This window comes from Salmo salar, chromosome 15, assembly GCF_965601325.2.
Source record: "Salmo salar chromosome 15, fSalSal1, whole genome shotgun sequence".
NCBI lineage: Eukaryota > Metazoa > Chordata > Actinopteri > Salmoniformes > Salmonidae > Salmo > Salmo salar.
In genome coordinates this window covers 91,954,393-92,015,340 of record NC_138305.1, presented here as the reverse complement: position 1 = coordinate 92,015,340, position 60,948 = coordinate 91,954,393, and the positions used below count along the sequence as shown (strand labels likewise).

The 60,948-nt window shown below is 42.6% G+C and overlaps 3 protein-coding genes across 4 annotated transcripts; all 3 read right to left on the bottom strand.

Annotated features, from left to right (window-relative positions):
- Nucleotides 1–2,662: 2,662 nt before the first annotated feature.
- LOC106572483 (transcriptional repressor scratch 2-like) lies at nt 2,663–7,999 on the bottom strand. The gene is made up of 2 exons (XM_014146707.3): nt 7,445–7,999; nt 2,663–3,672 (listed from the first exon to the last, which is right to left on the bottom strand). Exons 1-2 carry the CDS (start codon nt 7,584–7,586, stop codon nt 2,855–2,857), a joined length of 960 nt encoding a protein of 319 aa, XP_014002182.1. The 5' UTR covers nt 7,587–7,999; the 3' UTR covers nt 2,663–2,854.
- A 32,461-nt stretch (nt 8,000–40,460) lies between these two features.
- Nucleotides 40,461–47,958, bottom strand: LOC106572482 (solute carrier family 52, riboflavin transporter, member 3-A). Its single transcript, XM_014146706.3, has 4 exons — nt 47,736–47,958; nt 43,168–44,307; nt 42,727–42,850; nt 40,461–42,225 (listed from the first exon to the last, which is right to left on the bottom strand). Exons 2-4 carry the CDS (start codon nt 44,184–44,186, stop codon nt 42,013–42,015), a joined length of 1,356 nt encoding a protein of 451 aa, XP_014002181.1. The 5' UTR covers nt 44,187–44,307; nt 47,736–47,958; the 3' UTR covers nt 40,461–42,012.
- A 4,617-nt stretch (nt 47,959–52,575) lies between these two features.
- Nucleotides 52,576–58,073, bottom strand: LOC106572481 (ubiquitin-conjugating enzyme E2 variant 1). 2 transcript variants are annotated; one of them, XM_014146704.3, is made up of 4 exons: nt 57,981–58,073; nt 55,355–55,503; nt 54,693–54,818; nt 52,576–54,187 (listed from the first exon to the last, which is right to left on the bottom strand). In XM_014146704.3, the coding sequence occupies exons 1-4, from the start codon at nt 58,036–58,038 to the stop codon at nt 54,041–54,043; spliced, it is 480 nt and encodes a 159-aa protein (XP_014002179.1). In that variant the 5' UTR covers nt 58,039–58,073; the 3' UTR covers nt 52,576–54,040. The 2 variants fall into 2 exon arrangements, with proteins under 2 accessions (XP_014002179.1, XP_014002180.1); XM_014146705.3 differs by lacking the exon at nt 54,693–54,818.
- Between the last annotated feature and the right edge of the window lie 2,875 nt (nt 58,074–60,948).

The window sequence follows — 60,948 nt, the reverse complement described above, 5'->3', positions numbered from 1 at the left end:
AAGAGATTTACATGAATAAAGGATTTTGTATAAAGCCTTCTCTTGTCAATTAATAGAAGAACATCAATTTTATTGACACATTAATTATAATGACATATTTTTCATAGATATCATTATCTCGCCGATAGACACCCCATCATTTCAAATCTCTAATCCTAAAAAACACATGGATTCAACGTAGAGCGATCTGCCAAACAGATTAATTTTGGAAGCAACTGTGATTGTAAAGAAAATCCTTATCATGACAGATGAGCTAAATGGAAAGCACTCTGTATCACACTGACTAACACCGGTTGTTTTCAGACTTCCAACCAAGTGGCAATTTTCTGTTATGGGAAGTGTTGTTTTAAATTTATTGTGCAATTTCTGTTTTCTATATACTGTGGGAGATTTTGGAAAACATTCACATTTTCATTTAACTTCAAAGGTCTTCTCAGTGCATATTCCCCTTTCACTGTTAAACCAGGATACATAAACCAGTCCAAAGCTCTCCTAGTCTACGTTATAAGGAAAACACTGTCTTACAGATAAATCTGCCAATCTCTTGATTCCCAACTTTTCCCTTTTACAGGGATTTAATGGCTTGCAGCAAAGCTCTGGCAGGGTAATCGGGAGAGCAATTGCTGTCGACACTGTTTTATAATTACTGCATTGCTATTATTATCGCCTGGCTAATCCACCTGGGAAAAAGCCTTCCCATTGCCATTATCTCCTCTGGCATGATGATTGGGGCTCCTCGGTCCTCCTTCCAACTAACTCAACCTGTCAGGATTCTAAAATACAGCTCTGTGAGTTGTGGAAGACAAGCCAGCTGGTAGAATAGAATGTGTATCTGTTTGAAAATAACTGATTCCCCCTGTCTTATTCAGAGGGTTGAATAAGGAGTGTTTGATGTTCTATGTGGAAAATGTTAGATTTCATGGGATTTCTAATAAAGCATAATAGTAAGGTTTGCTATCTTTGGACAGCATTGCATGACATGATCATCAACCCTTCAAGGGTCAATCTTCAGCCAATATGTGGAGGGAGGCAGTAGAGTGGACTCTACCTTTGGGAAACAACAAGATGGAGGATTTATTAACGTTTCTTCTTCATCTGTTTCAATTTAATGCCCTAAATCGACTGCAAACAGGACAGTTTTGATTATTATTATACATGTCAATTGCTGTACCAGTGAAGTTATTATTGCTGTGAAACAAATATAATCTGCATTCATCATTTGTTTGAAGTTATGGCTGATACTAGACATTGTTCCTCTTTAAAAAACTAAGTCCCATGGACTCTCTACAGTTTCATGCATATAAACATTTTCTTTGAAGATCAGCAGCATCTTACAAGGTCAATGGAAAGTCATATTTCAACACGTGAATAGACAAATACTGTAATGGCATAAATTAATAAATTAGTAGATGAATACATTTAGAAACATATGAAAAACAAATACATTAATAAATTGACAAATAAATACTTACATAAATAGATCAATAAATACACCATTTACAAGGTAGTAGGATGCTATACATCTAATGGTAGAAAGAGCTTTCAGCAACATATATAAAATAAAATAAAACATTCCTTTGTAACTGAGGGTGCATGTCATGAGATCATATATTTTCCTTTTTGAGGTAATACCAGTAAAAGAAGAGGGAGAGCACCTCAGAGAGTGTAATGAACATTGCTTATTACGACTGAGGGAAACACCACAGAGTGGCAAAGTTCATGCAAGCCACCGTGGTGGAGGAAGAACAGGGATGGTTTCCATTGCTATAGACAGGTTACTGCACAATGCACATGGCACCTATAACAACGGATCGATACATTTGGTTTGGCTCCCAGTGTTGTTATTGTTAAACTGTAGTTACCAGTATGATGAAGAGAGTGTACTTTGAGTGCTGCCGGTATCTTGTGATTCCACAACCTGTTCAACAGGTCTCCATAAGAACTCAAAACAACTGCTCTGATGGAACTGACAGTGACCCTGGTTCATGATCCTATTGAACTCAGCTGATGTAGTTTGCCTTTAGGTTTGTTCAATGAGTTTTGCTGGAAGTTTTCTGAATACCCACAGTTACAAAGATGCTTTGCTTTCAAAAATCAAGGAGGAATTGGCACCAAAATGTATAACAAATTCAGTCGGACAATAGAAAAATAACACCCATTGAATTAAAAACATATGTGTGACAAAAAGGGTACTTTTTAAACTTTAAAATGATTTCCCTTTTATGCAAATACTGTCATAGTACTCATTTTCATAAAAAGTGAATGTTGGCAGTTGCAAAAGAATTAAATTCTTAGCAAATAAAAAGCAGCATAAAAATACAAGAGGTCATTTTTGTCTCTAAAAAACAAAAGAAAACTGTTACAGTCCTTTTTTATGTTTTTTTTCTTCTTCATTTTCCCTGTACTATTTTCTATAAAATATCAGGAATCTAAATAGTATTACTATTGATATCAATATCATTATAGTCATTGATAAAAAATCACATGCCAGGCCTCATATATAATTGTGTGTGCATGTGTGAACGTGTGTGAGCATGTGTGCATATGCGTGTGTTTGTGTGTGAGCTAAAAACTAGAGTATTTATTTGGAGAATTGTTGTTTTGATTGTAAGTATCTGTGGATGATTAGCTACTGTGCAGGGGGAGGGGGGGGGGGGGGGGGGGGGGGATCCAGCATCTTTTGAAATTGTCTTTGCCATAATCAGAACAGTTTTCTTCACGTAATCTCAGTGAAAATATTGCTTTCTAAAAAAAGGAAGAAAAAGGCATGGAGGGCAGAGTGAAGGGGGTTATTGGTTGTAGAACCTACAATATAGGATTCCAAATTTTGCTTCCTTCCTTCTGGTTCCGGCAACTAGTTCTCAGAGCAGGACTCGTCATCATCTTCGTCCCCGGAACCCTTGAAGCAGGCTGATTCATAGTGCTTGTTCAGGTAGGACTTGAGGGCGAAGGTCTTATTGCAGCGCTTACATCGGTAGTGCTTGAAGGCAGAGTGGGTTTGCATGTGGGCGCGGAGGTTTGAGCGGTCAGCAAAGGCTTTGCCGCAGTGGGCGCAGGCGAACGGTTTCTCCCCGGTGTGCGAGCGCATGTGGCCCTGCAGGAGCCAGGGCCGGCTGAAAGCCTTGTTGCACACGTCACACTTGTGCTTTAGGTTGTGGGTGAGGATGTGCATTGCCAGTGCCGGCATGGACACATACACTTTGTCGCAGGTGGGACACTGGCGTGCCATCTTGCTATCCAGGCTACGGTGTGTCTGTTTGTGCCTGCTGAGGTTGGACGAGGTGGCGTACGTCTTGCCGCACTCGTTGCAAGTGTGACGGGCTGTCCCGGTGGCCCCTGCCTCCCTCTCCTCTGTGGCATCAGCATTAGAAGCACCAGAACGACCTCCCTTACGGCCATCACCATCTCCCTTCCGCCGCGAGCGCCCGTCGGAGATGAAGAAGGCATCCATGGTGTAGCCCTCGGTCAGGGCCTCCGCCTCGCCACTGTAGAATCCGCTGGCCGTCATGCCGGACTGGGGGCTGTCGGGGTGTTCCAGGTCAGGGTCACAGTACTCCTCACCCCTGCTGCTCACCTGGGTGTACAGAGGGTCAGAGACGGGCGACGCCATCTTGAGCTCCATCTTCGTCTCCCCCTGATATACAGATGGTGTGATGTAATCCTGGATGTAGCCTGGAGAAAACATACAATAATAGTTACATTAAGGGAAAACACACACACACACAGACAGTGACAGTGAGAGTTAGTCTACAGTAGGCTGAGTGTTGTGGTGGTGGAGAAGTGCATTGTGACGTGATTATATGATTATCATGGATGGTTGCCTCTTGTAAATTATTAAACAATAGAATACACACATAAAAAAAACAAATTGCTCCCCAAATCACACAGCATTTATCACAGGACTGTGATGCTGCAGACCACTATTCACAGCATTCACCTTTATTACACAGTTACAGCACAGACGAGTGGTGGCTGCTAAACGCAGAAAACTGCTCATTAAAGACACCTATGAAAGAAGGCCCCTCTTATTACTTGAAGTGGTCTCATTGATTAGTCACCGTTTCTTTCTCCCAGTGACTTCCTCACTCCAAGGTACTGTTTGTCAATCATCTGTGACTGAAGGTCTATATCTTTGTTTTGTTTGCCCAATTAAGCCTAAACACGCTGGGCCCATCAGGCAGAACACACTGTCTATGGTCTGGGGTGACTGTCCAGAGGACTACAGTATTTGGGGATGATAAATCATCAGGAGAGGCCATTAAAACTGAAAAACACATTTTTTTAAATTCTAGAAAGCACTTGAATTGTTTTTGGAGCGCTTTATTCTTTCTAGTAGCTTGGATACCACCTTAAATATTAATTTCTCTCAAAAGAGTAGCACTTCCAGGATATTTCCAATTTGGCTCACTGGATTATTGACTGATGTTATATTACAGACAGGTCATTTTATTGTCTTGGCAATCTTTAATGTCTCCTTATATTGTGAGGCAGCCAAGTGGAGCTAAAAGGTTTCCTGGCATGCAGCTGTAAAGAACTAAACAACACTGAATATTTACCAACATTAGCCCAGTACATCTACACACTTGTATGCATTTATCTAAACATGTTCCACTTTAACAGCTTGCTAACATATAGGACAAACATATGATTCCAATTCTAATATGTGGTGTGAATCCTGAAGAAGAAGAAAAGGCAGATTCCTAAGCACTGTGTGCAGCAAGTGGTGGAAATTAACTATTGACTGGTTTTTAATGAAATTCAAAGTTTCTTGCTGATCAATAGGCCTTCATCGGTAAAATAGTACAGCTGTTGGAACACACTGCGTGTGGGGAAATAAGACAGAAATAATGCAGGGCAAGGAGTAAAGTGACTGGAGAAGACAATACAACGATAGCCTACTGAACATGGTTCAGTGATGGAAAGGTTAAGCTGAAACGTGATACACAGGATTACCAGCAGAACAAAGTGGCTATAGTGTTAAGCTCGCTGAAGTGCCTTTAGGAATCAGGTCATTAGAAAATCAATTTTTAAGTGCTCTCTTAGAATGCTGTCTCCATTCCCAAGGGTTCTCACTCAGAGACCATTCCTTGTCAAATACATTACCATAATACTATAGGACTGGGAGACTGGGATCTTATTGGAAGGCAAGGGTGCTATTTGGTCAAAAGCACCACCCCTTTGTTGACTAGCCTATATAGCTAACAACTCATGATATATCTTCCTCTCCTGATATAACTTCTTAAGGTAATGGTAATTCTTACTTCATAGGCTATTTCAAGTCTAATAGCACACCCTTGTTTCTTTTTCTTTGAACATCTAAAATAAAACACTATCTCATTGAATATACAGTACCGTAAAGAGAGCACAGGAAAATAGCCAAACATACTGTATACAGCAACAGATTGTTATTGAAACATATGGACATCTTGTTTTTTATTCCCCTGATTAATTACACATGTGTAACAGGTTTTAATTACTTAAGGTCAGACAGAGAGTTCATTATTTGTGGCTGAACTAATGCTGTATTAACCTTTACTGTATAGCGACTCATTCCTCTAATGCAAAGCGAGCATGTTATTAATGGACTCCCTCTCCCACCCTCCTTCTTTGTTGTTCGACAGACACTTCAAGTCAAATGTCTCCACAAGGGGAAAAGCGCTGATGCCAGGCATTTCAACAATGTTGTCATTTCTCTGGGATTTCATTGAAAAGACAAGAAGGGTTATTTTGTCTGCATACAATGATAATCGTTGGTACTAATGCAGTAATCCATTATATATATATATATATATATATATATATATATATATATATATATATATATATATATATATATATAATATTTCCCATCAAAATGCTTATTTCTTTCTCAACAGAAGAGGAGTAGTGTTTACCAATGACAGAACAGTAGAGACTGAGACTAACAGCTTTATTAAGGATGAAATTTCAACCACATAATTTATTCAAAGAAGTAATGTTTTTTGCAATGAATCTGGCTCAATAACTTTATCATAACCGTTTGCATTTGTGTTTATAAAATGTAAATAAAAAATAAGTTAATTTATCCTCATACTCTATCATAAAAAATATATATATTTAGTGAAACTGCAGCCATAATTTGTGAAGAACAACTACACTGTTCAAACATGTGCTTTTGTTCTCAGTTGCTGCTGCTCCTAATCTAAAATCACTGGATAATAGTATTATGTGATGTGCTTGAATAACAAGTGAGCATTTTATGTTCACAGGTTGATCTGAACTGTAAAACTATCTGCTTATTGCCAAGACAAAATAACAAAGAGAGACAGACAGACATCTGGCATCCTAAATATGGCCACAAAATGGGAGCGAGCTTAAACCTGACTGACTGAAAGTGAAGGACGTCTCTCTCTAGCTCTGACTGGACTGGGGCTTAGCATACTGCCTAGTCCTACTGTTGCCCACTGTGCAGCTATGGGCCCTTTCCTCTATGTTTACTGTATACCCCTAGTCACGTGGCCCCACGTCAATGCTGCCCGAAGCATTTTTTACTCCTTTTTCTCCTTCTTTCTCTCCTCCTCGCTCCCCCTCTACCCCAGCTAACCCCCCTCCCCCGGCAGTACTGTACAATGCGTTGATATCTCTTGTGACGCCGATAGGCCTGCATGGATGAAACTCCACCCCTGCTAGTTTTCAAACGCCCGGAAGGAGGAGAAAGATGCAGCGGAGGGATGGGGGTGGGGAGACTGTGCATGCATGCTCCGGTTGGGTGGGAAGGGAGGCGGGCAGAGGGGGGCGAGGACTGTGATGGAAACTCAAGGACAATAACAGCTAAGGACAAATGTATCATCCAGCACTTATCTTTCATTTTCATATATTTCTCAGATCGCACAAAGACTGGAGAGTGACAGCCTGCATGTTTCAGGCACACCGTCATTTGTGCACGCAATACAAATTCATAGATACACGTCTACAGGCGAGAAGCACGTTTTGCTCCACCATTTGCATAAGCCGATCCTCTGCTGTGACCTGAATTGTGTCTGCCTCTCATCAGAGTCAAAAAACAAAAGTCTGGGAGCACGATGGGGGTGGGCTGGTGGTGCTGGAGAGGATTATTTGGGATACGGGAGCAAAATCTGATGGCTTTATGTAACATCTGTTATTAATTCCCAGACAACATGCAGACAACAGGCATGTCAAGGGCTGAAGAAACACTTACAAATAAACAATCAAAAGATAATTCCAACTGTGTTTACTGTATAGATGTCATGGGGCATTCTTATTCTGGAATCAACAACTAAACCAAAGAGAGCAGTGGTGCTACAGTAGCACACCCTAGACAACAGCAGGCAGGACGTGTGTGTGCTGTGTTCTGTGTGCTGTGTTCTGTGTGCTGTGTGCTGTGTGCTGGTGTGCTGTGTGCTGTGTGCTGTGTGCTGTGCTGTGCAGAGGCATGCAAACTCACCATTCTCACTGAGACGAACGCCCAAGCTGGTCACAGAGTCAGTGATGGAGCGTGTGAAAGGAGTGAACGAGTCGTCCAGGTGGTGATGGTGATTAGAGAAATCATCAAGCTTGATTTTCTTCACCAAAAACGAACGGGGCATGTTTCAAAGAATAAAAAACACACAGAACTGAGAATCACACATGAAGAGAAAAGATAATACCCCCAAAGAAATCAGCAAACAGGCAGAGCTGGAGCAGGCTGTCAGTAGAAGTAATCCTTGTGTTAAATGAAAATGCAACCTCTAAAAGACATAAGAGAAGGAATGAAAATGGAAACCAGTGGAGAACAAGGCAGACGACAATGCTGTCCGTTTCTCTATGGCACCCCCAGCTTTCCAAAAAATACAATTAAAATATTTGGTTCAGCACTGGATAGCTCCTGTGATGCAGCAGGCTTAAAGGACCAGAGAGAAAGAGAAGAGAGAGAGAAAGAGAGAGACAGAGAGAGAGCGTGGAGGAGGGAGGAGAAAGTGAGAGAGTGAGAGTGAGAGAGAGAGAGAGAGAGAGAGAGAGAGAGAGAGAGAGAGAGACTGTCAGACTAGCTGAGATCAGCTCTCTCTCCAGCCTTTATATGGGGCACAGGCAGTGGAAGATCAGGTGGTGCTGCGAAATGGAGCTGCTTAGCTTTAATCCATCAAATGTCCCCGGGGACACACATCAAATTACCACTGAACCGTCTGTGCGTTCATTCGCACACAGACAGAGGAGAAAGAACACACCCATTCCCCCCCAACACACACACACACACACACACACACACACACACACACACACACACACACACACACACACACACACACACACACACACACACACACACACACACACACACACACACACACACACACACACACACTGCCCCCACTACTACCACTGCCCCTCTCCCCTCCCTCCCCCACTCTTTCACTCCCACTTATGCTCCATGCTTACAGAAGGAGTACAAGAGGTGGATTGAGACAATGGAGACGTGGAGGAGAGCACATTTAGTGTCCTGTCGTCTATTGTTTTCAGATGAAGTGGCACAGTTTATGTTTTCCTTGTTACAGGAACTGCCTTGCTCCTCATCATGTCCTCTCTGTTACCTCAGACTACCCCTCACTATTCAAAACTCTCCCTGGCTGGGACAAAAGCAGACATATCTTACTATACTAAACACACTGCACACACAGATACAGTTGTCGGATCTTAATTTGAGCCAGTTTGCTATAGCACGAAAATAATTCTGAAGCAACAGGAAATGTGAATTATTATGTGAATCAAGTCTGAAATTTCAAAGTGGAAATTACAAACCTCAGAAGCCTTTTTAAACCTCAAATACTCTACAAGGTCTCTTGCAACAGGATGATTTATATTAAGATCCGACATCTGTACTGTACAATTCCCCAATTAAAATGTTCTTCTATGATTCTCTATGAGAAAATGTTTGAATTGAAAATTACATTTTTCTTTACTTCCTGAATTGGCGGAAATGAAATGGAATTCACCCCAACCCTGACACATACACACTGTAGAGTTTCATAACAGGGATTTCAGCACTGTTTATCTGCTTATCCATGGACGCAATAGGAGCGTTTTGGCAAACTCTCTAGCATCTCCCTGACGGTGCGGCACAGATGTGCCCTGCTATGCATGAAAATTAATTGCCTGTTTAATTAATTACATATTTTTGATTAGAATGAAATGTAAAATTAGACTCACATTTGCTAATTAGTCAAGTCATTTCTAGATTGATTTGGGTTGATTACATTAAAACATAGCAGGCAGCAAATGCTCCGAAGTCTACATATTCTGTAATATTTGTTATTTAGAAATATTGAACAGATGTACATGTCAGAATTCTGCCAGAAGGTGTCAATGTATCTGACAAATACACATCGGAGACTGTAGGAATCTTACATAACAAGACTTGATTGCTCACTTGTAGGACACTGAAACGTCTTTTACTGTATGTCAATCAGGCATATGAACTCTCATCATTCTCAATAATCAATCAGGAAAACCATGCACAACAATGCTGTGGTACTGCTGGATTATACAGCGAAAAATTGTCATGCTGCGGTGATACAGTAGCAAGGCTACGGATGAATTTCATGCTAAATTGACAGTCATAAATTGGAAGTGACAATTTTATAAGGGTGCTGCTGCGTGCTTCAACAATTTGGACATGCTCTAAGAAACTTGTTACAGCCAAGTTCAGTTATCTAGTCTAGCAAGAATCAGAAATGGAGAAAGATGGAGAAAACACTTGTCACGTCCTGACCAGTAAAGAGGTTATTTGTTATTGTAGTTTGGTCAGGACGTGGCAGGGGGTGTTTGTTTAATGTTCTATGTTAGTCTATTTCTATGTCTATGTCTGTGTCTAGTTGATCTATTTCTATGCTTAGTTTATTGGTTTGACCTTCAATTGGAGGCAGCTGTTTCCTGTTGCCTCTAATTGAAGGTCCTATTTAGTAGGGGTGTTTTTTCATGGGTTTTTGTGGGTAGTTGTTCCATGTGTAGCTGTATGTCTCACAGGACTGTTTTTTTCGTCATCGTTGTTGTTTTGATTAAGTGTTTTTGTTTCGTTTTCTTCTCAATAAACAAGAAGATGAGCATACACATTCCCGCTGCGCCTTGGTCCCATCTTTACGACAATCATGACAGAACTACCCACCACCAACGAACCAAGCAGCGGAGGAAGGAGCAGCAGAGGGATTTGGAGTTATGAACATGGGAGGAAATTTTGGACGGGGCAGGACCTTGGCACCATGCTGGGGAGTACCGGCGACCTAAGGAGGAGCTAGAGGCAGCCAAGGCGGAGCGGCATCATTACGAGGCATTATACGCGCAGATTAGCAAGTGTGAGAGGCAGCCCCAATAAAAAAAATTGGGGGGGGGCACACGGGAAGAGTGGCTAGGTCAGGTAATAGACCTAAGCCAACTTCCCGTGCTTATTATGGTGAGCAGCGGATCATAAGAGCGCCGGTCTATGCGGAAGTGCACACGATCTCGCCCATGTGCACGCACAGTCCGGTGCGAGCGATTCCAGCCCCTCGCAAGTGCCGTGCTAGAGTGGGCATCCAGCCAGGTAGGAGTATGACTGCACAGTACATCTGGTCACCAGTACGTCTCCTAGGCCCAGGATACCCTACGCCTCAATGCGTCAGCCAAGTCCAATTCGTCCTGCTCCTGCTCCTCGCACTGGCCTTGAGGTGCGTGTTACCAGTCTGGCGCCTCCAAAGCCAGCCCCACGCACTAGGCCTGTAGTGCGTCTGTACAGTCCAGAGCTTCCGGAGACAGTTCCCCATCCAGAGCTTCCGGAGACAGTTCCCCATCCAGAGCTTCCGGAGACAGTTCCCCATCCAGAGCTTCCGGAGACAGTTCCCCATCCAGAGCTTCTGGCGACAGTTCCCCGTCTAGAGCTTTCGGCGACAGTTCCCCGTCTAGAGCTTCCGGCGACAGTTCCCCGTCTAGAGCTTCCGGCGACAGTTCCCCGTCCGGTGCTTCCGGCGACTTCCTACAGTCCGGAGCCTGCAAAGACGGCCCACAGTCCGGAGCCTGCAGAGACGGCCCACAGTCCGGAGCCTGCAGAGACGGCCCACAGTCCGGAGCCTGCAGAGACGGCCCACAGTCCGGAGCCTGCAGAGACGTCCCACAGTCCAGAGCCTGCGCAGCCAGAGTCGTCCTACAGTCCGGAACCGGCGCAGCCAGAGTCGCCCTTCAGTCCGGAATCGGCGCAGCCAGAGTCGCCCTTCAGTCCGGAACCGGCGCAGCCAGAGTCGCCCTTCAGTCCGGAACCGGCGCAGCCAGAGTCGCCCTTCAGTCCGGAACCGGCGCAGCCAAAGTCGCCCTTCAGTCCGGAACCGGCGCAGCCAGAGTCGCCCTTCAGTCCGGAACAGGCGCCGCCAGAGTCGCCCTTCAGTCCGGAACCGGCGCAGCCAGAGTCGCCCTTCAGTCCAGAACCGGCGCAGCCAGAGTCGCCCTTCAGTCCGGAACAGGCGCCGCCAGAGTCGCCCTTCAGTCCGGAACCGGCGCCGCCAGAGTCGCCCTTCAGTCCGGAACCGGCGCCGCCAGAGTCGCCCTTCAGTCCGGAGCTCCCAGAGTCGCCCTTCAGCCCGAGGTCTCCATCGACGCGCATCAGCCCGAGGTCTCCAGCGACGCGCCTTAGCCCTGAGCCTTCAGCGGGGGTGGACAGGTTAGGTTGGGGAATAAGACCAGAGCCTAAGCCAACTCCATAGTAGGAGGATTGGGGAGGGGGGGGGGTGTAGCACAAGAACCGTCGGTGACGGTGGCCACCCTCCCTTCCCTCCCTTTAGTTTGGGATTATTTTTTGTTTTGGGGTTTATTTTTGTGTTTATTTTTTAATTTTTTAGTTTGAGGTGCATCTGGGGTCTGCACCTTTTTTTTGGGGGGGGGGGGGGGGGGGGTACTGTCACGTCCTGACCAGTAAAGAGGTTATTTGTTATTGTAGTTTGGTCAGGACGTGGCAGGGGGTGTTTGTTTAATGTGTTTCGGGGTTTGTTGGGCAATGTTTTATGTTAGACTATTTCTATGTCTGTGTCTAGTTTATCTATTTCTATGCTTAGTTTATTGGTTTGACCTTCAATTGGAGGCAGCTGTTTCTCGTTGCCTCTAATTGAAGGTCCTATTTAGTAGGGGTGTTTTTTCATGGGTTTTTGTGGGTAGTTGTTCCATGTGTAGCTGTATGTCTCACAGGACTGTTTTTTTCGTCGTTGTTGTTTTGATTAAGTGTTTTTGTTTCGTTTTCTTCTCAATAAACAAGAAGATGAGCATACGCATTCCCGCTGCGCCTTGGTCCCATCTTTACGACGATCGTGACAACATTGTGCATCATGCTATTAATGATTTCCTAAAGGTTTTTTAGAGTGAACTTTGTTTTGTTTGTATACCCGTCCTCTAGTTTGACCTTGGGCAGAGGACCTTCTCATCCTTCTGCTTTCTGTACAGTGCAGTGGAGCACAACCAGGGCACACCTCTCTGCTTCAGACATGGCACGCATACATTAATATTTCAAACATATAAAGATGACACTCAGAAGAAACATTGAGGCACAGATAGAAACTCAACTTGATGGAGGAAGGAAACCATAATTGAGAAATAAGCATCCTCAGCACCTACTGTGTCACTCCCAGTGCTATTGCCCTACATTTAAGTGGTTTTACAGTGTTATATTTGTTTTATTCAAATGGTTGTGGGGTAACTTTTTTTGTCTTAGCATTTGCGCAATTGACTAAATATTTTGACAAAATACACAGTATTCAACCCATAGTAATTCTATAATTTACTGTGTTCCATTTAATTATTTGATTCAAAAATTCACTATTCCACAGACTTGATGAATCCACATACTTGATTGATTAATTATCCTGATTTGATACCAACAAGTGATAGTTACAGGTGACAAGTTACAGGTTTCCCCTCCCTCACCCCTCTCCCCTGCCCTGAGCTCCAGCCCCCTCAGACTCACTCTGACATCTGGTCACTGCCTTGGGACGGGTGTTGCCATGGTGACATCCCCTCTGGGCTAGCGGGAGTAGGATGGCTCTACCCTCCCCGGTAGTAGGGGCAGGGGCTTGGGCTGTATCCACCGTCTGGTCATGAATATACTGTATTAATATACTGTATGGCCTCGGAGGGCTGTGGAAAGTTGGCCAGCTGAATGGAGGTAAATGTTTTGGGTTTCTCATTCTTTGAGGCAATTCCTCCGCTAGGGATGCTGTGCAAACTGCAAAAGGAGAATGTAAGGCCGTTCCGCAGGTTCCAACCCCTCTATTTCTACTGCCTCAATTTACAAACATGTTATGCAATTGAATCACTTAATTTACATGCAAGCTAAGTCATCTTGGTAATTTCTGTATAAATTTCTGTTGAATGGAGAGAAAATACATATCTTAATTTCTCTGAAACAGCTATTTATTTGTAGTGGTGCCTAATGAGTCCAGGACACAGCCCATAGCGCCACTTATGATGCTACCATGAGTGTTTGGAGCAAGGTAGTGAGTCCATTAGGCACAGCCATTTATAATTCACCTCTATTTTCCTTACTGGGTTAGTGGTGCAACAAGCCAACATCCCTTCATTCTGTTTTATTATATTGGCTCTGTCATGTACTGTATCACATTGTGTTGTGTTGTTTTATAATAAACATTCTATACTCTACAGTACAGTCACTACAGATGTAGGATCTTAATTTGAGCCAGTTTGTTACAGCAGGAAAATAATCCTGCCCAATAGGAAATTTGAATTATTATGTGGATAATTATAATTTATGGACATTTTTTGTAGGGGTTGTAACATTTTTCATTAGGGCAAATCAAGGCTGACATTTTAAAGTGGAATTTACAAACTTTAGAATACTTTTTAAACCTCTAATACACTACAAGTTTGCATTTCCTGCTGTGCAGGAAACTTCTCAGCAACAAAGGATCCTACATCTGTATATGGGCACAAAAATAAGTGACTTAATAAATAGTTGATAAGTGACTCACCAGTGTATGGGACAAGTTGGATCAGAATTAGTTTATCCAACAATATCACACACAGAGACAATGATGAATGATGTTGTCTCGGGTGGTGTGAAAATAAATAAATAAAACCAAACTACAACAAACAAATAAATAAATAATTGTTATATATAACACTCTCCAATGCAATACAAACCCTTTCTTCTGCTGTAAACAGAAACTGATCAGCCCTAGCACAGAGAAGAAGGTTGAGGAGACAATATTTCTTACTTTATTGAGGACTCCCGGCTCAACATAAAGGGAGTGAATGGGCTTTAACAGCTTCCACTGCCACTGTATATCAAATGCAAGTTGGCAGATAGTTCACTATATCACTCATGCCCTATCTGGCTTGTGTCTGCCTGTTGTGTGTGTGTCTCGGTGCGTGTGCTCGATTTTGTTGTCCACAGGCAACTGTACAATAAGTGGGGCAATTAAGTGAGAAAGGCAGAAAGAAGCTAATATGTTCCTATCTCTCTTTGACGGATGAGATAATTTATGCTAATAACATCTCCACCAGCTCCAGCCTGCCTAAAGATGATAGCAGACCCATCGTTCTCCCTCTGAAAAATCCTTTTCATACTGTTTCTCAACAAATTGCAAGAAGACAGCTGCATGGCAATGAATGAATATCTCTCAGACAGAGCACAGACAGAATTGTCTGTTCCTCACCTATCAATATATAATGGTAACTCTTACTTACACTCACTCATACTGTGAGCCCTTTTTGTAGTTTGGAAAGGAAGGAGTACTTAATGGATGTATAAACATGAATAACAACACATACCCAGTGATATTTTGAAGATTAGAGACATTTTGGAAATAAATGATACAACAAACAGAATTCTACACAGCCCAAGGTGTGATCAAACTTAGACGGGAAGCAATTGTTTTGCAGTGAATAAAAATCTCCTCCTCTGTCCTATTGTCTCTGAGAAATTGCTCCTCATCAAATCAAATCAAATCATTTAGCCTGATGCATGCTTACAACCTAGCTGCATGGTTACAACCTAGCTGCATGCTTACAACCTAGCTGCATGTTTACAACCTAGCTGCATGCTTACAACCTAGATGCATGCTTACAACCTAGCTGCATGCTTACAACCTAGCTGCATGCTTACAACCTAGCTGCATGCTTACAACCTAGCTGCATGCTTACAACCTAGCTGCATGCTTACAACCTAGCTGCATGGTTACAACCTAGCTGCATGCTTACAACCTAGCTGCATGCTTACAACCTAGCTGCATGGTTACAACCTAGCTGCATGCTTACAACCTAGCTGCATGGTTACAACCTCTTTCTCCCTCTTCCTCTCTTCCTCTCTTTCTTCTGCTCTCTCTCTCTCTCCCCCCCCTCTCTCACTCTTTCTCTCTCCCTCCCCCTCTCACTCTCCCCCTCTCTCCCCCTCTCTCTCTCCCTCCCCCTCTACCCCCTCTCTCTCTCCATCCCCCTCTCTCTATCCCCCCATCTCCCCCCTCTCCCTCTCTCCCTCCCCCCTCCCCTCCTGTCTCTCACCCCACACTCACAGTCTGTTCTTTAACCTCAATAGCCTCTATCAGAGAACACAACCCAGGAACATATGAGAATATTAAATATGATGAAAGAATGATGTTTCTTAATACTATTCAAGCTGCAGCTCAGTACACAGTTCTAGTGGGATAAATTCCTTTATCGTATTGTGGATGAGGAGGGAATAACTGGCCGTGCAGAGCAGGGTTCTTCCATGATGGCAGATCAATAAATAACACTGGTGAAAGTAGGAGCAATAAAGAATATGCAATCTCCAACATATGGGAGGTAGCTAGCTGCCCACAACCATGCACAGTAAGGAACTCTGTTATTGTCATCCACTGAGACAAATGTGCTATTAACTTCCAAGGACAAGGTAACTTTATTGTCTTAAAGAGTACTGGGGAAAAAGAATGGACAGCGTGATTTTCTAAATGTCATCTTTTCAAAGAGCTGTAATTGTGAATGGAGAGATGCTTGGATTGGACTTAATGTAATAGATCTGATTGTTCGTCTCCATCCCAAATAAGTCATTATTATTCATAAACATTTCCTTAAAGGCAAACCTAATTAACCCAGTACTTTCCAAAGGAATGATGCAGAAGCACCCTGGTGCCATTAAAAACATCTAAAGATCTACATTTGCATTCTGCTTCCCTTTCTATAGTGATAATTAAATATGAATTATAATAGTCATCATCGCACCTTGCTCTAAGTTATCTCTAAATGATTGTTCCAGTAATCTTATTCTAAATTAATTGGGTTAATTAATCATGAACAGTCCCTCCCCCACTTCCCCTCCTCCATCCCCAAAAAGGCATTGCAGGTTTTTTCATATTATGTTCCATGGAAACGGTCATACCACTGGATAATAGACTGTCGCTTTCAATTTGTACACAACCCCAAAATAGGAGCAACTGCATTAATGTGATGCTATCAGTCTGATTGAAATTAGACAACAAATGAGAATATTTGCATATAACCAGCATGGGTGAAGTGGATTGGCCCAATAGACTAAACACATACCCCTAGATGTTTATTGTTTAGTCCCCAAAAAGTGTTCATTCCAGTTGCTCATTTGTCTGTGTGAGCAACACCTGTTTGCTTTAGGGGATAAACAAAGACACGTGGCCCTTGTTGCCAAAAACGGAGCCCTTTCATGAATAAAATGAAGGAATCTGCAACCAAGCAAAAAATAAATCATCAGGCAACATTGAAGCAGGCGTCTTTTTTCTCCTCTTATGTGTTTCCCTTCCCACCTGCTTGGCAGAAAGGTGAGGATCAATTTCCCAAGGATTAGGCGGCCTGTGGAAAATGATTGCTTTTTCTAATACTTAGCAAAAAACATTATATTTCCTGTGGTCTTTGTTACTCTCAACATTTTCTCAAATGAGCAAAACACAGGCGAGCAGCATTGACGCCTTTGCGAACTTCACCTTGGGACCAGTCGTCATTTGCATATATATTGAGAGCATACGTTTTTGGTTTATAATAGTCACCATTCTGGGGTAGGGGTGGAAGGTGGGGGCGGGTGGCAGGCATTCTGTTATGATGCCCCCCACTGGGCACAGAAGTCATTTCAATGTCTAGTTTTGATTTACATTTGGTTGAGCTGTCAACTAACGTGAATTCAACGTGAATTTAAAAAAATGTATGTCACCATGTCATTGGATTTAGGTTAAATCTGTGTGAAAAAAATACGAAATTCCCTTAAGTTGATGACTTAAAAAAAAAAAATGTTTATATCCAATCAGTTTTCCATGTTGATTCAACATCATCACATATCATTTTTTTGATGAAATAACATGGAAACAATGCTGATTCAACCAGTTTTTGCCAAGTGTGCTTGTCCGCAAACAACACTGAGAGATAGGCAGGCGATAATCACGGTGCTGGGAAATCCTGACACACTCTGGTGTTGCTCTTTTTCTGCACACTCTCTTCAATCCCAACAGATAGGCTACAGCAGACACTGGCACACACTGGTTGAATCAACGTCGTTTCCACGTCGTTTTAATTAAATTACATTGAACCAACGTGGAATCGATGGTAAATTGTCGTCTGTGTCTAGCGGTTTGTGTCTCCGCTTTAACAATGGGATTCATGGTCCACAGAGCGGAACGGCGGTTGCTATTTGAATACTTTTTTGAATATTTGATGAGGGGTGTTGACGTCAACTGCCTGTATTCAATGGAGAGAGAGTGAGATGCTAGCTCGTGAATATGCATAGTCCATCTCAAATTTCAACAGGGACAACTCCGATGTAAATAGTTTTTTCTCAAACTTGCCGAGATGTCACGTGAATCACACTTATATCAATACACTCGGAACAAACTACACATTATGAAACTTCTATTAGATCAAATAAGCCTCACGTATCAAAATAGCAATTCATTTTCATCTTGACAAAATTTGACACTCTTTCATTGCCACCCATAAAAAAACTCCTCACTTGCTTAATAATTAATGATCTGCTTAACATAAACCCTCTTTCTTCACCTCTTCCTCTCTGGCTACAGAGGCTACCACAAGACAAAGACCCATTAGGGAAGAGTGGGGTATCGTTTTTTCTAGGAAATGATACACAACATTTATCATTTGACCAAATATTTAGGAAGAGGTCATCCTTTCATGGAGTTTGTGAAGGAAGAAACCACATGGAAAAAGTGGTAAGCAAGTTGCTTCCAAAAAAACTGATTTTCACCAAGTCAAATGTATTTATTGTGTTAGAGGTTTCACAGTGCTTGCATCTAAACCAAAGTAGATAATTTTAAGATTGTTCTATACATCAGTTGGGGTCCCTATAAGCTTCAATATGAGTTCCTAAACCTAGCATGAAAGTGCATCATTGTAGCTGTGTGGGCTAACATAGTCAAAATGTTTGCCTTGGGGTAAGATTAGCCAATGGCAATAGGGTAAGTTGAGCCAATGGCAAGTTGAGCAAATGTAAGTGTTTTTTTTCACCAGGCGTAATGCAAGGCATGCAAGGGCCTGGCCTATATTAAAAGTGTTTAAAAAAGTATGAAGTGTTTCTTAGGTATTATGTCTGCGTTAAAAGATGCTTAGAATGATTAAAAGACCAAAAAGCGATTGTGATTGTGTTGAATTGTGTTTGGGAAATAGAGATAAACACGGTTTTAAAAAGGTAGTGGTAATACTGTACTTCATTCAGTACAGAAATTTGTTGGCAATCTTACAGAAGGCCGTGGCTCCTGGGTCACCCTTTATATACGGTGCATAAAAGCTGCCTTCCTCCTGTCTGCTGTCTGCTCCATCCACAATGGCTGTAGAGCACAGACTGAACAACACAAGAAACAATATGTAGGAGTTCAATCTCCATTAATCACTTTCACAGTTATGTCAGATATATCAATTTTATAACTTTCCTCTTGTAGTGGGAAAGTGGTGTAGAAGATTTCCTTGTATTCTTCCTTCCTTCCAAAAATATTTGTGATGCATTTTCATATTCCCTCAACACACTCCACTCCACTGTTGGATATGTTATTCTAGAATCTGACCAACCAACACCAATGGCTGCCCAAATGAGGAATGACAACAGTCCTGTATAATTGCCTGATACATTAATCAGATAAGGCACCTGTCAAAACAGGCGACATTCTCTGTGGAACCACCTCCCTCCCAATGGGCCTGTTCTGAAGGACTGAGTTGCTATTGGTAATGACAACTCCGTAAGTCGTAAGTCTGTCCCCTCTGGGTTAGGGATGAGAGAGAGCCCCATACATCTAGTCCTCTTCTCCAATCCATCCCTATTAAGATAATGCATCAAACAGACATTTTAATTTGAAGTTCATTTTCTGCTCAAGGGTTTGTAAATGTCTGTGAGAGATGAAACAGCTAACCTTTCATTTGCAACATTGAATGGCCATTGGTATTATTTTTTGGGTTCATTCTGACGTACATCATTTCACTCAGTCATTGTTTATGCCTTTTGGATAGACGCTTTAAAACTTCTTTTAAATACTGCAGCCAATAATGGTTCTCTCCATTTGGACTCATTGGTGAACCGCAGCAATGTGTTGTTCAATGGTAACCTCATTAATTAGGACACTAAACCCCTACATCACAACCTCTTTGGACATAAGAGTTTCTGTAAGGCTATAGCCAAGTTGTTTTAGAATTTCTATCTTATGTACAGATGTAGGATTTTAATTTGATCACTCTTTTGTTGCTGAGAATTCTCCTGGACGGCAGGAAATGCAAACTTGTAGTGTATTTGAATTTTAAAAAGGCTTGTAAAGTATGTAATTTCCACTTTAAAATGTCAGACTTGATTTGCCCCAATGAAAAATGTATCAACCCCTACAAAAATGTTGATTAATTATAATCCACATAATTATACACATTTCCTGTTGCTGCAGGATTATTATCCTGCTGTAGAAAACTGGCTCAAATTAAGATTCTACATCTGTATGATTGCACAGAAGTGGCCATAAGTTTAGGTCTGGGTTCAATCAGATCAAGCGTTAACTGGCGATAGCCGTCACCCACATAGCTGATGCATTGTCTGTGTCAGCGGTGGAACTGCGTTGGAGCTGTCAAATCGTTGAGCAGCTGCTCTTGTGATCTTTGTCTCGAAGCCACACCCATCCCACTCACGTTAGAAGTTCTGAAATTAGAAAGTGTAGGCTATATAGAATTAATGACACTCAAATTTAAAATCATAAAACAAAATAATAAGGATTTCTATCAGCCTAATTGAGGTGTAGATGACATCTCACATTAAACAAGGCTGCATGGGATTTCTCTTAATGTGACTCATTGCAGCCAATGGCAATGTCCGCTTTAGGTATACTGCCGGGAGCCGCTTGTGTTTTTGACAGCTCTAATGCAGTTCCACCTCCAACACCGTCAAAACATCAGCTATGCGGATTTCGGCTAAAGCAAATCTGATTGAATCGGGCCCTTAGTTAAACCAGGTATTCTCACCAAAAACAAACAATGATGATTCATTGATATTTCACAAAGAAACCAATTATACAGAATAATGGAAACTCCCTCCCTGACTATAACAAGACCTCATCACTCAGCTGTTATAGGGAACAGTGCACCCGGAGACCTCTGTTACCAACAGCTTGGGTGACGTTAACGTGTGTGAAATGAACGCTCATGCCTGCCAGCGGTGCCTTGGTGCACGCTGGGCTCAACACCTGCCCGTGTTCAGCAGCTACCGCCACAGTCGACCGCATGTACAGTTGAAGTCGGAAGCTTACATACACCTTAGCCAAATACATATAAACTCAGATTTTCACAATTCCTCACATTTAATCCTAGTAAAAATTCCCTGTCTTAGGTCAGTTAGGATCACCCCTTTATTTTAAGAATGTGAAATGTCAGAATAATAGTAGAGAGAATGAATTATTTCAGCTTTTATTTCTTTCATCACATTCCCAGTGGGTCAGAAGTTTACATACACTCAATTTGAATTTGGTAGCATTGCCTTTAAATTGTTTAACTTTGGTCAAACGTTTCGGGTAGCCTTCCACAAGCTTCCCACAATAAGTTGGTTGAATTTGGGCCCATTCCTCCTGACAGAGCTGGTGTAACTGAGTCAGGTTTGTAGGCCTCCTTGCTCGCACACACTTTTTCAGTTCTGCCCACAAATGTTCTATAGGATTGAGGTCAGGGCTTTGTGATGGCCACTCCAATACCTTGACTTTGTTGTCCTTAAGCCATTTTGACACAACTTTGGAAGTATGCCTGGGGTAATTGTCCATTTGGAAGACCCATTTGCGACCAAGCTTTAACTTCCTGACTGATGTCTTGAGATGTTGCTTCAATATATCCACATAATTTTCCATCCTCATGATGCCACCTATTTTGTGATGTGCACCAGTCCCTCCTGCAGCAAAGCATCCCCACAACATGATGCTGCCACCCCCGTGCTTCACGGTTGGGATGGTGTTCTTCGGCTTGCAAGCGTCACCCTTTTTCCTCCAAACATAACGATGGTCTTTATGGCCAAACAGTTCTATCTTTGTCCCCATGTGCAGTTGCAAACCATAGTCTGGCTTTTTTTATGGTGGTTTTGGAGCAGTGGCTTCTTCCTTGCTGAGCGGCCTTTCAGGTTATGTCGATATAGTACTCGTTTTACTGTGAATATAGATACTTTTGTACCTGTTTCCTACAGCATCTTCACGAGGTCCTTTGCTGTTGTTCTGGGATTGATTTGCACTTTTCGCATCAAAGTACGTTAATCTCTAGGAGACAGAACGCGTCTCCTTCCTGAGCGATATGACGGCTGCGTCCTCCCATGGTGTTCATACTTGCGTACTATTGTTTGTACAGATGAACGTGGTACCTTCAGGCGTTAGGAAATTGCTCCTAAGGATGAACCAGATTTGTGAAGGTCTACAATCTTTTTTCTGAGGTCTTGGCTGATTTCTTTTGATTTTCCCATGATGTCAAGCAAAGAGGCACTGAGTTTGAAGGTAGACCTTGAAATACATCCAAAGGTACACCTCCAATTCACTCAAATTATGTCAATTAGCCTATCAGAAGCTTTTAAAGATATGACATAATTTTCTGGAATTTTCCAAGCTGTTTAAAGGCACAGTCAACTTAGTGTATGTTAACTTCTGACCCATTGGAATTGTGATACAGTGAATTATAAGTGAAATAATCTGTCTGTAAACAATTGTTGGAAAAATGACTTGTGCCATGCACAAAGTAGATGTCCTAACCGACTTGCCAAAAATGTAGTTTGTTAACAAGAAATTTGTGGAGTGGTTGAAAAACGAGTTTTAATGACTCCAACCTAAGTGTATGTAAACTTCCGACTTCAACTGTACATAATAAACAGACCCGTCCTTATCACTGGATCTCCATTAGAGGAGACTACAGTCATCTGAATCCAGACTACCTGGCAACAGGGACAAAGGAGGGTATTGTAAAGGCAAATGGTAATGGTTTTTACTATATTAACTGACTGCACACTGAGGTTCTGAATTAGACCAAAGGCCTGATGTTATTACGTCCCCTGGAGGGCCAGGAGCTTGTCTCTCTCCTTCATGATGACTACAGTGGAAACCAGGTCAGTGCTCAAATCGTCATGCTCTTTGCCCTCGTCACTCTGATCCTGTCTATACGCTCCATTCAGACTGCAGAGGAACAAAGGCCTGCAGCAGGTTGGTACCTCAGTCACATCTTGGTCAGCATTCGACACTGGAGAGATGATTGTTATAGTCTCATATAGGCGAGAATATCTTGCAATGCTAACCCATACTTTCACTGTATGGGGGTGGATATTTATTTAGCACATTTTCCCATATTGTCCTACTATAGCACTGCTCCTGCAGTAGCCTGCAGCAACAATCACACTCTACTACAGTGTTCAGCCGAAACAACAGGCTACAGGGAGTAAGTAAGGGGGGTGTTTTTAATCAGTAAACCCTGGCTGCATCCCTCTTCGTCAATACATCCTGCCCTCTCAGGGATCCTTGAGTTCACAGACCAGACCAGGCCTGGAGGGAAGAGCTCAAGACAAAGACAACACCATTCCCCACAGGCCTAAAAGACTGAGGAGATGCCATTGGGGGCCCGTTGATAAATTACTCTCGTCTGTCCGCATGAGAAAACAGGGATTCTCAGTAATTGCATATTTCCCAGAATTCTCACTAATTGCAGTTGTCACATGTGGGGTCTGCGGTGCGGTGAGCCAGCCTGGTCTCTGGGCCTTGGTTGTCAGTGATGTGTTAAACTAAACAGTTGAACTCTCACCTGCCCCCTGAGTAGGGGAGTGGAAGATTTGCAGAGAGAGGCCTGTAGTAGAGGAGGCTAATAAATTGCACAGTGGCACAAAACATCAGCAGGGCAGCCATGGAGTCAGAGGCGCAGAGTGCCCAGTGTATCCTGCCAGACAGACAGACACATGCAGCAGACCCATTAAGGCCTCTGAAATGGGCATGGAGAGAATGTCTTGGTGACACTGATTAAGGACAGCCAGAAGCTACTGCATGTCCCCCCAATCTATGATTGAATGTATACTGAGCTCTACAGTATAGATGTAACCCGTTAATATATCGTGGAAAATTGTGTTTTAAGGTCTCTCACACAGAATTAAATAGAAATATAGGATCTCTAGGGTCTCTCACATGAGATCTGTGCGTGGCGTAGGCATTTCTTCCAACACTTTACTCATCCTTCTTTCACACTAATTCCATTTTCATAATAAAATATAATTCCCTTCGCTCTGTTACATGCATACTGGCACCTTTATATGTACCAAAATATGTTAATGTATCTATTAGGATACCGAAAACATACTGTAATGTGTGCAGTTGCACTGAGAGCACCAGAGGTTAGATTATGGAACATGTTAGAGTATGGAACATGTACATGCTACATCTTAAAAAATATGGTGATCATGATGTGGGATCCGTTGAAAACAGATTTCTCACAGGTTTCTCAACAGAGTGTTGTCTTGGTTCACCGACATAATGGGGGGGATCAGTGATGGAGGAAGGCAGATCTCATCAGGACTTCTGGCACACTGCGATACCATGGGGTGGCCTGCTGAATTATACAGAGGGGTTGTACAACTACATTTTAATCCACTCATGTTTCAGGCCTGATAAAAGGATTCTCTCCATCTCTTTCTGTTTAATTCACACTATCATCAATCAAATGTGTCCCTCCTCCTCCTCCCCTGAGTTTGAGGGCCTACTGTGGATAGGCTGGGGGTCCCCTGAGGGGGTTAGGGACTGGGGCATGACGGACTGGTCACAGATGCTACAGAAATTAAAATGCAAGTCTGTATACATGTGCAAGGTGCTCAGTGTCTCAGACGAGCTCGTTTACAGCAAGCAAAACATAGGGCATTTAGGACGCTTTTGTTTGTATAAAATCTCTTGGACAGCTATGATTTTAGGAATTAGTAGATTTATGAAATATGAATCACATAAAGCAATAAAACATGTTTAAACATTTTTAGCTTGGCTACAAGTGTGTAAGATTCCCTGTATAGAAAATATACTGGTTTTGTTTCTAACAATTGTCAGGAATGCATACTGACAGCAGCAGCCAGAGGCTACAGTAGGTCAGTAGGTCAGCGTCTGAACAAAAATAGAAAATAAAGGATAAACATAATACCTTTATAGCCTATGTAGGTATACTCCCACACAACAACAAAGCATTGCAGGAACCAACCACATTTAATCCTCATTGGATCTTAAACCACATCAATATGATAAAGTATTTTTTTCCCTCATCTTTAATGTGAACTAAAGTTATTGTATGATTCCCCAGTTCTGGTTATTAGTTTACGGGATAATAGCATGAATGTTTGATGGCCAGTAAATAATTCAGTACCTTTGTGTTCGTCTGTGGTTCACAACCAGTTCTGACTGAGTCACTTCAAGGCGTCTTTTGTGGATGGAGGGTCCTTCAGCCTAAATGACACTTGGCCAAATAACACTTAAGTACCTGCTCAATATTTTAACAGGCTGGCCATGAAAGAAGGCTTGGGAATGGAATGGCATGGCTGGTGGATTGTGTCTTTGTTAAGCCACAGCAACTGTAGAGGAGAGCACCATTAATGTAATTTAGAGTCTCTGGGCTGACCTATCACGCAACAACACGCATCACTGTCCAGGCACTATGGTTTAAACTCCATGCTCACACCAGGTACAGTTACTTAAGTTTGACAAAATGACTAATGATGAAAAAAAATTATTGTGAAATTGTACCACAAAAACATGGGTCAATCTGACCTTGTAAAAGCCTCTTTTGGAGAAAGAAATTATATATCCATGTGACATTTGGTTTGAAAAGTATTTTTCACTTCATTTGTTTTAACTCTATTTTCATATACATAATTAAGAATTGAATTGATAGGTTCACACCTGTTTCATTTACTTTTGTTGATTGTTCTTCGGTTGAAGTTATATGTATTTTTAAACTTGGATTATTTTCATTTTGACACAATTTCTCAAATACTGTATTAGAAATGGTAACATCAGAATATACAAATCACAGATTTAATTAAAATATCAAAAACCAGATTGTGAGTTGCTACACCAATTTGAGTAATCAAATCGGTCAAAATTGTGTTTTCAAAATCATTCCCAATTGGGTGTGGAGACTGCTATTGTAGAGTATTTGATGAACGTTCCGTTGATGAGAAAATTAACTTATGTACACTTCATTATAAACCCAGCAGACCTCAAGGACCCAGTCTTTATGAATTCAGGACCAGATGTCAGCCAGCCACAGCCCCAATTAATCTCCACGTCTTGTAACACACCCCTAGAAGAAACAAAACAAAAAATCATCGGGTCCGTATGACTAGGAGGACAGAGAGTCAGAGACAGTGAGTGGGAAGCGAGGGTGAGAGATGCTATCCAGGGAGCACGGGGCCTGGCTGGCGAGCCTGCACACGGGGAGATAAGAAGGGGGTGGCTGGGCTGTGGTGGAGCCTGGGTCACAGAGGGGAGGCTGGGGTTATTCATGGCCTTGCCGTGAAAGCTTGAGAAGATTACCCAGGGCCTGGCTGGCAGTGATACTGAGGGAGCGGACAGGCAGAGTAGAGGGGGGCCTCATCTCACCCCCTTTGTTCTCATCCATCTGCTTGGATCTCACAATGGCTCATAGGGACAGGGGGGTGGAGGGGTAGAGGGGGCAGAGGGGGGTGGGGTGGAAGAGATAGGGGAGAACGAATGAGGACTCAAGCACACGGCTTGTTGAGATTGAATGAATAGTGCTGCAGCTGACAAGCTCTGACATACTACATTGGGAGAGGCGATGGAGGCGGGTGTTTACATTGTCTTATTCCGGGCCAGTAATGGGCCGGCAGCTCCTCTTCAGTCTGTATAATCAGTACTTTGGATAGACTCAGACGCCTCTTCAAACCATGATAAATAAACCACTCCAAAACCTTTGCGACCATGAGGACAGCATTTGTCTGTGAATGTGTTGACCGCCGTATTCATCTTGTTGAGTGATGATCAGATGATAGAAGTGTTGTGTCCTATGAAATGTTGTCCAGACAGACTATACCTATGTACACAACAAAAGGGTTTTGTCCTTTGATTATGTTCCACTTGTAGAATAGCAGACAGGTTTAAAGCGGAAAGCATTAATGTTAGGAAGGGAGTTTATAGTTGTCACATTGCATTGACAATGGGATGGAATATGAATTTGGTAATATCTCATGAGTAAGTTCATTTGTTATGAAATATGGAAATGTATTACTGCTGTGGTGTATGGCTGGATGGTTGCCCAGAGGAATGTGCATGTATACGTGTGTATAGGTGTTAATGCCTTTGTGGTGAGCTTATTTTTTGCTCTTACAACCCTTTGGAACTTTAATGTAATAATTTTAAGGAGATGATAACTCATCATGAGATGCCACTGTACTTTACTTCATGACTCACTGAATATATTTTTTATTTTTATTTATTTATTTAACCTTTATTTAACTAGGCAAGTCAGTTAAGAACAAATTCTTATTTACAATGACAACCTACCAAAAGGCAAAAGGCCTGCAGGGACGGGGGCTGGGATTAAAAATAAATAATAATAATAATATAGGACTAAACACACATCACAACAAGAGAGACAACACAACATTACATAAAGAGAGACCTAAGACAACAACATAGCAAGGCAGCAACACATGACAACACAGCATGGTAGCAACACAACATGACAACAAAATGGTAGCAACACAAGACGGCAGCAGCACAACATGGTAGCAGCACAAAACATGGTACAAACATTATTGGGCACCTACAACAGCACAAAGGGCAAAAAGGTAGAGACAACGGTACATCACGCAAAGCAGCCACAACTGTGAGTAAGGCTGTGCATGATTGAGTCTTTGAATGAAAAGAGCAGAGATGTTCTATTGCTGAGGATAACGACATCGTCCTTATTAAAAGTGTGATCTCTGATAAAAGGTTATATTGCTGTTGCAGTCTAATCTTATTGTTATTAAAATAATCTAATCTTACATTATTAAAATATATAATTCAAATCAATCCCCATTGTCTCATTTTACATAACTGTATTTTTAATAAAGTGTGTTTCCCAAATTTAAGGAGAAATGTGTATTTTGGAACATTTAAAGGGTAGTTATCTCTACAAGGGAACCTCCATTTCCAGCATTATGACAACTTAATATTATCAATAGAGGCTATTAGCAATTCAAACCCCCAAAACCCAGGATGCTTGTCCCACACAAGTTTTCTGAAAAAGTTCTGACATTAAGGTCAACACATCTTTTGATTGTCCTCAGTGTAACTGTGTGAATGTACAGTACCAGTCAAAAGTTTGTACACACCTACTAATTCAAGGGTTTTTCTCTATTTTTACTATTTTCTACATTGTAGAATAGTAGTGAAGACATCAAAACTATGAAATAACACATATGGAATCATTTAGTAACCAAAAAAGTGTTAAACAAATATATTTTATATATTTTTAAAATATATTTTAGATTTTAGATTCTTCAAAGTAGCCACCCTTTGCCTTGATGACAGCTTTGCATACTCTTGGCATTCTCTCAACCAGCTTCACCTGGAATGCTTTTCGAACAGTCTTGAAGGAGTTCCCACATATGTTGAACACTTGTTGGCTACTTTTCCTTCACTCTGCAGTCCAACTCATCCCAAACCATCTCAATTGGGTTGAGGTTGGGTGATTGTAGAGGCCAGGTCATCTGATGTTGCACTCCATCACTTTCCTTCTTGGTCAAATAGCCCTTACACAGCCTGGAGGTGGGTTGGGTCATTGTCCTATTGAAAAACAAATGATTGTCCCACTAAGCGCAAACCAGATGGAATGGCGTATTACTGCAGAATGCTCTGGTAGCCATGCTGGTTAAGTGTACCTTGAATTCTAAATGAATCACCGACAGTGTCACCAGCAAAGCACACCCACACCATCACACCTCCTCCTCCATGCTTCACGGTGGGAACTACACATATGGAGATCATCCGTTCACCTACTCTGTGTCTCACAAAGATACGGCGGTTGGAACTGAACATCTCAAATTTGGAGTCATCAGACCAAAGGACAGATTTCCACCAGTCTAATGTCCATTTCTCTTGTCTCTTGGCCCAAGCAAGTCTCTTCTTATTATTGGTGTCCTTTAGTAGTGGTTTCTTTGCTGCAAAACGACTATGAAGGCCTGATTCACACAGTCTCCTCTGAACAGTTGATGTTGTGATGTGTCTGTTACTTAAACTCCGTGAAGCATTTATTTGGGCTGCAATTTCTGAGGCTGGTGACTCTAATGAACTTATCCTAATGAACTTAACTTATGTGGTGGTCCTCATGAGAGACAGTTTCATCATAGCGCTTGATGGTTTTTGCAACTGCACTTGAAGAAACTCTAAAAGTTTTTAAAAAGTCTTAAAGTAATGATGGACTGTCGTTTCTCTTTGCTTATTTGATCTGTTCTTGCCATAATATGGACATCGTCTTTTACCACATAGGGCTATCTTCTGTATACAACCCCTACCTTGTCACAACACAACTGGTTGGCTCAAACGCATTAAGAAGTATAGAAATTCCACAAATTAACTTTTAACAAGGCACACCTGTTAATTGAAATGCATTCCAGGTGCATTCCAAATGCATTCCAACCTTATGAAGCTGGTTGAGAGAATTCCAAGAGTTTACAAAGCTGTCATCAAGGCAAAGGGTGGCTACTTTGAAGAATTTAAAATCTAAAATATATTTGTATTTGTTTAACACTTTTTTGGTTACTACATAATTCCATATGTGTTATTTCATAGTGTTGATGTCTTCACTATTATTATACACTGTAGAAATAGTAAAAATAAAGAAAAACCCTTGAATGAGTAGGTGTCTCCAAATTTTTGACTGGTACTGTATGCATAGCCCTTGGCCAATACATTGCTGAAATATGAATAGCAGATCAATTACTTAGGCCCAGATGGAGTTAGGTGCTCCTTGAAGAATGGCCTCTCCTTGTGTAACACCTATCATGTGCCTGTGTGTGCACCTACCAGCAATCCTTCTCAAAGCATATTCTATTCTCTCAGCAGTGAATAGGTACAGATGTAGGATCTTAATTTGAGAAAGTTTGCTACAGCAGGAAAATAATCCTGCAGCAACAGGAAATGTGAATTATTATGTGGATTAATCGTAATTAATCGTAATTTTTGTAGGGGTTGATACATTTTTAGAAAGACAAGATCAAGAAATTACAAACTTCAGAAGCCTTTTTAAACCTCAAATACCCTAAAAATGTTAAATGTACTGCATTGCAGGAAAGTTCTCCTGCAGCAGGGTGATCAAATTAAAATCTGTATTGAGGGGACAAGTGGCAGGCTAATGAGACAATGTGAAATTATGTGTTGTTGTTAAATGATATCCTTACATATTTTGACATATATGACATTGCGCCGTTCAATATTGAACTCTATCAAAATATATTTTCAAGATTCATTGTCATGTACATCGTAAGGCTTGCTAACAAATAAACACATTACATAAATCATTTCACATTAATTGTAATTACTGAGAAGTTGAGTCAGAGCGAGGAAAACTCAATATTCCTGTCTTGTTTCTACCCTTCTCTAAGGTGTCAAAACAGCAAAAAAAAAATGTTTTATCACAAAATAAGCAAATGGTGTGTGTTTACACAGGCAGCCCAATTCAGACCTTTTTCCACCAATAACTGGTCTTTTGACCAATCCGACCAGTTCCTTTGCCAAAAATTTGGCAAAATATTAGTATTGGGCTGCCTGTGTAAACACAGCCACGGTGATGGAGAAGCATCTCTCTGTCTCAGAGGAGCGTTCACTGAGATGTTCCCAGAAGAATCCCTCCCATCAGAAACCAAACCGGTGTGACTGCCTGTGCCTGGCACTAACAGATAAACAGTAGACATATGGCCAGTTTCCCATCATCTGCTCTGCTATTTACAGCCCAGTAGTCTGTCACTTATGACGCCTCCAAGGAGACAGGATGACACCTGTTTGAATTCTCAATCAAAGGACTTATCTCCTCTTACACAGATTTATGAAGTCGGATAGTTGGAGTAGATTTTCTAATACAGTAATGCTGTCTTTGTAAAGTAGTATTGATCTGTTTTGCAGTGCACCCATAGGGCTGGCTTGTTAAGCCAATTAACCAAAATGATTATATCAAAAATATGAATCTGTTGAGCTTATTGAGTGGGTCCTCAACCCTGACTTTTTATTTTGGTTTGGATTTTGCTTCATTCTTATCCTGCATTGTGATCCTTCCACTTCAAAGGATCCTTCCAGAGCCAAACATATGTTTTGTTTAGGCTTCAGTCTGTGGCCTATAGGAGAAGATGCCTTATAGCAGCATGGCCTGGATGTGGAATGCTCTTTTGTAAGTGTCCTGAAATGACTTCCCACTCCAAAGGCTATAAGATAAGAGTGTCAGGTAGCCGCAATGGAAGAACATAGAGTAGAAAGACAGTAACAAGAGAATGGAGGCATATCGTGGATCAGAGGGATTAGTTGTTAAGAGGGAGAAGGAGGAATAAAGGGAGAGGGAGAGAAGGAGGGAGAGGAAGAGGGAGAGAAAGAGTGAGAGGAAGGGGAGAGGGGGAGAGAGGCAGAGAGAAGGAGAGGAAAAGAGTGAGAGGGAGGAGAGAGGCAGGGAGAAGGAGAAGGAGAGAGGGAGAAGAAGTGGGAGAGGAAGGGAGAAGGATAGGGAGAGAGGAAGAGGGAGGGGGAGAGGCAGGGAGAAGGAGAGGGAGAGAGGGAGAGGGAGCGGCAGGGAGAAGGAGAGGAAGAGAGGGAGGGGAGCGGCAGGGAGAAGGAGAGGGAGAGAGGGAGAAGAAGGGGGAGAGGCAGGGAGAAGGAGAGGGAGAGAGGGAGAGGGAGGGGAGAGGCAGGGAGAAGGAGAGGGAGAGAGGGAGGGGGAGAGGCAGGGAGAAGGAGAGGAAGAGAGGGAGGGGAGAGGCAGGGAGAAGGAGAGGGAGAGAGGGAGAGGGAGGGGAGAGGCAGGGAGAAGGAGAGGGAGAGAGGGAGGGGGAGAGGCAGGGAGAAGGAGAGGAAGAGAGGGAGGGGAGAGGCAGGGAGAAGGAGAGGGAGAGAGGGAGAGGAAGGGGGAGAGGCAGGGAGAAGGAGAGGGAGAGAGGGAGAGGGAGGGGAGAGGCAGGGAGAAGGAGAGGGAGAGAGGGAGGGGGAGAGGCAGGGAGAAGGAGAGGAAGAGAGGGAGGGGAGAGGCAGGGAGAAGGAGAGGGAGAGAGGGAGAGGGAGGGGAGAGGCAGGGAGAAGGAGAGGGAGAGAGGGAGGGGGAGAGGCAGGGAGAAGGAGAGGAAGAGAGGGAGGGGAGAGGCAGGGAGAAGGAGAGGGAGAGAGGGAGAGGAAGGGGGAGAGGCAGGGAGAGGGATAGGGAGGGGGAGAGGCAGGGAGAAAGAGAGGGAGAGAGGGAGAGGGAGTGGGAGAGGCAGGGTGAAGGTGAGGGAGAGAGGGAGAGGGAGTGGGAGAGGCAGTGAGAAAGAGAGGGAGAGAGTGTGAAAAGAAGAGTGTTCTCTGTCTGACCTAAAGGTCATAGTGACAACAGGTTTAATATGATTAATCAGGTCAGGCTAACACACAGCACTTACAGTAATGTGACAGGGTCACACGAACGCAACTATAATCATCGATTTAGTGTTAAAATGACTTACCCTTGTCCAGGTCATGATCTTAATCATCTGTATGGATAAAGTTCCATAGCATCATTGTTGTGATGATAATCAACTGACATTTCTACCAGTTTCACACAGTTTTAAAGACATTCAACAAGACTTTGGTGGCTAAGCATTTCACTGTAAGGTGGCTAAGCAGTTCACCTGTTGTATTCGGCGAATGTGACAAATCAAATTTAATTTGATTTTGATTTTAATCCACACAAGAGTAATCTTGTTTTAGACCTGAAGACCTACGTTAGCTCCCAGAGCTAACGTCTAGGCTTTAGCTCAGCAGGCAAACATTGTCTTGTGGCACACCAGAGACCCAGGTTTGAACACAGTCCAGTCAGTCACATCAGCATAGTATGAGTTAGAACCTGGGAGAAACTAAGTAGAACCCATCTCTCAGGTTTACAGTGTCCCCCCTCAGGCCACAGTGTGCTGAGTAAGATGCCAGTGACAAGGTCTTCCAGCCCTCCCTGCCTTCACCTCTCTCTGACAACTGAATTATTCATAAAGGCCAGAAAGACGTTGTTAGGGGCCTGGCTGCTAATTTCTCAATGGGGTTGTTGGCTGTCCTCACGCTATTTGCCAGAATGCATGTTTGGGAGGCTCAGATTCAAATGACTTGTCAAGATCTCCCCCAGTGCTTTTTATTATCTATCCATCATCATACACAGAGTTCAAAATGTGGTCTATACATGCTGTGGAAAAAAACAGGATCAAGTTAAACTGTTCCATAAACTGATAGGGCATTAACTCTTACATCTACAGTATACTACTCTCAAGGACATTATACCTGATCTGCTGGACGGTGTGTATCTAGGCCCTGTACTGTAGATTTATTGAGTGTACTCTCTCCCCACTGGATTCATCCAGCAAAAGCAGCACAGGTCACTTTAAGGCTTGGGGACTTTGCCAATTGTCGTCAACAAAGAGAGTGTGCTTGTGTTGTTGTCCTTTCATAGCTGGCACCAAGCCTTAGCGGTATGCAGAGGTCAACTTAGCATATGACATTCTTTCTGCATCCTATATCTATCCAAATAATTAAGTAAATCATAGTAAAGTGAGGGCAACAGCCATGCAATCTCCATAGACAAACATTGGCAGTAGAATGGCCTTACTGAAGAGCTCACTGGCTTAATGTGGCACCGTCATAGGATGCCACCTTTCCAACAAGTCAGTTCGTCAAATTTCTGCCCTGCTAGTGCTGCCCCGGTCAACTGTAAGTGCTGTTATTGTGAAGTGGAAATGTCTAGGAGCAACAACAGCTCAGCCTCAAAGTGGTAAGCCACACAAGCTCACAGAACGGGACTGCCGAGTGCTGAAGCGCATAACGTGTAAAAATCGTCTGTCCTCGGTTGCAGCACTCACTACCGAGTTCCAAACTGCCTCTGGAAGCAACATCAGCACAAGAACTGTTCGTCGGAAGCTTCATGAAATGGGTTTCCATTGCCGAGCAGCCGCACACAAGCCTAAGATCACCATGCGCAATGCCAAGCGTCGGTTGGAGTGGTGTTAAGCTCGCCACCATTGGATTCTGGAGCAGTGGAAATGCATTCTCTAGAGTGATGAATCACACTTCACCATCTGGCAATCCAACGGACGAATCTGGGTTTGGAGGATGCAAGGAGAACGTTACCTGCCCCAATCTATAGTGCCAATTGTAAAGTTTAGTGGAGGAGGAATAATGGCCTGGGGCTGTTTTTCATCATTCAGACTAGGCCCCTTAGTTCCAGTGAGGGGAAATCTTAATGCTACAGCATACAATGACATTTTAGACGATTCTGTGCTTCCAACTTTGTGGCAACAGTTTGGGCCTCAATAATGCTCTTGTGGCTGAGTGGAAGCAAGTCCCCGCGTCAATGTTTCAACATCTAGTGGAAAGCCTTCCCAGAAGAGTGGAGTCTGTTATAGCAGCAAAGGGGGATCAACTCCATATTAATGCCCATGATTTCGGAATGAGATGTTCGACGAGCAAGTATCCACATACTTTTGGTCATGTAGTGTACTTTGTTTCTTATCATGAATCATTCTGCTTAGAGAAATAATGATGCAGGAATTAAGGAGACCGATCTATGAATGAATGAAGAACATAAATAATCAAACCTTGAAAAGACCACCACTTCTTATTGACTGCTCAAAGTCCTCTGTTGGATAACAGGTATCAAAGTTCATCATTTCAATCAGAAAGCTGAAGACCACCCAAGGTCATTTCCCTTGAACTGAGTCCAAATAGAAGCTTTCTTTATTGTTTTGGACATTAATGTAAAGCACCTGCATCATCTACAGTGGTCTGGTGGATAAATCATCACCTGTGGTCTTGTCCTCTTACCCTTTTAGAAGAGTCATACATAAAACTGTCCAAAATCACAGCCAAGCCCTTTTGGATCCTTGGTGAAATATTGTAACATTCAAAGACCTATACATTTCTTTGGAGGTGACACAAACACAGCACTTCACATTCAGAGCAAACATTACAACACAGCCCCATCAAAAACCTGTACCAATGAACGCTAACGTAGGCGGAGATGATAACACCAGCAGGTGCTCAAGGACAAATAGGTAAACGCTGCATCAGCATAAAATAAATCAGTTATGCAAGGTATGCTACTGTTTTGCCATTTTTCAGATGTCTCACCTTTTTTTTTTTAAGGTTACATTTTACATTAATAAAGTGGGACTTTGTTGGCAGCATTGGAATGGATGTCTAAGTATTTTTCCCCTGACCAGCTCTGTTTGTGCTAATTACAGTCTCTGCATATGTTACCACCTTTATTTACTGCCTTCACCCACTTCAGACATCAGTTTAAAGAGTGGGAGAGATCTTAACCCTAAGGGAGGACCATCAAAGCCTATCCAACCCCCTTCTCACACACCCACCCACCCACCCACCCACCCACCCACACACACCCTCTTTTCTCTATCTCTTCTCTCTTTCTCTGTCTCTCCCTCCCTCCCCCGCCCTCTCTTTCTATCGCTCTCTGTCTCTCTGCAGCAGATGGACCACCCTGAGGCAAGGCCATGAGGAGAGGGACCTGTGAGAAGGTGGTACTGCCATATGACGAATGAGATCAGGTGTGCTTCAACACAAAGATGCCTCCTGCTCTTTTCTAGTATACATGTTAGCCCCCAGACAAACTCCTGTGAGACGCAAATGACAGTGGCATCTGTGGCAGAAAATGACCCAACTACTGAGAATCTGGATAATTACATACTGTAGCGAGACCGTTTGTTGCAGATAGAATCACTGTTGCACATTCAGCTGCTCCACACAGGGACACTTGTTGCCCCTTAGCAATAAACATATATTTTCTAGGAAAGTGGGGCAGTTGGGAATAGTTCATGTAAAATTGCATTCATTTGTCATTCATTAAACAGTTTGAGAGCTGCCAAAGGTAAAGTTTGCCAGAACTACCTCAGTCATATATCTCTGATGCCAATCCAGTCCTAGTTCCATAAATATGTTTTCATATGGCTAAAGGTCAATTGAAAATAAGTTTACACATATTATCATCAATCAGTAAGTACAATATCTACAAGAATGTAGCCTAGCCCCTATTTATTCTAAGAACCGCTACTAGTATCTCTCCTTTGAAATGTAGTTAATCATTACCCAACTGTAAGCTCACCAGCTGAGGCATTTCACTGTAACCTATATAGCTAATATTACTATGATGGCCTGGTTGAGGACATATTATTTTGCACCCGACCTTCAGCAGAGAAGTTGTTCGTTTACAGCACCAATAGAACAGCAGATATTATGCAAATACGATATACAGCTACACCTGGCTGTAATCATGTCTTCTCTCTGTGATGCCACTCTGGCATGAGGGTCAGACTCATCAGACAAGCCCCCTGCCACTGTGGCTTCAAATATCAACCAAGGTGGTCTCTCCTTTATCTTCTCTTTTCTCCCCCTGCGCTGGTGAACACGATAATAGCCTTGCTGTGTTCATGTGCGCTCCATGTTAGCACTGTGGCTGTCAAAGGCCATCAAGCCCCTATAAAGAATGGCGGCTCTCTGAAGTTGTCTCTCTCTGGAGCGGCCATTTTCCACATGACTGGCCCCACACACAAATGGGCTAGCTCAGCCTCTCCCGGGCTTGGCAACCTCCTGCAGTTGGTGCTCTAGGGAAAGGGGAGGGATAGTGGAGTGGAGAGGGCTCTCAGTGTTAAAGGGAGGGTCGACATTAACATAATTATCTCCCTAAAGCGGCATGCAATATTGTTGCAACAAACAATACCTTGCTGGACCCCTCAGAGTAGGCGTCATTAAATTCAATGCTTTTATTGTTGATTACCATAGATATAAAGGTTGTTTTACAGTGGAAAGGGTCATAATGCTACTGCAGCTAAATCTTGGCCCATGATCAGCATAGCACTGCATGGGGAATGGTTAGAAATTCGCCAGGTATCCCACAGAAAGATAAAATGGTCCTGGATAATGGAAAACGGTCATCATAAACACCATCCACAGGTCCTCTAACCCTTACGGGATCTTTCACCATGTTACTACTTGCAGTATCGTTTGCTGCTTGCTTGGTACTGTCAATGATCTCTGGAGTCTGCTGCTGTATTGAGCACAGCCTGGCATGTCAGCAGTGCCACTGTATCAATGTTAACCTGGCAACCCATCCAGTGGCGGTTCTAGACCATTTCAACTGGGGGGGCCAAGCTGGGGCCAGTTGTACTGTTAGAGGGGCCAGTTACATTAGACGTTATTGTTGTCATATCGTTTTCTTCACTGCATTGCAGGCATTAGCAGGCAAAAGACCATGTTCATAATGCAGATGCATGTGGTACGATACTGTTGTGTTCCGCCTAAAGCCGTCCCTCTGGAAAATGTTTGGGTTAAATTAGTATTCCGTGTTGCCACTGTCTAATAATGGATGTAAAAAAAGAACGATAGCAAAAATTAGTTATGTAAAAATGATTTCATACTGCACATTTAGGGGGGCCACAAGGGGGTCCAAAATTGTTGTCACAGAGGCACTGGCCCCCCTGCCCCCCCCCCCCCGCTAGTGAACCCATCCTGTACCCATTTATGTAGTACAGACTGCCAAAGCCTCCTCACATAACTCAGAGCATCCGGAACAAAGACTGTGTCCCAAATGGCACCCTATTCCCTATATAGTGCACTACTTTTGACTAGGACCCATAGGATGCCATTTGGGACACAGACAGAGACAATACACCACAGGGATATACAGTATAATGATATCAATGATAATGAATGAAAATGTCTGGTTGGCCAGCCACTTGGGCTTTGTGTCAACATTAACATCTTGCCCAATCAGGTGCGGTCCATCCCGACACTAAGACAGGAATCAACAGGTGTCATCTTAAGGTTACAGGGCTAGCAGTGCATCACCAAAAGAATGTGGACACCTGCTCATTGAACATCTCATTACAAAATCATGGACATTAATAGGGAGTTGGTCCTCCCCTTTGCTGCTATAATTTATTTCACCTTCATTTAACTAGGCATGTCAGTTAAAAACAAATTCTTATTTACAGCCTACTCCGGCCAAACCCGGACGACGCTGGGCCAATTGTGTGCCACCCTATGGGACTCCCAGTAACAAACAGATGTGATATAGCCTGGATTCGAACCAGATACTATAGTGACGCCTCTTGCACTGAGATGCAGTGCCTTAGACTGCTGCACCACTCGTGAGCTCTTCAGTAAGGCCATTCTACTGCCAATGTTTGTCTATGGAGATTGCATGGCTTTGTGGTCGATTTTATACACCTGTCAACAATGGGTGTGGCTGAAATAGCCAAATCCACAAAATAGAAGTGATGTCTACATGCTTTTTTATATACTGTATAGTGTACCACGCACAAGTCAGTTGCCTTTGAATTGCACAGACAATGCAAAGAAGCACTGTGAGGATTTCACTTTATATACGACCTTTTCCCAAACAGTGATTATCATAGTACCGTAAGAATTTAAATACAGTACAAATCACTGACATTTTAGTAAACAGGCTTTTAGACAGATATCCATGAAGAATAGCTGAAAAAGGAGTCTATTTAGTTAGTCACTCATGAACGCTCTTCTATCAGCTGGGTAAGTGTAATAATTATCAGCGTTACAAGTTTTTCCATCCTCCCTACTGTGCGTCTCTATAATTGGTCCCATTACGTGGCACAGTCAGCCCTAGAACAAAGGGTTCCCAGAGAAGGGGGAGGGGGGGTCATTCTAAACCCTGCAGAACCCATGCCACATTGACAAGCAGGGGGCATTTACATATGCTGACAGACTCGTCCCTTCCAAGGGTGGAGCGTTAGGCACTTCATTAAACCAACATCAATATCTGCTGATGAAAAAAAAAAGGAGCAGGCCAAAACACTGGGAGACACTATAGTGAAATGACAGAGGGCTGTAACGTTCAATCTCATTTTATGGGAGAGTATTATTTAAATAGAATTTCATATGTACCGGAGTACTAGTGTCTGAATATTGCCTTGTGTGTCTGTCACTAGATTGTCTGCAATTGGTTTCCACAAGCTGTTCACCCGAATATCAGCTGCCAGCATTTGTCTCCCTCTGGGATTGTTCAAGCAAAATTTTCCCCACGCAAATTTTCCCCACGTTCTGGATTTTGTTGATGTTTTGACAAAATTGCTTTATCATTTTTCGAGTGTGATTATGCTATTTTATTGCTGGTGGTATAGTAAATTGTTGTAATAATGCTAATCATTCATCCTTGAATGACTGTTGTTTTACCAACTTTACCAAGGGGATCCTACAATCAGTTACTGTGTCAGGCACAGGTGCCGTATCTGTGGATTCAGCAACAAGGTAGATAGGATATCTATCTAGAGTTGTGGTTTAGAGTTCATTGCATTATAATTCCCTGAATTCATTCCCTGATTCTGTTAAAGAGGCTAAATCCCCCATTCAATTTGACATTTATCTGAGAACTGGGATGGGAAGCGGCTGGGTGGGGTGGAGATTCGGTGGGTTGTGAGGGTGGGAGGGTCCACTCTGGGAGGTGTCGTCCTGACCAGATGGGCCTCTCAGTGGCGTAGTAAGAGTCCTCCTCACATGGCAGAAGAGACTGCAGGATCTCACAGGACCAAGACAGGGAATCCAGGTGGCCACAGTCCCTCCTGACCAGCTGGAGAAGCGATGGGCCATCTGACACAAAATTATACACTTTTCTTTTGCTGCTGATGCTGTGTGTTGTTAATGCCTCTCCTCAACACAAAAGCCCGGGCCAATCAAGGAATTTATACAACAAAGCTAGCAGAAAATCTCTTAGTTGCACTCAGATATTCAGGGACGTTGTGAAGCAAAGCGAAACAACATTTGAATGCAAGATGCAGGCAATAGTGAGTAAGGAGCTATGAAGTGCCCAAAACAAAAAAGCAACAAACTTTTATATAAAATTACATAGAGAAAGAAAATCTGATTCACCTTCAACTAAATGTAACACTTTATCCAGAACTACCCTTTGACAATTTCTCTTTTACATAATAACATCCAATAATGATGAAATAATTTGGCCTTATTTATTGTCAATGGTGTGAATAATTCACAGCAGTGATTTCAGGAAAAGGGGTTTTCCTTTCCTCAAATCCAAGTGAGAAAGTCGCATCTGCTCTTCGCCTGATCCTCATCTGATCCTCAGCTGACCCGGACTCCCGGAGGCAGGGTGGCCCTCATCTGATCCTCAGCTGACCCGGACTCCCGGAGGCAGGGTGGCCCTCATCTGATCCTCAGCTGACCCGGACTCCCGGAGGCAGGGTGGCCCTCATCTGATCCTCAGCTGACCCGGACTCCCGGAGGCAGGGTGGCCCTCATCTGATCCTCAGCTGACCCGGACTCCCGGAGGCAGGGTGGCCCTCATCTGATCCTCAGCTGACCCGGACTCCCGGAGGCAGGCTGGGGGTAATTGTCGCCCCCTTTCTTTATTCTTTTTTACTCAGAGCCGGGGTCGGTGGAGCTCCCAAGTGACCAGCAATGGGGCCAACAGCCGACTACCTGCCTCCTCTACTCTGACTAACCTTAATTAGTGACCACCTCCCTGGGCTTCCCCTAAACCTGGGGCTGGGGGGACCTCTTTGTGGTCCTCAACTCATCTGAGGGGAAGGGGATAGACTGAGAGATAGAGACTGGTAGAACAACAGCTGCTGATGGGGACATAACTATCTGGTTCCTATGGAAGAGCAGCATCCTCCTGAGAGAAATTGCTGTAACCTACAGTAATCTGATTCTCACACATCCATGATAGCCATAGAATCTCTCGAAGCCACATTGTATGTGAGTGAACACATGAGGTTAAACACATTAACTTGAACACATTAGCACATGATGATCTATAATGTATTTACAAAAACAATCAACAGTGCATATGATGATCTTACATGGAATGCTCTTTCACACTGACACACACACAAACATAGAGATATAAAAGCCTTTATACAATAAGTGTTGAATAGACAAAGTGTAATGAAATGTATTTTGTGTTGACAAGAGAATCTGCAGGGATGCCTGAGGAACGCAAAGAATAGTTTTTTCTAACATGGTCTACTAACGCCATCTAGTGTTACAATCTGAAACATTCTAAATAGAGCAAACACCAGTGGGTTCAGCAGAGTGACCGTGATATACACTGAGTGTACATACAGAACACTAAGAACATATTCCTAATATTGACTTGCACCCCCCCCGCACCCCCCGCCCCCTTTATACAATACCCCCACCGCCCTTTTGCCTTCAGAAAAGCCACAACTTGTGGCTCCCTTGGGGCTCAGTTGGTAAAGCATGGTGTTTGCAACGCCAGGGTTGTGGGTTCGATCCCCACGGGGGACCAGTATGTTAAAAAAATAAAATGAAATGTATGCATTCACTACTGTAAGTTGCTCTGGATAAGAGTGTCTGCTAAATGACTAAAATGCAAATGTAACTTGTCGCTGTCAAAAGTGTTCCACAGGGAAGCTGACCCATGTTGACGCCAATACTTTGGGTGGTGCACTATTCTTGATACACACAGGAAACTGTTGAGCATGAAAAACCCAGCAGTGTACCTGGCACTTACTACCATACCCCTGTTCAAATGCACTTTTATCTTGCCATTGACCCTCTGAATGACACACATACACAATCCATGTCTCAATTGTCTTAAAATTCCTTCTTTAACCTGTCTCCTCCCCTTCACCTAGACTGACTGAATTAGATTTAACAAGTGACATCAATAAGTTTTCCCCTGGATTCACCTGGTCAGTCTATCTCATGGAAAGAGCAGGTGTTCTTAATGTTTTGTACACTCAGTGTAAATCTAAGGTTAATTCAATAATAAACATTTCATGGCACTATAATTAGCAATTACAAACCAAACATGAATCTGGATTCTGCCTGTCTCCTTAAATTCCCAATTATTCAACAAGTAATGGTTTTAAAACCGTACATTTGAAATAAGATAAGGTTATGAGATTTATAATGTAGATATTTACAACAATTGCTCCAACACCCTTGAGTGTGGGTTGTGAATCATACTGCATAGAAATACATACAATTATTAACTGAACAACAGTTTGAAATCGTATACTTTACTCCATTGATCCAGGTGGATTTTATTCTCACCACAGGGTGCCCTTGAAGACATAGAGTCCAATCTCTAATTTGAGGCCAGATACGTCATTGTCCCGTCATTGTCTTTTCCTTGACCCCCACCTTATTCACACATCACCCCAGTGGGTATAGGTACTAGCAGGTACTCCTGTCCAGGGGGTGTACTTGTACATCAAGCTGCCTCGCACTACAGAAACAAGAGGTAAGCTCCTGCCATATGGGCCGTTCTGGCTCGGACAAGACTACTTACCAGTGGGCATGTTAGTGTCTCAGGTATAAGTCATCATCAAAAAGGGCACTTGGTGTTGCAGAAGTCTCCTGACTCGAAGAGGTTGCAGACATTGACCAAAGGGAACATAATGGCAGAGCCAAGCAGAGAGCCTGTCTGTGCCGCTGCTCCACACCACACCAGGGCGCTGTGGCTCTCGTCCCTCAGGATGACACCCACCATTACCTTCACATAGGACAGGGTCCCCGTGAAGAAGACCCAAGACAGAACCTGAGGATTACATTGTGACTTTATTAGTTAGGTAACACGTACTATTCAAGTGTAAGAATTCAAGTACCCTAGCACGACATACCTGATTCTATACTAATCAAAGGTTTGATGATCAGTTGATTAGTGGAATCAGATGTGTAGTGCCAGGGGGAAAACTAAAATGTGCACTCCCAGGGTTTCCCAAACGCGGTCCTGGGCCCCCCGGGTGCATGTTTTTTCCCCCCCCTAGCACTACATAGCTGATTCAAATAATCAAATCTTGATGATGAGTTTGTTATTTGAATCATCTGTGTAGTGCTAGGGCAAAAAACTAAACGTGCACTGAGTGTGGGCCCCAGGACCGAGTTTGTGAAACCCTACCATAAAGGACCGCAACAACTTTGTTACCTTTGCTTTTCTTGAATACCAAGGATCAATAACTGTGACAGTTTGATAGATAAGTGTTTCTGAGAAAGTGTCTCTAGACTGAGGCCTATTTCTACAGGTGGAGTTGTCACTCACTATGATGGTTTCTCCCAGCACAGAGCCTTGTAGTACTGGACATGGACTCATGGCAGCCATGGCCATGTTGTATCCTCCAAAGACTGAGCCCAGGAGACACAGTACACCCAGCAACACTAGTGACCTGAGCGCAAAACAGGAAACCAGAAAACAGTTTGCTAACTGTATATCTGAAGAATGTCATTTAACATAAAGATAACCACTGAGATTGCTGCAGTGATGGGTAGCTGAATGTCTATGTCAGAGTACAAGCAATATCTATGTTCACCTGAGAACGCTGTAAAAAATGGTTACTTATTGAACAGCAGGAAGCAATTTCTGCACATAATGCTGTCAAAGCTGAGATAATAATACATATTGATTTGAGTGTTTGTCCATAAATGTTTGTTGTTGCTTTATCGTCAATAAAAGAGGAAAGCTTGAGGCTATTTGGGGTTTTACCTTTTAGGAAAGAACAGGGCGACTATACAGGCCACTGGGTTGGCACAGGATGCCAGAGCCGCCGACAGGTGATAAGCCAGGTTACCGTAGGGCATGCAGGAGTACGTCTGCACCGAGGGCAACAGGCCGTTGGTTGCCCCGTTCACACAGACCACCATGAAATAGATAAAAGCTAACTGATAAACAGAGTGGCCTGGTTTAGCCAGCTGTGGCCTAGCCTGACCTGATTCCTCACTGTGGGGTTTTGGGTTAGAGTTCTGCACGTCTGTTACCACTCCAGGGTTGTCGAGACCGAAGCAGACTGACGCCACTGTGTCAGTGTCTGAAACCAGGTTCTCTGTGGACAGTTCAAAGCTGCGTGGGAACCTGTTGAGGGCAGAGAACCCCAGCAGGCTGATGCACATCATCGCCGCCAAGAAGAAGAAAAACACCTCTGTGGAAAAGTTGGGCAGTAGATACTGGGTCTGGACAATGTATATGTCCTTTTCAGTGAGGTTACCAGAGGACTGAGTGCCATTTACACACTTGGCCATGCCGACGCCCTGGCCAAGAGCCACCAGACCAGGGATAAAGCCACTCAGGCCCTCTCCAATGAAGTAGGTGGTGATGTAGTGGGCTGGCAGCTGCATCATGAAGGGCAGGAAGGTAACAGAGGAAGTACAATCCACCAAGGCCAGGAAAAGGGTTAGAATAAAGAAGACTGTGCTCCGTGGTGCCGCTGCCACCACCGTGGTCTCATCCCAGAAGAACGCCAACTGTACACAGGCCAGGACGCCAATGGACAACACACTGTAGATGACAGCGCTCTCCCTCAGCCGGCCCGGACACAGCTTGTGCATGACAGTGACCAGCAGAGGCCCCAAGTTGGCCAGCTGGATGATGACTGTCAGGTAGGATGGTAGTTCCCAGCCCTCGGGGAGGGTGTTGACAATGAGGGGGAGCTCCACCCACAGGCCATTGACAGCCACCCAGGAGCCCAGGCCGAAGCAGCAGGCCAGAACATGGACCAGCAGAGACATGGCTGTATTGTAGCTGGTCCCAGTCAGGTGAGGTGAGGTGAGGTAGTCTTCTGGAGGAACTTCAGATCTGAAGTGAAGATATATCTGATTGAACAGTTTAAACCCGGCCAGCCTTCAGAACCTAGAAAAAGAGGAAACTAGAGATTATCTTAAGAAATACTGAAAGTCAGTAGTGGTGCGTGGGTAAAATCACTGGGGAATCAAAGCCAGAAAAAAAGCCATATTGCAACCTATATGTTGTTATAATTGCATTGTTTGTTCTATAACCTGTTAGTTTCAATGCTTTGCCACCGTGATATATAGGCCTAAGGGCCGAGACAATAAGAAGACACAGTGGTAGAATAAATTCAATCATACCTTTGTTTCATCACAAAACCGGAGAGCAACATCTGTCCACAAAGCATATTGCATGTAACAAACAGTTACATGACCTACAGCATGGTCAAGCAAGTTAATGTTTCTGATATTTTCAGACTACTAAACTAAACAACTATTGAGTTAGAACCAATGAGAGTTAATGCGAGTTGCAAAGAAAACAGGAGCTTCCTCCACTATTCCAGAACCATTTCATCTTCAACATTTCAACATCATCAAATAACCTATAAGCACCTACTTTGTATGCTTAGTCTAATACAGTGACAACTAAAATATATCAAAAACAACTTAGTCCAATCAATGTAAGCTAAATAAGCTGTGGCTGTCTATTGTTCTGACATTGTCCTCTCTTTCATGTTGACGAAACGGTCTATGACTGTGTTATACAGTACACGCTTTTAGTTTTTGCTGTCCTACGCTACCTGGCTAGAATGCTTGCTCGCTAGCCTAACTTCCTTTAATGGGCAATGATGAGCCAGCTAGTTAAGGTTAGCCTACTACATCTACCTACATACTGAACTTCCATCCTCTAAGGGCCAGGGGCACAATGTATGAATTTATGGTTGGATCAGAATTGCTGTTATAATCAATGACCAGTACGGAGAATTAAATAAAACCACAAGTCTAAATCCCTATCTCCATCCATGGCTAATTTAGGAAAGAAACTATTTTAGGTAGCTAGATAGCCACTGCAGGACAACGACACAACGAGATGCAACAATTCAATTTTTTTCTGTCAATTATATTTTGCTTTTGATGTGATGTGATTGGTGTGAAGCCAAATCCAAACTGGCTTCCCTTGGTGCACCAGGACCATTCACAGTTGAGCTCATTAAGGTTAGCTCAATGCTAGCTGGCTATTATTGTATACTTTTTTTATCAAGGGAGGCGAAATGCTTGCTGGTTTCCATTGCATTCAATGCTACGGGTTTCAACAATGTCATACTCTTTTTGACCAAACAGCATCAGATAGATGGGTTACACATACAGAGACAGAGGGGCGCTGTTTCACTCGCTCTGATGCTTTTCCGGTGAGATACTGTATATTCAGCTTCTTGCGAATTGAATGAAAATTATGAAACACATTTTGGGGGAAAGCCTGGCTTCCCTTGGCATCCATTAATACACGCCACTGCTAAAATACACTGCTGCTAAAAGTATCAAGCTAGATCGAGGATGAAATGAGTAGAACAATAATAATATTGGTAAAAATGTTAAGTATTATAGTACCAAATCTCTCTGCAAGGATCTATCAACAAGTAGGCCTAACCCTAGCCTAGACCAGGGGTTCCCAAACATTTTCACTCAGGCTCCCCTTCCAGCATTGGGAACACTGGAAAACTGCTGATGCACTATCAATTTCGAAATTGCACCTTGTGCATTACTGCAACTTTCAGGAGTAAGTTGAAAGCCAGACTGAGTTCCTTTTTTATTTTTGGGAACTACTGGCCTAGACCATGACCATCGTTACTGTATAACCAAGAGTAAATATCACATTGTTATTGTGGGTTTACCAAATCAAAGGATCAGTTTTGCCTTTTAGATCATAATGAATCAGATTAAATAGAAAGATTCTAGATCAGCACTCCTACTCTGAGACTCTTTGTGGATACGTGCCCTGTTATTGAATGTGCATTCATTTTGTCATTGGAATTTGATCTTTAACTTTTTGCCAAACAGCTTTTAACCCTACTGTTTTACACTTTAGCTGTGAGTCACACAGGGTGAAGCAACCTGGCATAAGCAGATCTAGGTCAACTGGTTCAACTCTGATGCTCTCTGCGTGCCCTGTAATTTATGCAAAGGGTGTTGTTGCTCAAGGGTGCAAATGTCACATGTCACACTTTGAAATGACTGGTTTAGTTAATTAGTTACACTTTGATTACCTAAATGTTATACTGCATGTTAAATAAAAAAAATAAATGTAAGTCAAGGACAAATACCTAACTAACTGTGTAGATGGAGTAGTGAGAATCAGATGTATTGTATTTTTCAATTATACAGAGATGAGACCATGAAACCTTGAGACAATACTAGCAATTGTAACAGAGAAGTATTCAGTCTACTCAACGCATTCTTCTTACATGTCAAGCAGCTGAAGTAATTTTCACTTCCCTAACCCTTCCCTCTAGAAACACAACGTACCATATGGCTGTGGGGGCCAGCCGGATGCCTAACTACGACCCAGATCACACAGGACACACACTTCTCAGAGGCCTCAACTCGTGACAATCCAAACCTAGAACTGGCTCAAACTTCACTCTCTGTACCCAAAGTAGCAAATGTTTCACTCTTCTCATTGTTCAGCTAAACATTTGATCAGTTTCATATCAACCATTGTCTGTAACGATGCCATGTATACACAATTAAGAATGACTATATTATTCTTGAGACATCATTTGCTTTATATTTACTGGCTGTGGCTTTTAAGGAACTGGTGCTATTAGCATGTGTATTTGCGCATGGCCACCTGCACCTCAAAGCTCTGTATTAAAACGTTTACTTCTGGAACTCAAGTCTCCTCTTTTACTTTTAAAAAGTTAACATTGTTACTGCACAATGGAAAAGTCTAAGAGGGATCCTTGGGAAGTCTAAGTGGGAACCGACATCACTTGAAATTTAAAATGGTCCATTGAAATTTAAAACAGTTAAAGTAAGGGTTAAGGGAAGGGTTAAGGTTAAGGTTAGGGGTTCAGGTTAGGAGTTAAGGTTAGGAGATAAGGTTATGGTTAGGGTTTAGGGCAGGGACATCCCAAGGATACCACTTAGCACAATTCGGTCTACATGGCCCTGCTCATTTCCTATCTCTGCTAGTGAAAATCAGACAGGCATTTAGCTTCCACACAGGATTTCATGATGTTGGGCCTAACAAATGAGACAATGTCAGAGCCAATACCATCACATACTGTGTATCTGGCTTACAAAGCACCAATGTGTTACAGTAATGTAGATGGTCAGTGTGAACTGCAAGAACTTTCACTACATATTGATCACTATTATCTTTTGTCAGGGGAATGGATAATCAGAATCTGCCTAAAAATACCTTCTTTACAATATTGATTTGAAATTAATACACTTTAACTTCCATGATTGTTCCATTGCATGACCATAGGGCAATATTACATTTCCAATACAGCTCATAGGAACCAAGAAGATAAAAAAAAGTATACTCACAGGTTTCTTGAGCCACTGAATGGATGCCTTATTGAGGAATCCAACATCCTCCCTCTCTCATCTTATATACAGACCTTTGGGACAATGCCACCGGCTTCTCCTTCACACACAGGCAGGAGGAGAACTAGGGAACTAGTGCCTTGTGGGTAGTTCAGAGTCCAGTCCAGTAGTCAGCTCCACCGTGTAAGAGTAAACTGAGCAGCTGTGCAGCTGTGTCCTTTTTAAATCTGTACAACAGCCATAAAGTTAGATACATAATAGAGATGGGAAGTCCCCTTTCCTCTGCCTGCCCAGCCCCGAGAGACTAATGGGAGACCTATGGTCTCTCATCTCATTCCACAATTATGTGAATGGGAAATTCAGGAAGAAAGCGAGGTTGCTTATATCAGAGGTAGTCAGGTAATACAACCCAGGGTGTGTGTGTGTTTTTGTGTGTGTGTAAATGATTGGGATGTTGTATGGTCCTTTTAATCATAACAATAATATCCAATAAAAATCCATCTGTTTATTGACCTACAGAATATACATTGATTAAGACATGAGAGGGCATCTACTCAACATCTTTGACCAATAATGACTCTGGTGAACACTAACTGAGATTCACATGAACTTTTTATTACCAACAACAATAGTCCATGGGAACAATAACAATATCATTGATCCCTCCCGAGTGGCGCAGCGGTCTAAGGCACTGCATCTCAGTGCTTGAGGTGTCACTACAGACACCCTGGTTCGAATCCAGGCTGTAGCACAGATTGGAATATGTTCCGGGATTCTTCCAATGGTATTGAGGAGTACACCACATCAGTCACTGGCATTATCAATAAGTGCATCGAGGATGTTGTCCCCACAGTGACTGTACGTGCATACCCCAACCGGAAGCCATGGATTACAGGCAACATTCGCACTGAGCTAAAGGGTAGAGCTGCGCTGTCAAGGAGCGGGACTTTAACCCGGAAGCTTATAAGAAATACTGCTATGCCCTCCGATGAACCATCAAACAGGCAAAGCGTCATTACAGGACTAAGATCGAATCGTACTACACCGACTCCGATGATAGTCGGATGTGGCACGGCTTGCAAACAATTATAGACTACAAAGGGAAGCACAGCTGAGAGCTGCCCAGTGACACGAGCCTACCAGACGAGCTAAATAACTTCTATGCTTGCTTTGAGGCAAGTAACACTGAAACATGCATGAGAGCATCAGCTATTCCGGTCGACTGTGTGATCACGCTCTCCGCAGCCGATGTGAGCTGAGATTTTCAACCTCTCCCTGTCTGAGTCTGTAATACTAACATGTTTCAAGCAGACCACCATAGTCCTTGTGCAAAAGAACACTAAGGTAACCTGCCTAAATGACTACAGACACATAGCACTCACATCTGTAGCCATGAAATGCTTTGAAAGGCTGGTCATTGCTCACATCAACACCATCATCCCATAAACCCTAGACCCCCTCCAATTTGCATACTGCACCAACATATCCACAAATGATGCAATCTCTATTGCACTACACACCGCCCTTTCACACCTGGACAAAAGGAACACCTATGAGAGAATTCTATTCATTGACTACAGCTCAGCGTTCAACACCATAGTGCCCTCAAAGCTCATCACTAAGTTAAGGACCCTGGGACTAAACACCTCCCTCTGCAACTGGATGCTGGACTTCCTGACGGGCCGTCCCCAGGTGGTTAAAGGTAGGTAACAACACATACGCAACGCTGATCCTCACACGGGGGGCCCTCTGGGGTGCGTGCTCAGCCCCCCCTTGTACTTCCTATTCACTCATGACTGCACGGCCAGGCACGATTCCAACACCATCATTAAGATTTGCTGATGACACAACAGTGGTAGGCCTGATCACCGATAACGATTAGACAGCCTATACGGAGGAGGTTAGAGACCTGACCGTGTGGTGCCAGGATAACAACCTCTCCCTCAACGTGATCAAGACAAAGGAGATTATTGTGGACTACAGGAAAAGGAGGACCAAGCACGCCCCCATTCTCATCGACGGGGCTGTAGTGGAGCAGGTTGAGAGCTTCAAGTTCCTTGGCATCCACATCACCAACAAACTAACATGGTCCAAGCACACCAAGACAGTCGTGAAGAGGGCACGACAAAACCTATTCCCCCTCAGGAGACTGAAAATATTGGGCATGGGTCCCCAGATCATCAAAAGGTTTTACAGCTGCACCATCGAGAGCATCCTGATGGGTTGCACCACTACTCAGGCCCCGACCGCAAGGCACTACAGAGGGTAGTACGTACGGCCCAGTACATCTCCGGGGCAAAGCTTCCTGCCATCCAGGACCTCTATACCAGGCGGTGTCAGAGGAAGGCCCTAGAAATTGTCAAAGACTCCAGCCACCCTAGTCATAGACTGTTCTCTCTGCTCCGCACGGCAAGCGGTACCGGATCGCCAAGTCTAGGTCCAAGAGGCTCCTAAATAGTTTATACCCCCAAGCCATAAGACTCCTGATCAGCTAATCAAATGGCTGCCCAGACTATTGCATTGCCCCAACCCCCCTTGTTTTTAATGGACTTGCCTAGTTAAATAAAAGCAAACAATCACAATCACCACTGGTGTTGTGTGTGTACTGTCCCTTTAATAAATATTTAAGCCCATTTTATAATGTCCACGAGGGTCTCAATAACTTTATAAATGCTTAACTTTGATTATAAGATTGCCCAGTTTTGATGGATACTATTCCCTCTGATATTACTTCATGAAGAGCATAATAATTGTAATATTGTACCTGAAAAGATCAATAAACTACCCACCTTTATTACTAACCACGTATCCATCCAGTTTGTATGCAAGTAAAGTCATACCGTATTAAAAAATTACATCAATGGTAACAGGAAGTTTCGGTACAATTGTATAAATGCAGACATCATTTGTTCGTTTGAAAAGCTGGGATCTTTTTGTATCAGTGAAATGTATTATGTGAAAAATGGCGGTGGAAACGCCTTTATGTAAACGCTGGCTGCAACCTCATATTGATATACACTGCTCAAAAAAATAAAGGGAACACTTAAACGACACAATGTAACTCCAAGTCAATCACACTTCTGTGAAATCAAACTGTCCACTTAGGAAGCAACACTGATTGACAATAAATGTCACATGCTGTAGTGCAAATGGAATAGACAACAGGTGGAAATTATAGGCAATTAGCAAGACACCCCCAATAAAGGAGTGGTTCTGCAGGTGGGGACCACAGACCACTTCTCAGTTCCTATGCTTCCTGGCTGATGTTTTGGTCACTTTTGAATGCTGGCGGTGCTTTCACTCTAGTGGTAGCATGAGACGGAGTCTACAACCCACACAAGTGGCTCAGGTAGTGCAGCTCATCCAGGATGGCACATCAATGCAAGCTGTGGCAAGAAGGTTTGCTGTGTCTGTCAGCGTAGTGTCCAGAGCATGGAGGCGCTACCAGGAGACAGGCCAGTACATCAGGAGACGTGGAGGAGGCCGTAGGAGGGCAACAACCCAGCAGCAGGACCGCTACCTCCGCCTTTGTGCAAGGAGGAGCAGGAGAAGCACTGCCAGAGCCCTGCAAAATGACCTCCAGCAGGCCACAAATGTGCATGTGTCTGCTCAAACGGTCAGAAACAGACTCCATGAGGGTGGTATGAGGGCAAGACGTCCACAGGTGGGGGTTGTGCTTACAGCCCAACACCGTGCAGGACGGTAGGCATTTGCCAGAGAACACCAAGATTGGCAAATTTGCCACTGGCGCCCTGTGCTCTTCACAGATGAAAGCAGGTTCACACTGAGCACGTGACAGACGTGACAGAGTCTGGAGACGCCGTGGAGAACGTTCTGCTGCCTGCAACATCCTCCAGCATGACCGGTTTGGCGGTGGGTCAGTCATGGTGTGAGGTGGCATTTCTTTGGGGGGCCGCACAGCCGTCCATGTGCTCGCCAGAGGTAGCCTGACTGCCATTAGTTACCGAGATGAGATCCTCAGACCCCTTGTGAGACCATATGCTGGTGCGGTTGGCCCTGGGTTCCTCCTAATGCAAGACAATGCTAGACCTCATGTGGCTGGAGTGTGTCAGCAGTTCCTGCAAGAGGAAGGCATTGATGCTATGGACTGGCCCGCCCGTTCCCCAGACCTGAATCCAATTGATCACATCTGGGACATCATGTTTCACTCCATCCACCAACGCCACGTTGCACCACAGACTGTCCAGGAGTTGGCGGATGCTTTAGTCCAGGTCTGGGAGGAGATCCCTCAGGAGACCATCCGCCAACTCATCAGGAGCATGCCCAGGCGTTGTAGGGAGGTCATACAGGCACGTGGAGGCCACACACACTACTGAGCCTCATTTTGACTTGCTTTAAGGACATTACATCAAAGTTGGATCAGCCTGTAGTGTGGTTTTCCACTTTAATTTTGAGTGTGACTCCAAATCCAGACCGCCATGGGTTGATAAATTGGATTTCCATTGATTATTTGTGTGATTTTGTTGTCAGCACATTCAACTATGTAAAGAAAAAAGTATTTAATAAGATTATTTCTTTCATTCAGATCTAGGATGTTGTTTAAGTGTTCCCTTTATTTTTTGAGCAGTATAGTAACGAAGTATCGAAGTAAATTTGGAGTCACGCGATTATCTAATTATCGATGCTTGACTGACGTTTAACAAATATTTTTTCGCTCTTATCCATAATAATCTCATAATGTAGACTTGACTACCCGCACAGTATCTGCCAGCTGTTGACAAGAGCGCAAATGCCAAGACCAGAGTAGGCACATTTGCTTTTTAACGCAACAATTTGTGAGAAAACTATGGGTAGAGTTGAAAATGCGATGGAAACACACTGAACTTCAGATTTTTATTCGGTACATGAAAACTTAAGCGAAAAAGTACATTTTGTGTGCACTACGTCATCACCCACGGACTTTTATCAGCAACAAGTCCCTTCGGTGGAAACACCATTGGTGTGAACATTGTCTTTGTGGATTGTAGAATATTAGCATGAAAATCTGTCACCAATTTCATGGAAACCTAGCTTGCAATAAAGAAATAGTCAGAAAACTGGTCACCCTATGATATTTACTGCATGTTTGGTAAGATCACTAAAGGGGAACAGACAAACACTATACATAAGATCCTGTACAGACCAAGATAGTGTAAAAGTACAATCAATGTAGTTCCATAACCCATACTGACAGTGTATAAATGGCAAACTCAGTGACACTAGCATTCTGAAACAAACATGGGAAATGTCTGCAGGGGGTTAGAACCATTGGAATATAGACACTATACATAGATAAGTGTGAATGCATGATGCAATAATTATGATAGGAAAGAAGGAAGAAAAAAAATTATTAGAAAGAAGGCATGACTATTGATCAATTCTACTCTCTAACTAAGGACCAAAAGAGGTAGCCAATTCAAGTTAACTTAAATGGTTGCAGGTTTTCTGGTGTGAGAATCCTTTATGACATATGGTATAATTGTATTGTTTTACATCCAATGACACTTATGAACTAAACATTTCTGGTATCTTAAAAAATATATATAAATAATTATATAGGACGCTAAATATCAGTGGTTGCCTCTGTCATGGCCGTGTGTGTGTTGACTAAAGTGACAGCTTGAAGGGCTTACTACTTCAGGGATCTTGCTATAAGCTGCTGCAGTCACATGCATTTCCAGTGGAGCCCGTAAATAAATTGCTATACAAGTTACACATGCATAAAGCCCCAAATAAACACTCAAGAAATATTTTAACATATTTCTTGGGTCAAGCTCTCTAAATCAACGGGGAGGTAAATTGACTGGTTGAACTTTATATTTAGAACCTGATAAGAAAAACGTATCTAATTTATATCTTGCACTGAACAAAATCCACAAATACTTGCATAATCGCTGGGGGGTTTTCTCTATTACAAAAAGGCAGCACACAACATGTACACTCAATAAGATTATTTATGTTATTGTACAATCTGCATTTATAACAAATAATAATAAAAAAAGATTAGTAAGATGTACAGTATTCGAATGATCAGGGCTGGACCGATGACTCCGCCTACCTAGTCTTCTCTAGTCCAACCAGAGCTCCAGTGATGGAAAGGGGAGGGGCCAGGGCCTGAGAATGGCGCATGTAGAAGTGATTGCATGTTTGTGGGTGTCTGCATTCGTGTGTTCGGCCACACGTACGTCCCTATGTGTGTGCGCTTGAGTGTTGGCTGGCAAATTAATGAAAATAAGGAGGGAGGTGGTGGATGGGATGAAAGCAAACAAAAGAGGGAAAAGGAGAAGGAGAGTAGTAGCATGGGCTCAGTTGGTGTAGATCTGTCCCTCTGGTGGCTGGGGGAGCTTCATGTTCTCCTTGCACATCATGAGCCGCCTGAGCTCCTGCAGGACCACACGGATGCTGTAGGAGTTCTGCCACTTGGCCAGTGCAGACACTGCTCGTGTGTCAACCTGCAGGACAGGGAACAATGGAAGGAAAGAAACATTACATTACACCTCAATCACACACAAAACATGACTCAAATCTCTCTATATATTTTGTAGTAATATCATGGTTGGCTGAAGTACTGGTTAGTTGTGAACAAACATATCCCAAAAATGATTTGCTACATAACCTGGTAAAAATAGTTAATTTTTGTATGGATATAAAATGTAGATATAAAAAGTCTACATAAATGCAACTTGTGGAATAGTATTGCCGTCTGAAATGGTAATGGACTCTTATTGCATATGACATTTCCTCTGTCTGTAATGTAACCTAAACATAGTAGGCATTAGCCCTGCACTGAAATCCATATCTTATTATATGAGCCAGGGGAAACTGAATCAGTCATTCACTTCAATAAACAATCAAATCCTTAAACATACATTAAAAAATATCTACAACACAAATGAGACAGCCAGTATTAACTATTTTACAATGGAAACATTTTGAAGGACAAACAGATTTACATACCACACCATTGGAGTTGTGCACACCATTCAAGTTTATCTTAGTTACAAATCTGACAAACGGTGGTGCCTCTGGATATCTGGGCCCACATTCAACCTTCAGACTGTACATCCTATTTTCATAGATTGTCTGAAAAATGACATACAAAGACATCAGTAAGAATGGGTTTAGCATTACGTTTATAGCTCCACCTTGCCCCTTTGATAGGCTAGGTCAGGGTTGTCAAACTCAGGCCGCATTCGGTTTTCACCGAGGTCCTGAGGGCTGTAAATATAATTCATCTTATTTCCAAGCCAGCAAAAAAATTGCAAAAAGTAGTCCTCTGTCCATTGAATTTGGAATTTTAAATGCTCCCCGACAGTCCAACTGTTAGCAAGCTGGACAGAATAGTTTTAATTTGGTTTTAGCCATTCCAATATCGATTAAGATTGTCCCCCGCAAATTTACATTTATTGACAAAAAAATGCATTCTTTGTTTTATCAAACCTGCGCGCCGTATGTTTGACACCCCTGGTCTAGGTGGAATTTTTTACATATTGATTACACCTGTCCAATCCTCTCAGACCTCCACAGTTGCCTAGCGGGGTAGGGCCTAAGGGGTTGTTTCTGGACAAGGCCAGTGAGTCAAGCGTGGTGGATTGTGGGAATCAGAGTAGCCAACTCACCCTAGGAGGGCCAATGATCATCCCTCTCCATCTTGTTAAGGTCATGTCCTCATCATCTTCCAAGCCCCAGCTCACTGTCCCATCCCCCACACCTTTCTGGCCTTCTTCCAGCTCTTCAAGCAGCCGGAAGTTACGAGGAACCTTAACGCCTGTCGATGTGAGACAAACAAGCACAAAACAGAAATGATTGAAATACCACACAAGACAAAACAAACAGTACATCCCATTAAGTTTCAATATACACAGTGTACAAAAACATGTTCAGCTCTTTCCATGACATAGACTGACCAGGTGAATCCAGGTGAAAGATATGATCCCTTATTGATGTCACATGTTAAATCCACTTCAATCAGTGTTGATGAAGGGGAGGAGACAGGTTAAAGGATTTTTAAGCCTCGAGACATGGATTGTGTATGTGTGCCATTCAGAGGGTGAATGGGCAAGACAAAATATTTAAGTGCCTTTGAACGGGGTATTGCAGTAGGTGCCAGGTTTGAGTGTGCCAAGAACTGCAATGCTGCTGGTTTTTTCACACTCAACAGTTTCCCGTGAGTATCAATAATGGTCCACCACCCAAAGGATATCCAGCCAACTTGACACAACTGTGGAAAGCATTGGAGTCAACATGGGCCAGCATCCCTGTGGAATTCTTTTGAAACCTTGTAGTCCATGCTCTGACAAATTTAGGCTGTTCTGGGGGGCAAAAGGGGGTGCAACTCAATATTAGGAAGATGTTCCTAATGTTTTGTACACTCAGTGTATATGTCAGAAGTTAAACACCATGGCAAACTTTTATTCTTCTATTGTGCCCTTTGAATACAATTTAGTGGTGGAAACAGAGCATCTATTATAGCCGCACTTGCCAGGGTTTGAGTGGTTTTTGCTGATTGCAAGCCATGCAATATGAAGGATGGGCTAGCTTTGACAGTAAAACCAGGCGAGCAGGTCAGACCACCTCAGTCTGTGCCAGAACAGTTTGAAAATGCCACTAACCAGCCATTGGTCACATCATCTGCCAATCACACCTGTACCTGTTCCATTGACCAATAGGCTAGCAGTAGCGAATAAGAGACTGCTATAAAGCCAGATTCCACTTCCTACCAGTCAGTTCCTTCAAGCAGCTCCAGAAAACAGCTGTTGTTCATAAACATCTGTCTATAAACCTGTAGATAGGCCTACAGAAGTTAGCTGGTGAGAGTTCCGCATGAGACAAGATGAGCAATAACTCGGGGCAGATTTAGTGAGTAGACCCATTCACACTGAGCTTCTGGGAATGATCTGCTAAATTCCCAGTCTAGATTATCTGGTAGTCTGATTGGGTATGTGTGTGGCATTTACCTGCCATTTTACCTTTACAGCATTACTGCATATTTTGATTTTGGCAATAAAACAGATTGTTACTGTATTATTAGGCTTATTACAGCTGTGTAACACATTTATTTGTCTGTCTTTATAGAGACCACGCTGCATCAATTACCCCACTATCACTGCCCAATGTGATCACAATAAAGCCCCTGACTATTTTGAGGAGTTTTTCAATGATTATTAAGTGTATAGCTACAGTAGCTAGCTAATTCAAACGAACGTTACTGGCCTGTATTAGAGAACAAATTGGAGGTGTGGATTGACGTAATGTGGACGGTAAACGTAATCCGCATAAATGTGTGGGTAGCTAGTTAGCCAATTCTCGCTAGTCAACGTTTGCTATTTCAGTTCATAGTAGGCCCAAACGGGTCTGGCCTAAATTCAGATGAGTGAGCTAACGTTAGCTAAATAATTGATCGCATTAGAAAGCCGATAGTGCTTATACACCTGCATTGCTTGCTGTTTGGGGTTTTAGGCTGGGTTTCTGTACAGCACTTTGATATATCAATTCATGTAAGAAGGGCAATATAAATAAATTCGATTTTGATCTTTCCCACGTACGCTAGGTAGTTAGCTAACTAACACAAGTCAAATTAATGTGACTGACAAGTTAGCTAAAGTCAGATCACGAAATCACTACAGTAACAAATCGAGTCGTTATCTGACTACGTTAGCAAACCAGCTAACAACAAATAGCAACTCGTTAGGTAGCTACTATAACGTGTGCTGACAACATGCAACACACAAACCAGCCAGTTCGAGCTGTTCCTGCGACTAGCTAATAACGAACTAACGTTAGCTAGCTGGTAATTCTCTTGCCAATGACGTTCTGGACGTGGAAGCTAGCTAACAGGCTAAAAACAACGCTTGATGAATGACGCGGCATTTGATCAGTCGACACAGGTTAACGAGCTCTTTTGCTATCTCAACGGCAATTTAATTTAGCATTAAATATATGGGTAACTATGCATGGAGAGGTTTTCCAACGGAATTTGCCATGTCATGTTAGCTTCAATACACTAGAACTTCCGAGACCAAAAGCCTTGTCAGCTGGCAGATAGCAGGTGAGAGCTAACTTTGGTAGCTAGTGTTAGCCGCTAGCTAGAAGCTATGCATAGCCATGTTTTAGTAAAATAAGCAGTACTTGATGATTTCTGGAAAGTATCCTGGAACGTATACACACTATCAGCAAACGTTTATTTGAATGTTACACGAAATTAGTAATGTGGTAGCTAGTCATTTATTTAGCTGAACCGTTTACCTGATCCGGCGGCGACCGCCATCTTGTCGCTTAATAGCGGGAGCGCGCACGTAAGCATGGTTGGGGGTTGGTTGCAGCATGGGAGCGGAAAGATGGGAACGCGCTTGCTCGAGGTAAATTGATCCACATACCTAGTATAAATTGATCCACAGATCTAGAGACCACTGTGGGAAAAGTTTAATTCATAGATTTATCATGGTAGTTATTTTGACAATGGCATAACTATATTTCTAAGAAAATAATAGCATAATATACTTAATGACGAAAACCAAATTGAAACTATGTACAAATGATAATGGACCTTCATTTATAGTTTATTGACTGTGTCCAGCTCACTAAGCTAGACAGTCAGGGAGCCTTAAATTCCCCCAAAAAAGAACTAATTTTGACTGTGAGGAAATATAGCCAATTTAGTGCGGCCCTCCGGACCTTGTTGAAGAAGGAAGCACTCCCCGGGGGAAAATGAGTTTGATACCCCTGCGTTCTCATGGATGGTCTTTGTTAGATATGCTTCTAATGGCAATAATGGACACAACCAAGTACTACCTTGTTTTTTTATTTCGTTTCTTTATAAATATAATATAAATTGTAAGCCATAAGTAGGTAGGCCAACCATAATGTACCGATAAACTAAATTTACAACAACTTATCTAAGCAGAGAAGACAAGGCCAGCTTTTTAAAGGTCCAAGGAGCACTAAAAATTTCATTCAGACAAACATGTCAGAAACACCTGAACAAATCAACAATAACCATTTATAACATGATTGGTCTCATTCTTGACAAAAAAATAAGTGTATTCTTTTAACATTTACCGTAATTTCCGGACTATTAAGCGCACCTGAATATAAGCCGCACATGCCTACCGGTACATTGAAACAAATGAACTTTACACAGGCTTTAACGAAACACGGCTTGTAACAAAAAAAAAAAGTTTTTGGGAGAAAAAAAAATTGAAAGTGGGAAAAATCCATATATTAGCCGCGTCATTGTTTAAGCCGCGGGGTTCAAAGCGTGGGAAAAAAGTTGCGGCTTATAGTCCGGAATTTACGGTAGACAAACCCCAATTGTACATTTTCAACAAGACCTTTAGCTAAATCCATTCATGAAAAAGCATTGTATTGAAGCAGTTAGGTCATTAAAATAACTACTAAATCACACATTTACAGTGAGCAATAAAAGTATTGAGACAACGGCATGTTTTGGCTCTGTACTCCAGCACATGATACAATGACTGAAGTTAAAGTGCAGACTGTTGTTTGCTGTTTGGGTTGTGTTTCAGATAATTTTGTGGCCAATAGAAATTAATGGTAAATAATATTTTCTTTTTGGAGTCATTTACAATAAAAGTATGTTTCTAAACATTCTAAATTAATGTGGATGCTACCATGATTACAGATGATCCTGAATTAATTGTGAATAATGATGTGTGAGAAAGTTAGACACAAAAATATCATACCCCCCCAAAAAATGCTAACCTCCCCTGTTATTTTAATGGTGAGAGGTTAGCATGTCTTGGTGGTATGATATTTGTGCATCAGTAACTTTCTCACTCATCCTTATTCACGATTCATTCATGATTCCGTAATCATGGTAGCATCCACATTAATGTAGGACTGTTTAGGAACAAAAAAAGGACACAATACATTCCTATTGGGCACAATATTATATAAAACACAACCAAAACAAACAGCAAATGCAACCAAAAGTTTGTAGAATCACAAGCTTGATGTAATCATTTTATGCTAGTAATATGGGACAAAATACTAAACTTTGGACTAATTTAATACCCAAGTGAATTTAGAGGGACTATGTACAAAAAGTGCTGTAATTTCTAAACAGTTCACTCGATATAGATGAAGAAACTCTCAAATTAAAGCCAAATAGACAGTCTGCACTTTAACCTGTCATTGTATCATTTCAAATCCAAAGTGCTAGAGTACAGAGTCAAAACAACAAAATTGTCACTGTCCCAATACTTTGAGTGCTCACTGTACATCTACAGTAGGTGATCGCTTAGTACAAACTAACATGTCTTAATGTACTGTATCGTATTACAACCCATCAGTTAGACCCTGTAACTTCAAATCTGTAATGGCATGACAAATTAAATCTTGCATATACCACATAAATTGATAATGGAAAAAAATTGTCAAACAAGATTGACATTAGTCAATAGCAACATGATCTGAAAGACTTAAAACGCCCACACCAGTCCCTCTTTGAGCTGAAAGACGATGGCTAGAGCTTACCCACGATGTTGCACAACGATTTAAGTCAAGTCTTAATTTTAGTCAAAGTATGATATATTTGGGCTTCAAGTGACAAATCCGAAATGCCCACTATGTGCAAATCCGTATGAATGCAACGTCTTTTCCTATGATATGACATACAAATTATTTTCAGGGCTGGGTTTTATTTGAATGTTACCACCCACCAGGATGGCATCATTTATTCAATCAGAAACAGCTGCAGTTATTCCTCTTTGCGACTGAGCGGACCCAACAGCCTTGTGTCCACTTGGCCACCTGAGTCATGGAGAAAATTTAAATATGGGGTGAAAACTTGCATTATTGCACCTCCACTTTTTCATCTTTTCAGAAAATTACCATAATCCATTGGATAATTTGTCAATCTTGTTTAGCTAGTCTGTATTAGAAATCAAATTGTAAATTGTCACATGCGCTGAATACAAAAGCTGTAGACCTTACAATGAAATGCTTACTTACAAGCCCTAAAGCAACAATGCAGTTCAAGAAAGAGTTAAGAAAATATTTACAAAATAAACTAAGATATAAATCACAATAAAATAATTATAACAAGGCTATATACAGGGGGTAATGGTAACGAGTCAATGTGCGGGGGTACAGGTTAGTCAAGGTAATTTGTACATGTAGGTAGGGGTAAAGTGACTATGCATAGATAAACAGCAAGTAGAAAAAGTGTAAAAACAAAAGGGTGGGGGACAAT

Coding starts and splice junctions, on each gene's coding strand:
- LOC106572481 (XM_014146704.3), bottom strand. CDS start 58,038: ATGCTTACGTGCGCGCTCCCGCTATTAAGCGACAAGATGGCGGTCGCC. Junction 54,819..55,354: donor TGATCATTGGCCCTCCTAGG/GTGAGTTGGCTA, acceptor GTCATTTTTCAG/ACAATCTATGAAAATAGGAT. Junction 54,188..54,692: donor TGCACAACTCCAATGGTGTG/GTATGTAAATCT, acceptor CCTGTCCTGCAG/GTTGACACACGAGCAGTGTC.
- LOC106572483 (XM_014146707.3), bottom strand. CDS start 7,586: ATGCCCCGTTCGTTTTTGGTGAAGAAAATCAAGCTTGATGATTTCTCT. Junction 3,673..7,444: donor CGTTCGTCTCAGTGAGAATG/GTGAGTTTGCAT, acceptor TGTTTTCTCCAG/GCTACATCCAGGATTACATC.
- LOC106572482 (XM_014146706.3), bottom strand. CDS start 44,186: ATGTCTCTGCTGGTCCATGTTCTGGCCTGCTGCTTCGGCCTGGGCTCC. Junction 42,851..43,167: donor GCCCTGTTCTTTCCTAAAAG/GTAAAACCCCAA, acceptor TTTTGCGCTCAG/GTCACTAGTGTTGCTGGGTG. Junction 42,226..42,726: donor TGCTGGGAGAAACCATCATA/GTGAGTGACAAC, acceptor TGTAATCCTCAG/GTTCTGTCTTGGGTCTTCTT.